Below are 72,089 nucleotides of genomic sequence, written 5' to 3'. Positions count from 1 at the left end.
CAAGTTGGGGTTCACCCTCGAATTTCCCCAATCGGGGGAAACTCGACCCGACAATTTTTGGTAGTGGGGACTTCGATCTCGCTATACCTGGATATTTAAACAAAGGACAGGTAAACACCTTCATGTTAAACATTCACTCATCATGGTGTTTCACAGGTAGGATGATCCATCAATGCGCGGTATGGGGCTCATCATGGTGTTTCACAGGTAGGATGATCGATCAATGCGCGGTATGGGGCTCATCACGGTGTTTCACAGGTAGGAGGATCCATCAATGCGCGGTAGGGGGCTCATCACGTTGTTTCACAGGTAGGATGATCCAACAATGCGCGGTAGGGGGCTCATCACGGTGTTTCACAGGTAGGATGATCTATCAATGCACGTTATGCGGCTCATCATGGTGTTTCACAGGTAGGATGATCGATCAATGCGTGGTCCGGGGCTCATCATGGTGTTTCACAGGTAGGATGATTGATCAATGCGTGGTATGGGGCTCATCACGGTGTTTCACAGGTGGGATGATCTATCAATGCGCGGTATGGGGCTCATCATGGTGTTTCACAGGTGGGATGATCTATCAATGCGTGGTACGGGGCTCATCATGGTGTTTCACAGGTAGGATGATTGATCAATGCGTGGTATGGGGCTCATCATGGTGTTTCACAGGTAGGATGATTGATCAATGCGTGGTATGGGGCTCATCACGGTGTTTCACAGGTGGGATGATCCATCAATGCGCGGTATGGGGCTCATCACGGTGTTTCACAGGTGGGATGATCCATCAATGCGCGGTATGGCGCTCCTCATGGTGTTTCACAGGTAGGATGATCGATCAATGCGCGGTATGGGGCTCATCATGGTGTTTCACAGGCAGGATGATCCAACAATGCGCGGTATGGGGCTCATCATGGTGTTTCACAGGTAGGATGATCGATCAATGCGCGGTATGGGGCTCATCATGGTGTTTCACAGGTAGGATGATCGATCAATGCATGGTATGGGGCTCATCACGGTGTTTCACAGGTGGGATGATCCATCAATGCGCGGTATGGGGCTCATCACGGTGTTTCACAGGTGGGATGATCCATCAATGCGCGGTATGGAGCTCATCACGGTGTTTCACAGGTAGGATGATCCAACAATGCGTGGTAGGGGGCTCATCATGGTGTTTCACAGGTAGGATGATCCATCAATGCGCGGTATGGAGCTCATCACGGTGTTTCACAGGTAGGATGATCCAACAATGCGCGGTAGGGGGCTCATCATGGTGTTTCACAGGTAGGATGATCCATCAATGCGAGTACCGCCCCTCGGATGAACGTCAAACGGGAATCCCGTCCACCGACATTAGTTGGTGAACGTTGAAGATCCCAAGGTGTCCTTCGTGAAGAGTAGGTGAGCTATCGCCGGCATCCTGAACAAATTACAGAACAAATCCACATTAACCCACACAGGACATTGGTCATCGCCACCTCCTTGCACTCAGTCAATGACGATACCCCGACACCTTGTGACGCATTCAAAAGAAGAAGAAGAATCCATGATTAAACACCATACCTGGTTCTGTTCTGAAGCGTCATCAGTCCAAACACCATTGAACTTACCGCTAGTTTCACTCACAGTGAAATGTACCTGTTGAAATTCTGGACCTATGTCTGGTGGTGGATGCTTCTTCATCACCATCAGGTATTGTGGGACACCTGCCACGTGTTTACTGTGTCCAGTAGATATCAGGTGTGGCAGCATGTTTATACCTCAACAAGGTGCTGTTCCCATCTGCCAGCTCTTTCAGCTTCCACACACCTTTTTAGTACGAGGACCATTTTGATGGACACAAGACACCTTGGTATCTCTTGGTTCTTGTACAAGTTTCCGGCCGGACAAGGAACGACTTTGCTGTCGATCTCTCCAGGTTAGACCACTCACCTGAGTCTGGAAGTGCTGAATTCCTGCCCATGGAGCTCTCCAGGTGTTTAGTTCATGGTCCTGATGTAACAGCTTTCAACACCTCATCTTCGTTACTTGAATGTTGGTAGATGTTGTGGGTGGTGCCAGACGTTGTTGTACCTTCCAGTGTGTGTTCCTGGAAGTCCAGGTTACCAATGGCACTTTGAGTGAATTTTCCACCTTTAAGGTGTGTGGGAATCAAGAGCTCACTTTGATCCTGGACCTCCTCACTAGTCCGGGACATGGAAGCGATACATCTCTGGCTATTTGATACCTGATGATATTGATAAAACGGTTTAATATTTTAACTACTTCTTTACTCCTGGTTTGTTTTAAGGTGTGAAATGCTCGAGGGGATACCTGCTACAGGTGCACAAATACCTTGATCCATATTACGGACTTTTTCCCGATTTCTCTCATTCAGTTCCAATTTAAGTCTGACTCATTCATCTCTGGAGTTGCATCATTCACCATCCAGATCAGGTGATTGTAGAGTGACACAAGTACACATTCAGGTGCAGAATCACAGCGATGAATAAACAGCAATGGATCACCTTCTGGATTCTTCTTATTCTCAGTTTCTCACAGCTGTCCTTCACATCATTCCGGAATGATTTAGCAGAATGGTGGAAGATAACGTTCTTTTCAGGATGAGCACCTGTGGTTATGGATTCATCATCACTTTCCTCTGTACTTTTCTTCAAGCAGGTAACCTTTGATACAAGATAACCTATTGACATATCTGATGAACAAACTATAGAAGATTTACCTTTTTGTGACGTCCCCTAACGAGGCACAGTTCCAGGCGTTAAAAAGATCGGAACTTAGGACGTTGGTCAAATACTGCAACTTGGACGTCCGAGTTAATATGAAGAAGGCAGAGATTCAGATGTTGGTGGTGGAATATTTCGTGGGAGAGAGAAAATGGGAAGAGGTAGCATTGGATTGGGTACCAGAGGGAAAAGGAAATATGGAGCTCCGGAAAATGGAGATGCAACTGCAGAGCCAGGAAAGGTTAAAAGAGTTGGAATGGAAAGCAGAAAAGGAACAAGAGGAAAGGAAAGCTGAAAGGGACTTAAAGGAACGGGACATGGAGTATCAAAGGGACCTAAAGGAACGGGACATGGAGTATCAAAGGGACTTAAAGGAACGGGACATGGAGTATCAAAGGGACTTAAAGGAACGGGACATGGAGTATCAAAGGGACTTAAAGGAACGGGACATGGAGTATCAAAGGGATTTAAAGGAACGGGACATGGAGTATCAAAGGGATTTAAAGGAACGGGACATGGAGTATCAAAGGGACTTAAAGGAACGGGACATGGAGTATCAAAGGGATTTAAAGGAATGGGACATGGAGTATCAAAGGGATTTAAAGGAACGGGACATGGAGTATCAAAGGGATTTAAAGGAACGGGACATGGAGTATCAAAGGGACTTAAAGACGGGACATGGAGTATCAAAGGGATTTAAAGGAACGGGACATGGAGTATCGAAGGGACTTAAAGGAACGGGACATGGAGTATCAAAGGGACTTAAAGGAACGGGACATGGAGTATCAAAGGGACTTAAAGGAACGGGACATGGAGTATCAAAGGGATTTAAAGGAACGGGACATGGAGTATCAAAGGGATTTAAAGGAACGGAACATGGAGTATCAAAGGGACTTAAAGACGGGACATGGAGTATCAAAGGGATTTAAAGGAACGGGACATGGAGTATCGAAGGGACTTAAAGGAACGGGACATGGAGTATCAAAGGGACTTAAAGGAACGGGACATGGAGTATCAAAGGGACTTAAAGGAACGGGACATGGAGTATCAAAGGGACTTAAAGGAACGGGACATGGAGTATCAAAGGGATTTAAAGGAACGGGACATGGAGTATCAAAGGGATTTAAAGGAATGGGACATGGAGTATCAAAGGGATTTAAAGGAACGGGACATGGAGTATCAAATGGACTTAAAGGAACGGGACATGGAGTATCAATGGGACTTAAAGGAACGGGACATGGAGTATCAGAAGGAAATTGTACTCAAGGAGGTTGAAATACCTGGAGGAGGGAGAGAAATCTTATCCGTGCTGGATAGTTCGACAACAAGTCAGACTCTTGGGATGTTGGTAGACATGTAAGACTGGTTCCACCCTTTATAGTCCTGGCCCTGGCATAGAAACCTGTATACATCTCAGAAGGCATAGACTTTGACAGTTGTTTTGAGAATGGGATACCCCGAGCTTCAATAATCTACTAGGTGGAATTCCTGAATTTGTAGCATAAGCTGCAAAATGGCCATTTTCCAAAATGGCCGCCAAGGGGCCAGTGCCAAAAATGAAATGCCTACAAGTTTTGATAGGAACGTAGTATATGGATGATTTTGGTGTATATTATGGGGTTTTCAGGTATGCCCAACACAGTGGTCGTGTCAAAAAATATTTCAGACGTTGCCTAGTTTCCGAAATCCAAGATGGTCGCCACCCGAAGTCCGTCAATCAAGAAAACGTGAATAAATTTAAGGATGATCCATCAATGCATGGTTTGGGGCTCATCATGGTGTTTCACAGGTAGGATGATCCATTTCCAAGCCTTGACCCAGAGGATGGGGTTTCACTAACCTAACTTCCTGCCTAGAGGTAGCCATGGGAGTTACATTAAATCAGATTTGAAGAGCAAATTCTCATGGATGCGGCCCAGAGAGGAGTATCGAGCAAAATCTTGGAAGTCCTAGCTGTGTCCATGTGGAAGTCCTAGCTGTGTCCTGGAAGTCCTAGCTGTGTCCATGTGTTTTTTGTTTTTTTTTACCTCCACCACCCCCACCCCGATTCCCACGCCTGATCCCCCAAACCCTCTCCCTCCTACAGATCTCCCTATGTCCCTGCTCTGAAATGTTGTACTTGTGTGCTTCCCTCTCTCTCCCCATCTTCTATCCCGCTCCCTTTATTTTGTCTTTTGTGTCCGTTTGTTGTTTTGTCATTAATGTTAGCTCTTACACGAGCCTCGATCTTGTATACATAAAAAAAATGTGGTACCTCAAATTTTAGTGATCGAAAGACTGACTGTCCAAGGCAGACATACCTTCCAGGGAGCCCGAGGCAGACCACTGGATTTTCCTCCGGGCCTACTTGCGCTTTTTGCAAGAAACCTGGGCATTTGATGTCCCAATGTTACGCCCTGAAAATGAGAAATCAGGATCGGAGTCAGACGAGTGCAACTCCGAATGCGTTGGCCAGTGCGATAAATCGTCCTTGGAGGACAGTGAATTGTGAAGGTCCCCGTGCCAAACTTACTACATCAGAGAACGACCTTATCCAAGAGGGTTACAAGCCTTTCATTTCCAAGCCTTTCCTTTCCAAGGGGTTTGTGTCACTGGATGGGGACTTAACCAACCTGAGACCTGTTTGGGTATTGAGGGACACGGGAGCACATCAAGCTTTGATGCTCGAGGGCATTTTTCCATTGTTTGAAAAAACTGCAACTGGGATTAGTGTCTTCTTACAGGGGGTTGTTGGCTTCGTTAAAGCTCCTCTTCATGTGATCTATTTAAAGTCTGAGTTGGTGTCAGGACCTGTCACCGTAGGTTTACAAGCCACTCTTCATGTGGAGGGAATTTATTTTATTATCGGGAACGATTTGGCCGGTGGTCAATTTTACAAGTAATCCAATGTTAGTGGAAAAGCCCAGTATGGAAAATAACACAGCACAGTTCGAGCAGGAGATTCCGGGTATCTTTCCATCATGTGCAGTGACTCGTGCTATGGGTACAAAGCGTTCTGAAGAGAATGAGAAGGAAGGTGATGTGGATTTGGGTTCCATTGAGATATTGGAGGAAAGGTCTGGAAGACACGGTAGGAAAGGGAGTGACAAAGGAACCTAATGATAAGGTTTCATCTGGACCAAGGGATTAAATGGAGTGTCTGTCGGAGACATCTGGGAACGGGGCTGAACAAACGGTGTTTGTCCGAAAGAGACTTGTTGAAGAGGAACACAGAGATTCTGAACTCCGGAGTTTGATTGGTAAAGCCATTACAGAGGAAGAGGTTATGAAGGTACCTGTTGGTTACTTCATGAAAGGGGAAATACGTATGAGAAAATGGAGACCACCGGAGGTACCAGCGAATGACGAGTGGAAAGTCCATCACCAAATTGTGGTGCCACAACCATACCGGAAGGAGATATTGAGTTTGGCACATGAGACACCTTTGGCCGGGAACCTTGGAGTGAACAAGACGTGTGAAAGAATTCTGGCACATTTTTTCTGGCCAGGATTGCGAGTGACATGGCGGAATTCTGTAAATCTTGTCATTCTTGTCAGCTGGTGGGCAAAACTAATCAGAAAAACCCCTTCAGCACCTTTAAAACCAATTCAAGCTTTTGAAGAACCATTCAGCCAGGTCATTATTGACATTGTGGGTCCTTTACCGAAAACTAAGGCTGGACATCAGTATCTGCTGACCATCATGTGCGCTTCCACTAGGTTCCCAGAAGTGGTGCCTCTTAGGAAAATTACTGCGGCAGTTATTGTGAAGGCCTTGGTGAAATTTTTCACCCTGGTTGGCCTACCTAAGGTCATCAAGTCTGATCAGGGTTCTGACTTCATGTCAAAGCTTTTTCAGCAAGTCGTACACCTGTTGGGAGTGAAGCAAGTGAGGTCAAGTACTTACCATCCCGAGAGCTAAGGGGCCGTGGAAAGGTTTCACCAGACATTAAAGATTATGATCAGATCTTAATGCTTTGAATGTGACAAGGATTGGGATGAGGGAATACCCTTATTGCTGTTTGCTATGAGGGAGTCTGTTCAGGAGTCATTGGGATTCAGTCCTTTTGAACTCATGTTTGGACACACAGTTTGAGGACCTTTGAAACTGGTGAAGGAACAGTGGCTACAAGAGGAATGAGTCACAGTCAACTGTGTTAGAGTATGTGACAACTGTTAGGAACAGATTGGCTAAAGCCTGTGAAGTAGCGAGAGGAAACTTGAAAGCAGCACAAATGAAAGTGAGTGAAAGTGATTGAAATGAAAGTGAGTCACAAAATGAAAGTGAGACATGACAAGACTTCTCAGATAAGAAATTTCAGTCCTGAGGATCGAGTGCTCATGTTGCTTCCAGTTCCAGCTCAGCCGCTACAGGCTAGGTATTTTGGTCCGCATGCCATCGAAAGGAGGGTCTATGAAATGGATTATGTGGTGACAACTCCAGACCGACGAAAAAAGCGGCAGCTTTGTCACGTTAACCGACTGAAAAAATATTATGAGAGGAAGCCTGTGGAAAAAATGGGTCCCGTCTCACCTGTAGTCGGTGTGCAAGAGAATCCAGAGTTTGAAGCCAGTGTGAAGTTCGATAGCGTTGATGACCAGGCTTGCCCCAGATTGACGAACACTGAAGTGTTAAGGAACCTAGACCAGAAATTAGGTCATTAGACGATGGAACAATAAGGACAATTATCCAACCTAATTTCTGAGTTTGTGCCTTTGTTCACGGATGTACCTGGTCGTACTGATCTGGTACATCATAATATTGATGTGGTGGAGGCCATTCCCATGAAACAACACCCATACCGGATGGACCCTGTTAAGATGAAATATCTCCAGCACGAGGTTCATCCAGATTGAATTAACCTTGAGGAAATCCTGTGCGTTGTTTGGAATTTTTGTTGCTCAAGGATTTAACCAGCCATAGTTTTGATTTGTAGTTGTTGGGAGCGTGTATTACTTTTGGTTGTTAAAGATACTTTTTGGATGGAAAGAAAGTTTTCACCGTGTTCAAACTTTATGCCTTGAAGGCAGGGAGTGTTACGGATCCGTCACTTCCGCCTTTGTTGTTATTATACACTTGTAGGATTTTTAGTTTCAGGTAATATTGTTGTTAATATTTTTGTGTGAAATGGAGATGACTTTAATAAAAGGTAAAAATAAATGTTTGTGAAGGAAAAAGGAAAACACGGCAAAAATGAAGCAGGAAGAGAAGAGAGGAGAGGAGGAGGAGACGGCCATAAGAGAGATACAGCCGTGAGTCACATCAAGGCTGCGAGCAGACTTTTTTGATATTGGTCGCGAATGAGTTGAGGCTTCCCGCGAAATGCCCGCCACATCGTCACATTTGCGAATGCAATTAAACCTGTGTCTCAGGTTTTATCAGCAAGTGTGTCATTGTTGGAGGGAGCCAGCGTCTCCATTACAGGCCTACATGCCATTTTGTCCTCGAAGTGGCAATCCACTTGGTACATCTTGTTTGTCTTTGGGATTTCCATATCGACCTCACCATGTTGATTGCCGTTGGTTTACATATCGGATCAATTCCCATGTCTACGTCTCACCTCGTAACTCCTCGTTCGCCACCGTGCTGACATATGCCTGTTCTCGTCGTTCTGCACGACTTCAACAAGCATGTGGATTTGCGCACAGACTTTGGGGATTGTTACATTCCACTTACGTTTGGCATATTGTGAGTTCTTGGAGAGCATTGGGGAATGATGGAGAGCGTTGGGGAATGATGGTACTGTAGCGTTACCGCTGGATGCACACAATCGCCTTGCACCGGCCAGAACACGGCCAGACGCGCTTCTCCCGGGCATGCCCGGACTCACTGTTCCCGGGCACGCCCGAACCTCCCGGGCACGCCCGGTCTCGTCTTTCCCGGGCATGCCCGCTCTCGCCTTTCCAGGGCTCGCCCAGAGCGTCCGGGCATGCCCGCTATCGCCTTTTCAGGGCTCGCCCAGAGCGTCTGGGCATGCCCGCTATCGCCTTTCCAGGGCTCGCCCAGAGCGTCCGGGCATGCCCGCTATCGCCTTGCCAGGGCTCGTCCAGAGCGCCCGGGCACGCCCAGCCTCGACTTGCCAGGCCGCAGCCAAACACGCCCGGGCAGGTCCAGACTCGCCTTTCCAAGGCTCGCCCTTGACACCCGGGCATGCCCGGTATAGCTTTTGCCGGGCAAACTTCCCGACATAAATGTGTATATATATTGCTGCCCGATAAACGGGCTTGTCAGAATACCTGAGCTGTTTTGTTTCAATAAAGCAACTCAGACGAATTCCGTCTTTGGTTGCGTCAATTCTTTTGACTCGCGTTGGAGCGCAGTTCCTTCATTGGTGACCTACCGACATGGATACGGCAGTGACGCTTAAACTGCCTACCTTCTGGGAGGCTCACGCGGCTGTTTGGTTCACTCAGGCGGACTCTCAGTTCGCCCTGTGAGGCATCACCACGGACGACACCCGCTTCCACCATGTTGTGGTGGCGCTCGGTTCCGCCACCGCGGCCCGCGCCTTGAGCCTCCTCGAGCACCCGCCAGCTGCTGACAAATACGACACGCTGAAGACACTCCTCCTCGACGCTTTCGCCCTCTCACCGGCAGCACGCGCACGGCGCCTGCTCGCTCTGCCCGAGCTCGGCGACACGCGCCCGTGGTCACTCACGCGCTCGGCGACACGCGCCCGGACGCCTGCGTCCGTCCGAGCGCATGGACTATATGCTCTCGTTGCTCGGTGAGCACTCTCCGGATTTTCTGTTCCGCGAGCTGTTCCTTCGCCAGCTGCCTCACCCGGTACGCCTCGCCCTGGCTGGCACGTTGATCACGGATTCCCGCGCCCTCGCCAGGGAAGCCGATAAGATCTCCTCGGCGGGCCAGCACATCGGCGCGGTTACCTGGAGCCCGCCGCCGTCCGAGGCGACGCCCACGACTCCCGAGTGCCCTGCGCGGTTGGAGGCCGAACTGCCGGTGCAACTGGCGGCCGCCACGCCGCACCGCCCGCTTCCGACACGACGGCCGGGGCCTCCACCTGACCGGGCGTGGTGTTATTACCACGCCAGGTTCGGACACAAGGCTCGGACGTGCCGGCCCCCGTGCACTTTCGGCAGGTCGGGAAACGGCCGGGCCGGCGTTCATTCCCAGCCATGAGCGCCGGCCACTCGGGCAACTTGCTGTTTATTCGGGACAAAGCGTCTGGGCGGCGTTTCCTGTATGACACCGGCGCCCAACTGAGCGTCATACCCGCCTCCGAGCAGGACAGGCGGGACGCCGTTTGCGGCCCCTCTTTGGTCGCTGCTAATGGCTTGGCCATACGCACTTTCAGCCCACGCGTCGTCACCCTCTGCTTCGGCAGCCAGCGTTTTCAATGGACTTTTGTGACCGCCTGCGTCCCCATGGCTTTGCTGGGTGCCGACTTCCTCTGCATGCACGGGCTGCTGGTCGACGTCAAGCGTCGTCGCCTTGTCAACGCCGAGACCTTCAGCTCCCTGGCGTGCACGATGAGCAGCTCCGCGCCGACCGAACTGGTGTGCGCCCTCCCGGCAGCGAACGAGTTCGCTCGCCTGCTCGCGGAATTCCGGGCCCTCACGCGGCCGACGTTTTCGGCCGTCGCGGTGCGGCACGGGATCGAGCACCACATATCCACTACGGGCCCGCCGGTCTATGCCAGGGCCCGCCGCCTCGACCCGGCCAAGCTCGCCATGGCGAAGGCCGAGTTCGACGCGTTGGAGCACCTCGGCATCGTGCGGCGCTCCGATAGCGCGTGGGCCTCGCCACTGCACATCGTGCCAAAGCCGGGGGGTGGTTGACGCCCGTGTGGTGACTACCGCCGTCTCAACGACGCTACCACCCCCGACAGGTACCCGATCCCGCATATTCAGCACTTTTCCGCCCGTTTGGCGGGACGGGTCATCTTTTCGAAAATTGACCTGATACGGGGCTACTACCAGGTACCTGTCCGGGCAGCCGACGTCCCGAAGACGGCCGTCATCACGCCGTTCGGCCTGTTCGAATTTTTTCGGATGCCGTTTGGCCTCAAGAATGCGGCCCAGGCGTTCCAGCGCTTGATGGACGGCGTGCTGCGCGACCTGCCGTTTAGTTTCGTCTATCTGGACGATATCCTCGTCGCCAGCACGTCCCGCGCCGAGCACCTCCTCCACCTCTGAACACTGTTCGGTCGCCTCAGCGAGCACGGCTTAATTGTCAACCCGGTCAAATGCCACTTCGGCGCGACGACCGTTGACTTTTTGGGCCACCGCATCACCAAGACCGGGGCCGTGCCGCTGCCGACCAAGGTCGAGGCCATCACCACGTTCCCGCGTCCCCGTTCCATCAAGGCCCTCCAAGAGTTCCTCAGCATGGTGAATTTTTATCACCGATTCATGCCCCACGCTGCTCAGCTCATGCGGCCCCTTTACGAGGCCCTCCGGATCAAGCCGGCCAAGCATGACATTGTTTGGTCCGCGGCCATGGACGCGGCCATCGCCAGCGCCAAATGGGCCCTCGCCGACGCAACGCTGCTGGCTCACCCAGTGCTCAACGCGCCCATCGCCCTCACTACGGACGCCTCCAACTACGCGGTGGGCGCTGTCCATGAGTAATGGGTGGACGGGGTTTGGCAGCCACTCGCTTTTTTCAGCCGGCAACTCCGGCCGAACGAGTTAAACTACAGCACGTTCGACCGCGAGCTGCTCGGGCTATTCCTGGCCGTTCGCCATTTCCGACACCTCCTGGAGGGCCGCCTGTTCACGGCTTTCGTCGACCACAAGCTGTTGGTCTACGCAATGGCTAAGGTCACGGAGCCGTGTTCGGCCCGCCAGCAGCGCCACCTCTCCGCCGTGTCGGAGTTCACCACGGACATCCGGCACGTCGCCGGCAAAGACAACGCCATGGCCGACTGTCTTTCTCGGGCCAGCGCAAACGCGGTCCACCTCGGCATGGGCTTCGCGATCATGGCGGCCGACCAGACCACCGACTCCTTGGTGCAGGCACTCCGTGCGGCGGACAAGGGCCTCCGCCTGGCCAACATTCCCTTCGCGGGCACCGTCCTGCTCTGCGACGTCTCCCAGGGCCAGCCTCGCCCCATCGTGCCCGTTTCCTGGCAGCGCCGCATCTTCGCCTCCATCGACGGCCTTTCTCACCCGGGCCGGAAAGCTTCTCAGAAGCTGGTGTCGGCGCGTTTCATCTGGCACGGCCTTCGACGAAACATCCGCGACTGGGCCAACGCCTGCACGGCCTGCCAGTGGGTCAAGGTCCACCGCCACACCCAGGCCCCGCTGGCACCTTTCGCCGTGCCTGAACGGCGTTTCGACCACGTCCACGTGGACCTGGTGGGTCCCCTGCCCCCCTCGCGGGGGTTCACCCACCTGCTCACCATGGTGGACAGGACCACCAGGTGGCCGGAGGCCGTGCCCCTCACCTCCACCACCACCGCCGATGTGGCACAGGCGTTCATCGCCACCTGGGTCGCTCGCTTCGGCGCACCAGCGGACATCTCGTCCGACCGCGGCCCACAGTTCAGGTCTGAGCTTTGGGGCGCGGTCGCCCGTTCGTTGGGGGTCACGCTGCACCGCACCACGGCCTACCACCCCCAAGCCAACGGGTTGTGCGAGCGGTTTCACCGCTCCATGAAGGCCGCACTCATGGCCGGCCTTCAGGACGACGGTTGGGCCGACCGGCTGCCGTGGGTCCTTTTGGGCCTTCGCACGGCCCCCAAGGAAGACCTCCAGGCGTCCGCCGCCGAGCTCGTCTACGGCCAGCCGCTCCGCGTCCTGGGCGAATTCGTGCCCGACGCTACCAGTCCCTGGTCCGCCGCTCGCCAGCGCTCAGACCTCCAGGAGGCCGCCCGACGATTTGCCCCCATGCCGACGTCCCGCCATGGTGGCCCCCAGTCCTACGTCCCCCCGGCGCTTCGCACAGCAGAGTACGTCTTTGTGCGTCATGACGCGCACCGGGGGCCACTCCGGCCGCCGTACGACGGGCCCTTCCGGGTCCTGCGACGGGGCGACAAGTCTTTCATCGTCGACTTCGGCGGCCGGCCGGACCGGATTTCTGTGGACCGCCTCAAACCGGCGCACATGGACGTCGACCGACCACCACGGTTGGCCCTTCCTCCACGGCGAGGCCGCCCCCCGTCCACAGTTTCCCCCGCTCGACCACCCACCACCATGTCGGACCCCTCCCCACGACCCTCCAGGGGTCGCTTCGGCCAGGTCATCCGGACCCCCCTTAAATTGACCCTGCCGGTGCAGGTCGATTCTGGAGGGGCGTGTGTAGCGGTTACCGCTGGATGCACACAATCGCCTTGCACCGGCCAGAACACGGCCAGACGCGCCTCTCCCGGGCATGCCCGGACTCACTGTTCCCGGGCACGCCCGAACCTCCCGGGCACGCCCGGTCTCGTCTTTCCCGGGCATGCCCGCTCTCGCCTTTCCAGGGCTCGCCCAGAGCGTCCGGGCATGCCCGCTATCGCCTTTTCAGGGCTCGCCCAGAGCATCCGGGCATGCCCGCTATCGCCTTTCCAGGGCTCGCCCAGAGCGTCCGGGCATGCCCGCTATTGCCTTGCCAGGGCTCGTCCAGAGCGCCCGGGCACGCCCAGCCTCGACTTGCCAGGCCGCAGCCAAACACGCCCAGGCAGGTCCAGACTCACCTTTCCAAGGCTCGCCCTTGACACCCGGGCATGCCCAGTATAGCTTTTGCCGGGCAAACTTCCCGACATAAATGTGTATATATATTGCTGCCCGATAAACGGGCTTGTCAGAATACCTGAGCTGTTTTGTTTCAATAAAGCAACTCGGACGAATTCCGTCTTTGGTCGCGTCAATTCTTTCGACTCGCGTTGGAGCGCAGTTCCTTCAGTACCATCATATGTATTGTTCTTTTGATGCAAGTGATATTTTCATTGTACTGAAGGAGCTGTGCTCCAACGCGATTCGAAAGGATTGACGTGACCAAAGACGGAAATTCGTCCGAGTTGCTTTATTGCACGTATCAAACTCGGGTACTCTCAAAAGCCCGTTTATCGGGCAACAATATATATACACATTTATGTCGGGAAGTTTGCCCGGCAAAAGCTATACCGGGCATGCCCGGGTATCAAGGGCGAGCCTTGGAAAGGCGAGTCTGGACCTGCCCGGGCGTGTTTGGCTGCGGCCTGGCAAGTCGAGGCTGGGCGTGCCCGGGCGCTCTGGGCGAGCACTGGAAAGGCGATAGCGGGCATGCCCGGACGCTCTGGGCGAGCCCTGGAAAGGCGATAGCGGGCATGCCCGGACGCTCTGGGCGTGCCCTGGAAAGGCGATAGCGGGCATGCCCGGACGCTCTGGGCGAGCCCTGGAAATGCGATAGCGGGCATGCCCGGACGCTCTGGGCGAGCCCTGGAAAGGCGAGAGCGGGCATGCCCGGGAAAGACGAGACCGGGCATGCCCGGGAGGTTCGGGCGTGCCCGGGAACAGTGAGTCCGGGCATGCCCGGGAGAGGCGCGTCTGGCCGTGTTCTGGCCGGTGCAAGGCGATTATGTACATCCAGCGGTAACCGCTACAGTACTTTCTTTAATAGTTTTGCTATTGTGTATGTGAGAGTTCTTAATACAACAAGTTTTAATTAAAACAAAAGCCGCGTCGATGTTACACAATGCCTAGATGCAGCTGTGCTTATAACGTCGATGTTATAGGCACAGGACATTCCTATTGATTCGATTACTTGATGTTATTTTTCCATGCCATGACCATGTCGCGACCATGCCGCGATTTAAAAAACATATATCTCGGCAATTTCCCATGTGTAGCGACACGTGAACGAAGCGATGCTCCTCTCTCCACATTATTGTGATGACGTATATAAATTAAATATTTCATCGTGACGATTGTCATCAAATGGACGAATTTTTAATATATCTCGGCATTTTCCCGTCTGTTATTTCAGGCGGTGTATGACTGACCATGCCGCGATTTAAAAAATATATATCTCGGCAATTTTCCGTATGTGGCGACACGTGAACGAAGCTATGCTCCTCTCTCCACATTATTGTGACGATGTATAAATTAAATATTTCATCGTGACGATTGTCATCAAATGGACGAATTTTTAATATATCCCGGCATTTTCCCGTCTGTTATTTCAGGCTGTGTATGACTAACCATGCCGCGATTTAAACAAAATATATATATCTCGGCATTTTCCCGTCTGTTATTTCGGGCGGTGTATGACTGACCATGCCGCTATTTAAAAAAAATATATCTCAATGGACTTGAAGTTACAGGCCTTTGAGAATTCATTTCGTTCTATAAAGGGCAACTTTCATCGGATTTTCTTCCCCTTTTTTTTCAACCGAGTCTAAAACTATGTTAGCGACTGTGAAAAATGAAATGATATATCGAATTTGATTTGAAATAAAACTGTGTGATAGAGCAAGACACCACGGGCCTACAAAACAGGCCTCTAAGCTATGCGAGTTAATAAAATGGTGGATATTTGTTTGTATGAAGCCTCTCCCAGAATGGGTGGAGCTATGGTTCCCAGAATGGGTGGAGCTTTGAGGTTTTGTCTTCTTTGCAAGAACAAGAAGAAGAACAAGAACAACAGCAGAGGGCACTCTATGAGCAGCGTGGGCTGCGATGCGGCTAATTACTTGTTTTTTTTACAATTGCATTTGTGTGGTTTTACCATGGGTTATTAGAACACTCAAAATAACAAATCTTTCTGCCGCGTTCCCTCTCGAGACTCTGAGGGGCACCGCAACCGGGGTTTGGGGAGGTAATACCGTATGTTATAACTACTATCAGCCATAGGAGACAGTTTACCTCCAATGTGATGCCAGTCTTCGAGACCTTGGTGCAGCATTGCTTCAGGTCCATGGAAACTGGTTAAAGCCAGTGGCATATGCAAGCAAACCCTAACAGATGCTGAACAACGATACACTTGCATTGAACCATTGAACGTGAGCCATTGGCCATTGTGTTCAAATTGAACGGTTCCATGCCTACCTGTATGGTCACAGTTTCATTGTGCTCACGATCATAAACCATTGTTGATGATCATTAACAAGCCATTGATCGTTGCCCCACCGAGATTGCAACGAATGCTTGTCAGACTCAAAGGGTATAACTTTGCAACGGAGTACCGCCCTGGGGCAGACAATCAGCTTGCCGATGGCCCGTCCCGCATTCCTAGTCCACTCAATACAATGACAATTGACTTGGATTTGCGTGTTGAGTTTGTTCGTTTCTCCTCTGAAAAGTTTTCTCAGCCACAACAGGAAACACTTCGTGATTCTGACCTGAATCAACTTCGAGACTTTATTATCAGTGGATGGCCAGACCGTCTGAAGGACCTCCCAGGGGCTCTGAGGACACACTGGAGTTTTCGGGACGAGTTAACAATTGAAAATGGTGCAATTCTTAAAGGTGAGAGAGTCATTATCCCGAAAAGTATGAGAAACGACATTCTACAGAAAATCCACTCAGGCCATTTTGGGCACGAGAAAACTAAACTGCTGGCGAAGGATACTGTGTATTGGTATAACATTAGCAAGGACATTGATCGGCTAGTGGAATGCTGTCCTACCTGCCAGCAACACTGGAAATCTCAGCTGCCTGAACCACGACAGCAACATGACATTCCGCTCAGACCATGGAGCAAAGTCGGATGTGACCTGTTCTATTTTGATGCAGCTCAGTGACTGTCATCGCAGATTATTATTCCAAATTTCCTATTGTTCGCAAACTGCTCAAGACCGCCCCCACCGCACGATTATTACAACCTTGGGACAGATTTTTTTGAGTTAGGAATTCCTGATACGTTTATGAGTGATAATGGTCCTCATTTCTCCCGCGCAGAATTTCATTCTTTTGCTGGGAAATGGAATTTTGACCACATCACGACATCCCCAACATGCCCAAAATCTAATGGGTTTATTGAGCACCAAGTCGAGACCGTGAAATCTATTCTCCGCAAATCAAAAAGTGCGGGGAACTATTTTCATCTGGCACTGCTAGCTGGGCGTTCTAACCTGGTGAGCTACAACTTGGCAAGTCCTGCTCAACTGCTAATGGACAGAAAAATCAAATCACTAGCACCAACCAGAATTGCCAACATGCATGACGATGACAACCTCATCTCCGAGAAACAGGAGGGGCACCGCTACTCACAAAAACTCTACCACGATAGGTATGCTCAGGTACACGAAATGTCGTGCCAATACCCTGGACCACTTTATGTGGGCACCCCGCAAACACTCAGCATTATCGATCTGCGCTTTTTTTTTTCTTTTTTTTTGTATACAAGATCGAGGCTCGTGAAAGAGCGAACATTAATCACACAGAAAGACAAACAGACACATACAACAAATAACATCGGGAGCGGTAGACAAGATGGGGAGTGAGGGGGAAGGACACAAACACAACATTTGAGAGCAGGGACCGAGAGACATGGAGACATCGAGAGATCTGCGGGAGGGAGAGGGCTTTGGGCTTTGGGGGGGGAGGAGGGAGAGGGCTTTGGGGGGGGCATGTGAAGGGTGGTGGGGGGGGGTGGGAGAGGTATAAACATAATATGGACACTGCCAGGACTTCCAGGAAAGAAGTTGGAATTTCAAACAAGATGGATCTGGGGTGAATTAGTGAGGGTAGAAAAGATCAAGGTTTTGGATGGGGGAAGATAAGAGATGGTGGTGAACAGCTGTTTTAAAGACCTGGAGGGAGGAGTGGGATTGAAGGGAGTGTGGGAGTTTGTGCCAGAGGCGGGAGAAAAGAGGAATGAAAGAGTGAAGGTGAGCAGAGAGCCGAGATTTCGACAGTTTAACCATCAGAGGGTGGCTGGCAGATCTTGTGCGACCTGTAGGAATATTTGGGGGACAGAGCACAGAGAGAGCTGGGGGAGCAAGGCCGGAGAGGAGTCGGTAGAAGACAGAAAGACCACCTACCTGCCTGCGGTGATTGAGTGAAAGGCCCTCAGAGATAGCTTCATCGCGGGAGATTCCATTGATTTTGAAAGCTTTGGATTCAACAGCGTGAAGCCGAGCCAGGTGTGAGGCAGGAGCACCAGCCCATAGGGGAGAACAGTATTCCATTGAGCTGCGGATGAAAGCCTTGTATGTGGTGAGGAGCTCAGGTGTGCCGAGGTTGTTATCACTAACCGACAGTCAGTCAGTGAGTCCACAGGTTGCTTCTCCACACTCGTGATGTTGTTACCTGCAAAATAATGCTGCATCCGCTCCACATAAAGGGAGCACTCTTCCTCTTCGGCTTTAAACTCTCCAACTGTGCCAAACGTGGCCATGTTGTCACGAAGAGAAGAAAAAGTCCGTCAGTTCAAACTCATGCCGTTTATCCTCGTCACCACAATGTTCAGTTCTCCTCGAACCTAACGAGGCGAGGAGATACACGAACTACACGAACGTCGCCATTCTTCAAACTGTTTATTCACGCATGCGCAGACGCAACACAGCAATACATCACAAAGCTCGTTTTTCGCTCACCTTGACTTTAATCCGGTTGGTAAACGTATCGATCGAGCAGTGTCCACAGGTAAGTAAGTGAGGGAGTGACAGAGTGTGTGTATGTATGTGTGTGTGTGTCAGTCAGTGAGTTGTGTGAGTCAGTCATTGAGTTATGTGAGTCAGTCAGTGAGGGAGTGAGTGAGTGAGTCATTGAGTTGAGTGTGTTTCAGTGAATCAATCAGTAAGTCGGTTAGTGATTGAGTGAGTGAGTCAGTCAGTCAGTCAGTGAGTCAGTCAGTCAGGGAGTAATGTGATGATTGATCCAATGACCTTGCTGATGATTGGGGGCAGTCAAGGAATAATGTGATGATGGATTTCATGACCTTGCTGATGATTGGGGGCAGTCAAGGAATGATGTGATGATGGATTCCATGACCTTGCTGATGATTGGGAGCAGGCTGATTAGTCTGTAGTTGCAATGATCTGTTTTTGGATTTTTTTATATTTTTTGGAATAGTTCTTACTTCTTGGTCTGGCCAGTGGCCACATCGGCTTAAATCTCAACCGTTTTGGGAGGGGGCTGGGGGCGAGAGGCAGACGAGAAAGGGGGGTTAGTTCCCCTCTTTGTTCTGAGGTATTCACTCCATTGACAATGCATTTATCATTGATCCTGAGAAACATGTGGCAGCAACAAGCTGTGTGGCCTTCCACATTGGGACCTGTGCAACTGAGCTGCTTGGCAGCAATCAGTGATGGCTTGAACGGTAGTCATGTCATTATGGTAAATGTTATGAAAGGCTTTTAACTGGTTTGGTGAACAACTCTCGGTTATTCTTTTTTTTTTGAATACAGGATCGAGGTTCGTGAAAGAGCTAACATTTATAACACCAAAAAATCGAACAGACACACAAAGTATATAATAAGGGGAGCGGTAGACAAGATGGGGAGAGAAGGGGAAGGACACAAACACAACATTTGAGAGCAGGGACTTTGGGAGATCTGTGGGAGGGAGTGGGCTTGGTGGGAGGTGGGAGAGGTATAAAACACAAGGACACTGCAAGGACTTCCAGAAAGGAAGTTGGTATTTCAAAAAATTGAATCTGAGGTGAAAGTAGCAGGGGTAGAAAAGATCAAGGTTTTGGATGGGGGAAGATAAGAGATGGTGGTGAACAGCTGTTTTAAAGACGTGGAGGGAGGAGTGGGATTGAAGGGCGTGAGGGACTTTGTTCCAGAGGCGGGAGAAAAGAGGAATGAAGGAGTGAAGTTGAGCAGAGTCTTGATTTTAGCAGTTTAACCATAAGAGGGTTGCAGGCAGATCTTGTGCGACCTGTAGGAATATTAGGGGGACAGAGCCCAGAGAGAGCTGGGGGAGCAAGGCCGGAGAGGAGTCGGTAGAAGACAGAAAGTTCACCAACCTGAGTGCGGTGAGTAAGTGTAAGGCCATCGGAGTTGGTTTCATCACGGGAGATTCCAACGATTCTGAAAGCTTTGGTTTCTGCAGCATGAAGCCAAGCTAGGTGAGAGGCAGGAGCACCGGCACAGAGGGGAGAACAGTATCCCATTGAGCTGCAAATGAAAGCATTGTATGTGGTGAGGAGCTCAGGTGTGCCAAGGAAGGACTTCGCACGACGGAGGATGCCCAGTCGGCGACTGGCTTTGGAGGCCAGATTTGAAATGTCGTTTTCCCAGAAAAGATCATGGCAGAGAGTGAGACCCAAAAGCTTGAGTGTCAGAACTTCTTGGAGAGGATTACTCAGAAAGTGGATGGGCGGGTTGTCCAGTCGGTCTTTTCGGAGAGACATAGTAAGACTAAAAGATTTGTCAGGATTGAAAGGCATGTTCCACTTGTTTTACCAGTCTGTGATTTTGTCCAGGTCTGCAGAGAGTGAGGAGGCTGCAGACTGCCGATCTGAGGGATGAGAAATGGAGCGGCAGAGAGTGGAGTCATCAGCAAAGAGATAGAGAGGATTTTCAAGAGAGTTAGAGAGATCATTGATGAAGACGAGAAAAAGCACAGGGCCCACAACACTGCCTTGGGGAACTCCAGCCTTAACAGGAAGGGGAGATGAGAGAAACCCATTCAGGGCCAAACGTTGACTATGACGAGAGAGGAAGTCCGCAAGCCATGCGTGGAGATTTCCATGGATACCATAGGAGGAGAGTTTGGTGAGCAGAGAGGGGTGCCAGACCATATCGAAGGCACGTGACATGTTGAGGGAGACAGCTCTAATTTATTGTTTGGCATTGAGGACCTCCATCCATTGTTGAGACAGCGGAAGCAGCATGTCCAGAGTAGAGTGACCTGGTCTGAAACCAAATTGATGATCAGAGATCAAGCCATTTGATAAGTGGAACGATTTGATATCTGAAGCAATGATGGATTCCATGACTTTGCTGATAATTGGGAAAAGGCTGATTGGTCTGTAGTTGCAAGGATCTGTCTTGCACCTTTTTGTGTAAAGCGGTGATGTTGGCTGATTTCCAAGCTGATGGCAGATGACCTTGAGCAAAAGCGTGGGTGAAGAGAACAGAGAGAGGGAGTGAAAGAGAGGCAGAGCAGGATTTTAGGACCCGTGCGCTGATGCTGTCAGGTCCAGTTGCAGAATCAGAGTCGAGGGTTGACAGAAACGTTTTCACCTTGTCAGGAGGAAAGGACACAGAGTCCAGGAGCAGCTGGGTATGACTGGCTACGGTGGGTACAGAGAGGGATGGGTTTGGGACACAAGATTTAGAGGCAAACACGGAGTTGAGGCATTCAGCTTTTTCACATGCGGAGTCAGCTGTGTGGCTGTTTGAGATCAGGGAAGGGGATGGAGGGGGAACAAACACCAGAAACGGATTTGATCAGGATTACTTATGAGGATATGGATAACTCCAAACTCTCCCCTCACTGATAATTGATCATAATGTGCCATTAGATATTCACAATAACACAGACAGTGAGTGCTTTTGTGCTTTGAGGACCTCTCTTTATTGTGAAACTCTTCATAAATTCAATTTTCATGAAAACCAAAGGCAGCAGTCTTCTTCTGTTAAATAATTTTACAAAAAGGGTGCTCTCTCCATATCACACATGACAATGAAACATGGACTACAGCATATATTGAGGAAAAATTGATGTTCAAACTGCCATGGAAAGATGCCATCTGAGCATAACCAAAAAAGGACAAGAAAAACAGCTAAATTAGATGGAAAACAAAATTCCTAAACACTGGTCACAATCAAAATCTTAAATGGAACTTGGCTGGGTACATGGCAAGGGCAGAGACAATAATTATTACAAACTGGCAAACGAAGGCAGACCCTGAAGGAAGCACGATGAGATCCAATATCAGATTGAGAGATTACGTTCTGTTACCATTTGAGTTTTTGGCATCAATTTTTCAACAGTTCTCTATTATGAGAATATGGACAACCAAATTAATAAAGTTTACATTTTTAAAAAGATGTTATTTTCTTTAAACTTCGTTTGAGGACGCATATGGGGTTGGAATTTTGAGATTCTTGTTGTCTTCTGACACCAGTTTGCAGACATTGTTGTGGATATTCTGGTGACAGCCAGCCTTATGGCTTTCATCAAGGGGTTCAGGGTGCTGGCTGGTTGTCAGGGGTTACAGATGGTACTCTGAGAAGTTGTGCCAACAAGGTATATGCTGAAAGGGATGTATGCTTTCATGATGGCTTTCTCCTTACTGGTTCACTGAATACCTTGCCTACTGTGGAGGATCGCTTACAAGGGGGGCATGTACAACCCTATATGGGTAAAGCTATGTGAATTTAACAAACCTTTATCAGCAATACTTTTCCCACAGTCAGAGCACCTTTTATGCGAGCACTAAAGCGTGGGTTGCACAATGGAAGTTCAAGCTCCGTTTCGAAATAAAATCCTTTTGACAAATATAATATTTGTAAGGACGCTCTCGTTGGTTATCTCCATAGGTGAGTATTACGAGGTGGGAGGAAGTGCTCCCAAAACTCAAAATGCCCACCTCCTTTTTCAGTAAAGGATCATTATTCATGAACCAGTTTGTGAAACTTCATTCTCATAGCTTTGGTCTGAGGGCTCGTTTTAGAATCCTCACTGAACCTCTGACAGCCTCCACCTGTAGCTTGTTTGTCATACTAATTCATGGAATGCTTTTTAAGTTTACCTCCACACGGTATCAAAGCTAAAGTATTTTCCCATTCGTGTCTTTGCCAAATTTCCACTCGTTATTTTATTGTGTATGTATTAATGTGTGTTTCTAGTTAGTGTTCGTTTGCAATTCATGCAAACTTGTGAATAATCAATGATTTTATGTTCGGCACGGCCTGTTACTTGAGGCTTCCTTCCCCCCATCGGTTTTAAAAATAATAATAATAATACATTTATTTTATATAGCGCTTTTCAAGAAGCCCAAAGACGCTTTGAGAGAGTACAAAAAACAAGTGCAAAAAGACAAAAATCAATAGGTAAATAATCAAAGCAAAAGGAAGGAGAAGGAGAAGAGATAGTCAGCGGTTAAATGATGTGGGTTAAATGTTAAATGCAGTGTTGAACAGGTGGGTCCTGAGTGATGTTTTGAATGTGGTGAGTGAGGAGGAGTCTCTGATGGTGTGAGGTAGTGAGTTCCAGAGGGTGGGAGCAGTGATGGAGAAGGCCCTGTCTGTTTTGTTTTGTGAATTCAAGTTCTTTCCTTCGCTGTATTGCTTATTTCTTAGATTTTCTCTTCTCCCCCTAACTTCCATGAACATCTACCCTTTGTCTAACGTTTTAATTAAACACTCCCAAAAATTTTCTTCTCTCCTTGAGGGCACATGTGCTTGTTGGCTCGCCCCACCCCTTTATCTCATTTTCTTCCACCTCTTCCTTCCATCTCCAGCTGAAACTCGCCTTTCAAATTCTAGTTTCCTCCATCTCATTTAACCCTTTCTCCTTTCTCTGATCCATGCCCTCACTTCAGGGACTTTTCCCAGATCGTTTTTCACGGTTTTGTTTAAATATTGTTGTGCGATTCCCCTTGGTTGATACCGGGGGAATCACGGATATCCAATAGCGAGCCGAAGGCAATGCCCAAATGCGGATTTTATACATGCGGGGAAAGAAAAGGGAAGAGGAGGCTGAGGCTTTTACCTGAGCGATCCCACCGGGCAGTCTTCAACCTGCGGAAAATAACTCACACGAAAACAGATTTAAAATGTACGGAAAATAACGAAAAGATATATTAAATAAAATGCTGGTAACAAAAAAACGTGACTGTAAAACTAAATTCCTACAGGATTCTTCACACCAGACTGATAACATGGACAAATGGGGAATAAAATAACTGGAAAAAAAAGGTTGTGTGTCTATCGTGCACTTAGCTCTGATCAGCTCGGGGGCGGGGGTGTTGTGGGGGGGGGGGGGAGGGAGGGGCGTTCCTCATCAGGAATCCAAGGCTCCGGAGGTACTGACGGCTGGTGCATGCAATACGCGCACGTTGGCAGGAAACAGGCCTCGCTGCACCCATTCATGTTGCAGCACTCGCATGGGGTCTTGTCATGCTGTATGCTGTCCAGCCACGCGTCATCACCGACGACAAAACTCTCCACGTCTCCCGGTGGCGGCTGTACACAGCCGGCCCAAAAACAAATATGCGAGGGAGAAGAACAAGGGAACTAGAGGAGAGCAAGGACAGCACAAGATCGGAGGGTCAGAGAGCAAGAGTCCAGGGTAAGAGCGGAGGGCAAGAAAACAGAAATGTCTGTCCTCGAGTTCCTTTAGCGTCGGGTCGTGACGCAATCAGCGCTTCTCCACCAATCTTCTTCTTGCTCGCCTCTGACGTCCTCCGTGGCCTTTGCCAATCGGCGCATGGCTTCATCCTTGGCCTTCCTTCCCCCAATCAGCGGGTAGCTTCTTGTCCCGCCATGGCCAATCACAAGTCCCCGGGGCGTGTCTTCGGCCTGTCCGAGCTATGTGAGGCGATGTAGATAGTGGTGTCCATCGGCAGTGTTCAGAACTGGCTTCCGGTTGGTTTTATTGATGTTAGTTCGTGCAATTTATGGGCCTTTCTCACTAGTGTTTACGGTGCAGTGCGAAAAGAGCCAAAGGATAGATCACATAAGGGGTGTTGCAAAACATTTTACCTTTTTTTCCCCCGAGAACACGTTACGGTTGTGCATAAAACGTGCATCAAAGGAAGCATGCCTTGGGGGAAAAAAAGGTAAAATGTTTTGCAACACCCCTTCGGGTAAGACTTACGGGGATAATTTATTCTTACGCCCTAAGCTAGTAACATGCCATGCCCCCTCGTGACAGGGACGAAAATACACGTTACTCCGCCATTTGGCCAAACAGAACTTATTACAGGTGATGGTTCTTACCCGACATCCGGAGCACCGACCTATACGAATCTACCTGACTCAGCATATCACTACCTCCACAAACATAACATGTTTAAATGTTCCCCTGCAGTGTTTTATTCAGTGGTTTATTACAACATGCTGCTTTTCTTCCTATTTAAAAGGCTTTTTTCAATTTCCTCAACAAATCATTCCATTTCCAAAAAAAATTCAATCTCTTACAGTTATTCCTTTCTACATTCTCTAAACTCACCTTCATTCCACTACTCCTCTGTCGTTTTCAAACAGACATCTGACTTGAAAATCACAATAAACCCTGTTTGTTACAAATGTTCGTTTTTCATGAATCATCTACTTTCTAAACTCCCTCCGCAGCCCTCATGTCCAAAACTCCCCCTCACCACTCCCTTTCAATTTTCCCCCCTCACCCTTCCCCTCCTAAACTCCCCCCTCATATCTAAATCTCATCCCCTCACCCATTCCCTTCAAATCACCCCCATCACCTCCCCTTCGAATTCCCCCCCCCCTACGATTTTTTTCCAATTCTCCCCCCTCCCACCTCCTCCTCCTCAAAGCTGCCGCCTCCCCACTTCCTCTCCCTTCCATCACATACCCCCACCTCCTCCAACCATTGCATTTGCTCTGCCCCCTCAAACAACACCTCACTGTGCCTCTTCCCATCACCATCAAAACATTTGTCCTTCTCATCCTTCCCTTTCTCCTAACCATTCTGCAATCTCCGACACACTATCAACAGCTCTCCCTACCTCCCGCTCTCACCCCTCATCTTACCCTACACCTCCCCTCCCCTGTCCTGTACCCGATGCTCCCCGTCCTTCTTCCTGAACGGTATGGACCTCAAACATCTAGGGCCTTCGCTCAAACCTGATTGATCTCTCCATTCAGGTTGCTTCTGACAATCCAGACTTGATCTGCTCAACAGAAAAACTTTCCTCCTTCAAGGTGTCTCTGATTCCTTAATATCTCTTCCTAGTTACTCCCTCCTCCTGTATGATAGACCTGAGCCTAGTCCTGGTGGTGGGGTGGCTATCTTTATCAAAAACTGTCTTCCTCACTCTCCTTGCACTGCCCTCTCTCCACCCCACCCACAGGAGTACCTCTGGCTACGACTTCCTCTCCGCTCCCACCTTTTCTTCATATGTGTTCTGTACCATCCTCAAAACAGTGATGACTCCATTTACATTTCGCTGATGGACAACATGGACCAACTTCTATCAACTCATCCAAACTCTCTCTTCCTCATATGTGGCGACTTCAACTGTCATCATGCCAGCTGGCTGGGTGTGGGTTCCTCTAACATCAGCCATGGCACCTCAGCAAAGGACTTCTGCGACTCACTGGGACTGACACATTCTGTCAATTTCCCGACTGGGATCTCAGTCAATGGAGTATCTTCTCTTCTCGACTTGGTTATGACTAACTTCCCTGCAAATGTCTGCAGCTCTTCTTCTGTTCCAATCGGTTCTTCTGATCATTTCCTTGTTAAAGTGGACATCTCTCTGGCCATTCTCAAAGAGCCTCCTCAGTGCAGATGAGTCTGGCATTTCACTCAGGCTGACTGGCACGGAATTCACACAGCCATCAATCATCTGGACTGGTCTCCCATCTCTACTGCCTCTTGCATCAATGCTTCCTGTGAATTCTTCCAAAGTAAACTGCTCTCTCTCTCATGCACAGATTTGTCCCATCTCATCTTCAGTTGGCGTACCCTTCCTCCCATCCATGATACACTGAAGCTTGTGGTGAGGCAGTTGCCATGAAGCAACCTGCCTTCACCTCATGGAAGGCTAATTCAACTGAAGGTAATCTCAGTTCCTTTCACAAAGCTCGGAACAAGTGTGTCTACCCTCAGGAGAGCCAGGAAACAATATCTCTCTACTCTCAAGTGTGAACTCTCAAACCTGTCCCCCTCCTCCAAATCCTGGTGGTGTCTGGTCAAATCTGTTTCTGGTGTTTGTTGCCCTTCCATCCCCTCCCTTATCTCAAACAGCTACACAGCTGACACCGCACGTGAAAATGCCAAATGCCTCAAAATATTGTGTCCCGAACCCATCTCTCTCTGTACCCACATTCCCCAGTCGAACACAGCGGCTCCTGGACTATGTGTCTTTCTCTCCTGACAAGGTGGATAGGTTTTTGTCAAACCTCGATTGATTCTGCAACTGATTCTGCAACTGGACCAGATGGCATCAGCCAATGGGTTCTAAGATCCTGCTCTGCCGCTCTATCTCATCCTCTCTCTGTTCTCTTCACCCTCTATTTTGCTCAAGGTCATCTGCCATATGCTTGGAAATCAGCCAGCATAACAGCTTAACACAAAAAGGTGCAAAAAACAGATCCTTGCAACTACAGAATTCACCTGAGCCTAGTCCTGGTGGTGGGGTGGCTATCTGTCACTCAAGCTTTTGGGTCTCACTATTTTCCATGATCTTTCCTGGGAAAACCACATTTCAAATCTGGCCTCCAAAGCCAGTCGCCGACTGGGCATCCTCCATCGTGTGAAGTCCTTCCTTGGCACACATGAGCTCCTCACCACATACAAGGCTTTCATCCGCAGCTCTATGGAATACTGCTCTCCCCTCTGGTCCGGTGCTCCTGCCTCACACCTAGCCCGTCTTCACGCTGTTGAAACCAAAGCATTCAGAATCATTGGAATCTCCCGCGATGAAGCTAACTCCAAGGGCCTTTCACTCACTCACCGCAGGCAGGTTGGTGGTCTTTCCGTCTTCTACCGTCTCCTCTCTGGCCTTGCCCCCCCAGCCCTCTCTGGGCTCTGTCCCCCAAATATTCCTACAGGTCGCACAAGATCTGCCTGCAACCCTCTTATGGTTAAACTGCCAAAATCAAGACTTTCTGCTCACCTTCACTCCTTCATTCCTCTTTTCTCCCACCTCTGGAACAAACTCCCTCACTCTCTTCAATCCCACTCCACCCTCCAGGTCTTTAAAACAGCTGTTCACCACCATCTCTTATCCTCCCCCATCCAAAACCTTGATCTTTCTACCCCCGCTAATTTTGGTCCCCTTGTGTTTTATACCTCTCCCCGCCCCCCTCCCCCTCCCCCTCCCACGCCTCCTGCCCCCAAGCCCTCTCCCTCCCACACTTCTCCCTGCTCTCAAATGTTGTGGTTGTGTGCTTCCCCTTCTCTCCCCATCTTGTCTTCCACTCCCTCTTTTTGTATATTTTGTTTGTCTGGTTTGTTTTGTTTGTTTGTTTGTGAAATAAATGTTAGCTCTTTCACGAGCCTCGATTCAGTATACCAAAAAAAAAAAAAAAAAAAAAAAAAAACAGACCAATCAGCCTGCTCGCAATAATCAGTAAGGTCATGGAATCAATCATCGCTCAAATCAATCATCGCATGGGTCATGGGATTAAATCCTTCCTCCTCTCCAATGGCTTGATCTCGGATCATCAATTTGGATTCAGACAAGATCATTCTCCTCTGGACATGCTGCTTCTGCTGTCTCAACAATGGGTGGAGGTCCTTATTGCCAAACAGGAAATCAGAGCTGTCTCCCTTGACATATCACGTGCCTTCGATACAGTCTTGCACCATGCCCTGCTCACCAAACTCTCCTCCTATGGTATCCATGGAAATCTCCACGCATGGCTTGCGGACTTCCTGTCTGGTCGTAGTCACCGTGTGGCCCTGAATGGTTTTGTCTTATCTCCCGTTCCTGTTCAGGCTGGAGTTCCCCAAGGAAGTGTTCTGGGCCCTGTGCTTTTTCTGCTCTTCATCAATGATCTCTCTGACTCTCTGGAAAATCCTCTCTATCTCTTTGCTGACTCCACTCTCTGCCAGTCCATACCTCATCCCTTTAGATCGGCAGTCTGCAGCCTCCTCACTCTCTGCAGACCTGGACAAAATCACAGACTGGTCAAACAAGTGGAACATGTCTTTCAATCCTGACAAATCTCACACTCTTACTGTGTCTCTCCGAAAAGACCGACTGGACAACCCTCCCATCCATCTTCTGAATAATCCTCTCCATGAAGTTCTGTCACTCAAGCTTTTGGGTCTCACTATCTGCCATGATCTTTCCTGGGAAAACCACGTTTCAAATCTGGCCTCCAAAGCCAGTCGCCGACTGGGCATCCTCCGTCATGCGAAGTCCTTCCTTGGCACACCTGAGCACCTCACCACATACAAGGCTTTCATCCGCAGCTCAATGGAATACTGTTCTCCCCTCTGGGCCGGTGCTCCTGCCTCACACCTATCTCGGCTTCACGCTGATGAAACCAAAGCTTTCAGAATCATTGGAATCTCCCGCAATGAAGCTAACTCGGAGGGCCTTTGACTTACTCACCGCAGGCAGGTTGGTGGTGCTTCTGTCTTCTACCGACTCCTCTCCAGCCTTGCTTTCCCCCAGCTCTCTCTGGGCTGTCCCCCAAATATTCCTACAGGTCGCACAAGATCAGCCTGCAACCCTCTTCTGGTGAAACTGCCAAAACCAAGCCTCTCTGCTCACCTTCACACCTTCATTCCTCTTTTCTCACACCTCTGGAACAAACTCCCTCACTCTCTTCAATCCCACTCCACCCTCCAGGTCTTTAAAACAGCTGTTCACCACCATCTTTTATCTTCCCCCATCAAAAACCTTGATCTTTTCTACCCCCGCTAATTTCACCCCAGATACACTTTTTTGAAATACCAACTTCTTTTCTGGAAGTCCTTGCAGTGTCAATGTATTATTTTTTTTTACCTCTCCCACCAACCCTTCCCATGCATGCCCCCCCCCCTCATGCCCTCTCCCTACCACAGATCTCCCGATGTCCCTGCTCTCTGTCTTGTCTCCCGCTCCCTTTATCATGTTTTATGTGTCAGTTTGTTTTTTTGTGATTAATGTTCGTTCTTACACGGGCCTCGATCTTGTATACAAAAAAATAAATAATTACCTCCTCAGTTCGGGTTTTCTTGATCACTCGTATTCGCTGTTGCCCCGACTATCACTGGTACAATTTCATGTTTCTTCAATTTCGAAATCCTGTTAACCTCATTTGTCATATCCTGGTATTTAAGATTTCAATTCTCATGTATGGATCTTCATATGCGTTTTCAAACTGACTTTTTGAGAGAAACCTTTATCACATATTGAACATTTGTGAGGGCGCTCTCCTGTATGGATCCTCATATGTAATTTCAAATGGTCTTTTCGAGAGAAACCTTTATCACATATCGAGCATTTGTGAGGTCGTTCTCCTGTATGGATCCTCATATGTAATTTAAAATGGTCTTTTCGAGAGAAACCTTTATCACATATCGAACATTTGTGAGGTTGCTCTCCTGTATGGATCCTCGTATGTGATTTCAAATGGTTGCTACGAGAGAAACCTTTATCACATATCGAGCATTTGTAAGGTCGCTCTCCTGTATGGATCCTCATATGTGATTTCAAATCGCTTTTTTGAGAGAAACCTTTATCACATATCGAGCATTTGTGAAGACGCTCTCCTGTATGGATCCTCGTATGTGATTTCAAATGGTTGCTACGAGAGAAACCTTTATCACATATCGAGCATTTGTAAGGTCGCTCTCCTGTGTGGATCCTCATATGTTTTTTCAAATCGCCTTTGTGAGAGAAACCTTTATCACATATCGAGCATTTGTGAGGTCGTTCTCCTGTATGGATCCTCATATGTTTTTTCAAATCGCCTTTGTGAGAGAAACCTTTATCACATATCGAGCATTTGTGATGTCGCTCTCCTGTATGGATCATCATATGTAATTTCAAATGGTCTTTTCGAGAGAAACCTTTATCACATATCGAGCATTTGTGATGTCGCTCTCCTGTGTGGATCCTCATGTGTGATTTCAAATGGTCTTTTCGAGAGAAACCTTTATCACATATCGAGCATTTGTGAGGACGCTCTCCTTTATGGATCTTCATATGCCTTTTCAAATGGCTGCAATGAGAGAAACCTTTATCACAGACAGAGCACTTGTGGGGATGTTTTCCAGTGTGGATCCTCATGTGTATTTTGATGTTACTCGTTGAAGCAAAATCCATTCTGCACACATTACACTTGTAACGTATTCCCCTTTCTACAACCTTTTTGTTTTTGTTTAATTTAATATTGATCTTGGTGTTGCGAGGCCCAGACATGAACTTGTATTTTATAGGAAGTGAGCCTTGACGTTGTGATTCTTTCTTCAAAAAATGCTTCTTCTTCACTGTCATGCTGCGACTGGACCTTATTTGTCCCATATTACTTCTGGATTGTCCTACAGAAACAAACAAACAAAAAAACTTCCTTTTTTGTCAAAATCAAAATGCAAAATATTTAACACTTTTCCGAATTTTTTTTTTTTTTTAACATTTTTTACATTTCCACTCACCAGTTGCAAAACAGGAAGCACTTCCGTTTGTCATGTGAATATCATCTGAACCTTCCTTTGCAGAAGCACATTTTGAATCTTCTGTGACAGATGAATCATTCTTGTGTTGTCTACCTTCCACCTTTAAAGGATAGACATCACCTGTGTACAAATCAGCATCAGTCGTTTGCAGGGAAATGGGATTGATAACCATCTTGAGAGTTCGTAGAACATGTTACGTCATGAATGTATTCTTAAATTCAAATATAAACATTGGGGCAATAACCCTGTGTGCTCACCTGGTAGAACAAAGCCATATACTACACTGACTAAAGGTATTTTAAACTAAATCATGGCGTTTTTAACCAATTTCAATGGATGCTAGAAGATACGGTAGCATGTACAATCATACTAACGTAATCGCAGAATTTGAACAAACAAACCAAAAAAAACTATTTGGGGGGGGGGCAACCTATCCCCTTGCCCCCCCCCACCCCCTCCACCATTGATTACCATTTTGTAAATGCCGTGAACAAACGTTGGTACCTCATGGGTCATGAACAAAATGTTGTGGTTTCATTGGAATTGTATGTTTAGTTTCTGAGAAGAAAGCAAATACCTATTTTGGAGGGCGGCCCCTAAACCCCCCCCCCCCCAGGCCCCCGTTGAACCCCAAAGGGGCAGATTTTTTTTCAATGCCGTGAACAAACCTTAGTCCCAACATAACAAATATCATTTGTGCCAAGTTTGATCACAATCCCATCAGTGGTTGTGGAGAAATGTTTCCGGAGTGACAGACGGATGGACGTGCCACCACATAAGGTCCCCAGAATTTCGTTCCAGGTAAGTTAATAATTAAGTTAAAGATTGTTAAAAAGAAAACTTCCGGATGTTAAGCACTATTGAAGCAGTCTTTGAAGCAGTCTTCTACCTCACCCTTATACATCACCCTATTTAACATACTCAAGTCATGCTAAACTGGAAGTTCGTGGAAGTAACAAGAAGGTGATTTGTGTTCAACAGTGTTCAAGTATTTAATTCAATTTACAAAAAATAAAGATTGGAAAATTCATTTTTTTTAATTTCTGGAATTTTCTGGCATTGCACAGTGTATATTACATCACTCTATCGAACACGCCACTTTAGTTATTTGTGCCTGTTGTTTGTGTCCTTTATGATGTCATTATAAACAGTACTTTTTCCGGTTTGGAATGATTTTCTATTTTGTTTGACTCCAAAGCAGCAGACAGAGTGAAAATATTGTTGCAGATGCGGGGTTTGGGGTTTGGGGTTTTGAGTTTGGGGTTTGTGGTTTGGGGTGCATCACGAGTGGGACTTCTCGGGCCCACCCCAACCTCTGAACCTGCAGGTCGCCATGCCGTGGATAGGTTCGCGGCCTCATGGGAAGATAAGCAATTACTGACACCGATTGAGACCGCCAAACCTGTCAACACAATTGATCTTGGCAGGTGATCCTTCCATGGCATGAACAGGTCGGCAGCTTCTCCTCGCATGATCAGCGCGTTCTAAAACAGCAGCGATTGCTCTGGTGTTCCAGCTTTTAATCCGCTTCCGCACAAAATGTTATATCCAATGTAAGCTCCCCCTGTGGAAGAATTAGGCGGTACAACCATAGCCTGCCCATTAATTGAAATTTTCGCACTGACATTCGGCGGATTTCCTTCAGGAACCCCGACGTGTTCTCCACATCCACTGCTCATACGCACAGCTCCGTAACTTTCACCACGCCCACTCTCGCACCTGGTACATCTGGTACATCCGGTACATCCCCAAATCGCCTCACAGACCAGCGCACACAACTTACACACACCGGCCATCTCACGATCACTCGCACACCATTTAATCACACGATCACACAATTCACACTCCACAGTCAATCTCACTCTATTCACAAACATGGATCACTCCATGATAGTTTACACACAACTTTACATATGAGCCATCCCGCTGAGATCACACAGCTGAATTTGCCATTTGTGCCGCGCACACTCAGCCGCACACTATTCCTTGGGAAATTAATTTTCAATCATCTGCACATGGGCGTTTTGCCTGACATGAACTGTTAACACACAGTGACATGAAGTGCCTTGAAATGTGACCTCCCTTGGTCCTGTACGGATTACACACCTGTTCTTTTTAATCTCCCGCGCACAGGACCAGAACATACTTGCTTTTAAAATATTTCCCGCTCGGTAACCTCAGCCCTCCCCTCAGTCAAGGTAAGGGTTACCCCCATCTGAGTCGGTGCATGACCCCTACCCTCGCTCGCTCATACACTCCACTCTGCACGCTTGTGGCACACACTCCGTTACACTCAGGTTCGGCACTCCAACGAAGCCCGGATCCAAAGGCAGTCGCGACTGGGCATCCTCCATCGTGCGAAGTCCTTTCTGGGCACTTCTGAGCTACTCGCCACATACAAAGCTTTCATCTGCAGCTCAATAGAATACCGCTCTCCCCTCTGGGTCGGTGCTCCTGCATCACACTTAGCTCAGCTTCACGTGGTTGAAACCAAATCATTGGAATCTCCCACGATGAAGCTGATTTTGAGAGCCTTTCTCTCTCTCACTGCAGGCAGGTTGGTGGTCCTTCCATCTTCTACCGACTCCTCTCCGGCCTAGCTCCCCCTGCTCTATCCCCCCAAAATTCCTGCAGGACGCACAAGATCTGCCAGCAGCCCTCTTCTGGTGAAACTGCCAAAATCAAGACTCTCTGCTCACCTTCACTCTTTTATTCCTCTTTTTCCCCACTTTTGGAAAAAACTCCCACACTCTCTTCAATCCCTCTCCTCCCTCCAGGTCTTTAAAACAGGTGTTCACCACCATCTCTTGTCGTCCCCCATCCAAAACCTTGATTCTTTCAATCCCCGTTAAAACTCCCCAAATCCGCCTCTTTGAATTCCCAACGTCTTTCCTGAAATTCCTAGTAGTGAAATGCCGAGTCGTGTTTATTTGCTTTATACCGTGTAGTCATCCGTCTTCCCCAGCACTTCCCCTTCCACAGATCTACCGACGTCCTTGTTTTCTACTGTTGTTGTGCTTGTGTGATTCCCTCTCCCTTTTGTCTCCCGCTCCCTTCATTGTATGTTTTATGTGTCTGTGCGTTTTCATGTTCAATGCGTTTGCTCTTACACGAGCCTCGATTCTGTATAAAAATAAAAATAAAAATAATATTTATTTATTCCACCAAACCTCGGCACGCACCCTTCCACATCATGCATTCGCTCCAGCTTACACAGTTTCACCTCGTCGTGGTTCGCTTTGATCGGTCATATCCTCTCCACCTGCACCTGCCATGCGTTATCCCGATCTTTACACATTGTTTCTACACATTTCATGATCTTCTCCTCAACATTCTTTGCCCTCTTGCTTGTCTATAATCATTCTTCTTTGCCTTTATCCATTCCATTTCATTTTAGCTCACCTGGAACGAAGTTCATGGGAGCTTATGCGATGGTGCGTCGTCCGTCAGTCAGTCCGTAAACACTTGCAACTTCTTCTCCGAAATCGCTGAACGGATTGTGACAAAACTTGGCACAAATTATATTTGTTATGTTGTCAGTGAAGTTTGCTCACGGCATTAAAAACAAATCTGGGTATAAGGGGGCTTACCGGGGTCAAAGTGGATACAGGTTTGACCCCCCCCCCCCCCCAAAATAGGAATTTCCTTTTTCCTCTGAAACTACACACATTATATCGATGAAACTTCCCCACAACCTTCATCATCCGTGTTGTACCAATGTTTGTTCAAGGCATTCGAAAAATTTAGGTCTGATGTGGTACACGGGTTTGGGGGAGGGAAGGGGGGGGTGGGTTCCCACCCCAAATAGGTATTTGTTTGTTTGTTTGTTTGTTTAAAGTCTTATGATTATGTTGGTATGACTCAACTTTCCCCATACTGCCTCGAGCGTTGCGGCTATCTCATTCCCATAGCCATCATATCAGCCTTTTCCTATGCCTGCCCCACATGCATGTCATGCCTTATGCCAGCCACCTTGTCCCTCCTCAATTTTCATCGTCATCTGTGCCATTAGTTGACTAATCAACAACATCTCCTGGTCACTTCCGGACACTATTCCATGCTATTAGCGCTGCCTTTTCCAGGGGCTGGTTAGGGGTGGGGGGGAGGTTAGAGAGGGGAGGAGAAGGTTGGATCCTGATCGCTATTGGCACCTCTACTGCAGCCCCTCCTGGTCCATCTCCCACAATGTTACATTGATATGCAGCTACCTGGGAGATTTGATCCCCCATTTCCTCCTAAATTAGACCACCAGGTCCTGGTCACCTTGGCTTGACAGAGCTGTATAATTCTTTGAAGTACAATTTCACCCGACGCTCCTTACAATTTTTGGGGCACCGCCGATAGCGTCCCATATTTGATTCCCACTCCTGACATCAATTGTTCCGGAAGCAGGGTTCTCGCTCTTTCACAAACGTGTTTCCTTTTGGTGCCAAATGGTTTGGCGGTGCCAATTGGGGTACGTAATCTCAATGCACATCAATATATATTTTTAAGACATATCACCTGCGACAAAAACTTTCAGGTTACTCAAGGCCTACACAAAGGAAAGTATAGATATTCGACGTCTATTGACATTCCTCTTGAATCGAGGAAGCTTGAGATAGAGGGGAAAGCAGGATGCAGGTAAGCTGCTCCAGAGTAATGCCTTGTGGGGAAAAATAAAAAGAAGAATACCTTATCGTCTTACTCCTTGGGACAGATATAGTGTATGGATGGGAAAAAGATGTGTTGAGTGACTGAAAGAATGCTCGGGTGGAAGAACCTGATGGACCCTCAGAGCACATTCCGTTGAAATATCTGTCGCAACAAAGCGGCAGAATGAGAGAGGTTCCAAGGATGATGCCAACTCCTGTCCCACCAGAATGGCAGCATGCTGCTGGATTCTGTCATTAAGAGAAAGGTGACAGGCCGGCACACCAGCCCAAATATGGCAATGATACTCCATGACAGGACGTACAGTGGCCTTGTATAGATGGAGCAAAGCAGCTTGAGAAAGGTATCGCCGAGCACGAAATAAGCTGCCAAGGTGCTGTGATGTGCTTTCAGCTCCACCAGGGATGTACTTTTCCCAGCTGAGGTTTGAGCTGATATCCAATTCAAGCCGACAGATAACAGGGAGTTCCTGCAAAGGTGAAGAATCCGTAGACAGGGTCGGAAAACAAGGTGCTCTTGAAGTAAATACAAGCAGACAAGTGGGTCATTTCTGGTTGAGAGCAACAAGCCAGTCTTTTCCCCAGTTCATCACACTCTCCAGGTCCTGATTGAGAGTGGTACTTGAATGGTCACGGGCAGGGAAATCGAGGGGAGGTCTCGGGGAGGGGGGCGGGAGTCACTGCCTCGGGGCCCGAGCTTCTCCTATTATGTTTTTTAAACAGTAAAATGAAACCAAACCCCTCATCGGCTGATCCTCATTTCCTCATCGTTACGTTTAAACCCAGAAGCTGATTTTGTTTTTTCTTGCCGAAACAAAACAACATTCGCTGCTGTTAATGGTGCTGTTTCAAATTTTACAGAAAATGGTTATTAACCAGAAATGAGCGTTACAAAGAAATGCGTTTGTATCCGCTTTGTCCAAAAATTATAATCAATCATCTTCTCACGTTTTCATCTTCTTCTCATGTTAGGGAGAAATAGTGTTAAATAGTCGAGTGTGCGAATTGACTCGATCGGTCCGAACATCCCGCTATCTCCTCTATTTTCGATCAAACGGCAAAATAAAAGTGACCATTTGTTTTTAAAAAGTTTTTTGTTTTACATTCAAGAAATGTTCCTTAAAAAGTTATAAAAGAGATAAACGATAAAGATTTGAGAGATCTCGCGAGATCTTGGAGACGACGTCACGAATTTTCGAAGCTGTACACGATCTCCACATTTTCAAAGTTAAGTCATTGGTCACAATTGTATTTTGTCGAAACTGCATTTATCGTTCGATGTGTGAACCATAGTGTGTCCCTTGGAAGTTTCTCTGTGTTAATCTTTCATAAATTAATCGTTTCTGTTTGCTGTGTGTGTTGCGGCCTTGCCTCAGGCTTTCCCCGTCAAAGTTTGTTCCTTCCTTCGCTGTTTTTGCGACGTTTTTAGATTTTCCCTTCTCCCCCAACCTTCCCTGAACATCTACTCTTTGTCTAACCTTGTAACCCCACCCCCACCCCCACCCCCCAAAAAAACAAAAAAAAAACAACAAAAAAAACTTTTATTTCCCTTTCTCCTCATGTGCTTTTGTCCCATTGTGCACCTCTGTCCACATGATCCCCTTGCCTTCCACCTTTTCCCCTGTTCACGTGACTCATGGTTGTCCCTCAAGGCCCTCTCCCCATTGGTATCTTTGTGAATATAAGATTGTTCTTCACGGTTCTGTTTAAGTATGTTTAGACTTTCCCCCGCAGTGTTTTATTCAGTGGTTTATTACAACACGCTGTTTTTCTTCCTATTTAAAAGGCTCCTTTCAATTTCCTCTCCAACGCATTCCAATCCAAAAAAATATTCAATCTCTTATAATTATTTCTCATGACATGCTCTAAAGTCTCATTCATTCCACCCCTGCTCCATCGTTCTTAAACGGATCGCTAACTTGAAAATCACAATAAACCCAATTTGTTCTAAATGTTCATCTTTCATTAATCATCCACTTTCTAAACTCCCCCCTCGCCCCTCCCCTCCAAATCTCCCCCCTTGCCCCTCCCCTCCAAATCTCCCCCCTTGCCCCTCCCCTCCTAAACTCCCCCCTTGCCCCTCCCCCCGAAACTCCCCCCTTGCCCGTCCCCTCCTAACCTCCCTCCTTGCCCCTCCAAATCTCCCCCCTTGCCCCTCCCCTCCAAATCTCCCCCCTTGTCCCTCCCCTCCAAATCTCCCCCTTGCCCCCCCCTAAACTCCCCCCTTGCCCGTCCCCTCCTAACCTCCCTCTTTGCCCCTCCAAATCTCCCCCCTTGCCCCTCCCCTCCAAATCTTTCCCCTTGTCCCTCCCCTCCAAATCTCCCCCCTTGTCCCTCCCCTCCAAATCTCCCCCCTTGCCCCTCCCCTCCTAAACTCCCCACTTGCCCCTCCCCTCCTAAACTCCCCCCCAACCCCTCCCCTTCAAATCTCCCCCCCCCCCCCCCCACCGATCCCTACCAAATTCTCCCTCCTCCCACCTCCTCCTCAAAGCTGCCTCCTCCCCACTTCATCTCCCTTTTATCTCATACCTCCACCTCCCCCAACCTTCTACTTTCCTCTGCCCCCCCTCAAACAACCCCTCACTGTGCCTCATCCCATCACCATCAAACCTTTTGTCCTCATCATCCTTCCCTTTCTTGTAACTCTTCTGTAATCTCTGACACACTAACAACTGCTCTTCCTACCTCCCCCTCTCATCCTTCATCTGACACTACCCCTCCCCTGTCCTGCACCCGATGCTCCCCCTCTCTCCTCATTAACAGTATGGACCTCAAACATCCGGGGCCTTCGCTCAAACCTGATTGATCTCTCCATTCAGGTTGCTTCTGACAAAACAGACTTGATCTGCTTAACAGAAACTTTCCTCCTTCAAGATGTCTCTGATTCCTTAATATCTCTTCCTGGTTACTCCCTCCTCCGGTATGATAGAGCTGAGCCTCGTCCTGGTGGTGGTGTGGATATTTTTTTTAATCAAAAACTCTTCCTCACTCTCCTTGCACTGCCCTCTCTCCACCCCACCCCCAGGAGTACCTCTGGCTACGGCTTCCTCTCCGCTCCCACCTTTTGTTCATATGTGTTCTGTACCATCCTCCAAACAGTGAAGACTCCATTTACCTTTCGCTGTCGGACAACATGGACCAACTTCGACAAACTCATCCAAACTCTCTCTTCTCCTCATCCAAACTCTCTCATGTGGTGACTTCAACTGTCACAATGCCACCTGGCTGGGTGTGGGTTCCTCTCTCACCAGCCATGGCACTTCAGCAAAGGACTTCTGCGACTCATTGGGACTGACACAATCTGTCAATTTCCCGACCCGTATCGCATTCAATGGAGTATCTTCTCTTCTGGACTTGGTTATGACAAACTTCCCTGCAAATGTCTGCTGCTCCAATCGGTTCTTCTGATCATGTGCTTGTTAAAGTGGACATCTCTCTGGCCATTCTCAGACAGCCTCCTCAGCGCCGAGTAATCTGGCATTTCACTCAGGCTGACTGGCACGGTCTGCAAGCAGACATCAATCATCTGGACTGGTCTCCCATCTCTACTGCCTCTGACATCAATTCTTCCTGGGAATTCTTCCAAAGCAAGCTGCTGTCTCTCATGCACAGATTTATCCCATCTCGTCTTCAGTTGTCTTACCCTTCCTCCCGTTCATGGTACACTGAATCTTGTGGTGAGGCAGTTGCCCTGAAACTACTTGCCTTTGCCTCTTGGAAGGCAAATCCAACTGAAGGCAATCTCAGTTCCTTCCACCAAGCTCGGAACTAGTGTGCGTCTACCCTCAGGAGTGCCAGGAAACACTATCTCTCCACACTCAAGATTGAACTCTCAAACCTGTCTCCTTCCTCCAAATCCTGGTGGCATCTGGTCAAATCCGTTTCTGGTGTTTGTTGTTCCCCCTCCATCCCCTCCCTTACCTCAAATGGCTACACAGTTGACACCGCAAGTGACAAAGCCGAATGCCTCAACTCCGTGTTTGCCTCAAAATCTTGTGTCCCAAACCCAACTCTCTTTGTTCCCACCTTTCCCAGTCGAACCCAACTGCTCCTGGACTCTATGTCCTTCTCTCCTGACAAGGTGGAGAAGTTTTCATAAAACCTTGACTCCGATTCTGCAACTGGACCAGACGGCATCAGCCCACGGGTCCTAAAATCCTGCTCTGCAGCTCTCTATCTCACCCTCTCTCTCTGTTCTTTTCACCCTCTCTCTCTGTTCTTTTCACCCTCTCTTTTGCTCAAGGTCATCTGCCAGCATCTTGGAAATCAGCAAACATTACCGCTTTACACAAAAAGGTGCAAAAACAGATCCTTGCAACTACAGACCAATCAGCCTGCTTCCAATTATCAGCAAAGTCATGGAATCCGTCATTGCTTCGGATATCAAATCCTTCATATTCTCCAATGGCTTGATCTCTGATCTTCATTTTGGATTCAGAACAGGTCATCCTACTCTGGACATGTTGCTTCTGCTGTCTCAACAATGGATAGAGGTCCTCAATGCCAAACAGGAAATCAGAGCTGTCTCGCTTGACATATCACGTGCCTTCGATATGGTCTGGCACCCAGGTCTGCTCACCAAACTCTCCTCCTATGGTATCCATGGAAATCTCCACTCATGGCTTACGGACTTCCTCTCTGGTCGAAGGCAACGTGTGGCCCTGAATGGGTTTCTCTCATCTCCCCTGCCTGTTCTGGCTGGAGTTCCCCCAAGGTAGTGTTCTGGGCCCTGTGCTATTTCTGGTCTTCATCAATGATCTCTCCGACTCTCTGTAAAATCCTCTCCATCTCTTTGCTGATGCCTCCACTATCTGCCCCTCCATTCCTCATCCCTCAGATTGGCAGTCTGCAGCCACTCTCTGCAGACCTGGACACAATCACAGACTGGTCAAAGAAGAAGAACATGTCTTTCAATCCTGACAAATCTCACACTCTTACTATGTCTCTCCAAAAAGACCGACTGGAAAACCCTCCCATCTACTTTCTCAACAATCCTCTCCAAGATGTTCTGTCGCTCAAGCTTTTGGGTCTCACTATCTGCCATGATCTTTCTTGGGAAAACCACATTTCCAAGCTGGCCTCCAAAGCCAGTCGCCGACTGGGCATCCTCCATCGTGCGAAGTCCTTCCTTGGCACACCTGATCTCCTCACCACATACAAGGCTTTCATCTGCAGCTCAATGGAATACTGTTCCCCCCTCTGGGCCGCTGCTCCTGCCTCACACCTAGCTCAGCTTCATGCTGTTGAAACCAAAGCTTTCAGAATCATTGGAATCTCCTGCGATGAAGCAAACTCTGAGGGCCTTTCACTCACTCACCGCAGGCAGGTTGATGGTCTTTCTGTCTTTTACCGACTCCTCTCCGGCCTTGCTCCCCCAGCTCTCTCTGTGCTCTGTCCCCGTAATATTCCCACAGGTCGCACAAGATCTGCCAGCAACCCTCTTATGGTTAAACTGCCAAAATCTAGGCTCTGCTCACCTTCACTCTTTCATTCCACTTTTCTCCCACCTCTGAAACAAACTCCCACACTCCCTTCAATCCCACTCCTCCCTGCAGGTCTTTAAAACAGCTGTTCACCACCATCTCTTATCTTCCCCCATCCATCCATCCATCTTCCATTATTCACTTCTGGGTCATTCGCCTAGCAGGCTGAGCTGAGTCGGTCGTCCTGTGTATTTGATCGATTCTGTTGGATGTAGCGTGTGCTGTCGTGTTGTGCTTTGTGTGAATGATTGTGATGGATCCCTGTTTCGTTTCCTGGCTTATGGCGGCGTGTCTGCCCATGAGATTTGCAGTACTTTGGTTTTTCTCGCCACCAAGTTGAAAATTTCGAACTGTAAGTACCCGCCATGTTTTTTTGTTGAGCCTCACGCGGCCCCGGTGTGCACCTCTCAAGACAGTCCTTTTCCCCGTCTCGCCCCATCGCCCGCCCCATCGCTCATCCCACTGCTCGTCCCATCGCACGCCCCATCGCCCGGCCCATCGCACGCCCCATCGCATGCCCCACGGCTCTCCCCACGGCTCTCCCCACCTCTGCACGCAACGCTGCATGTACCGAGCTCGACTATTCGCTCTAACTCCTCCATCCCGAGGCCTATTCGCGACACGCGGCAAAAACTTTTGTCTTTAACCAACACCACTTGATTGACTCCTGGACTCCTGTCAGGCCTCAGAGAACTTGAAATCAGCATTGGTCTCCCGAGAAAACGCACAAAGCGAGGCGGGAGGAGAAAGCAGAGAAAAATACCGATTGTGATTTCTCTTCGTGACCAGCGACGGCCCGGCCCACATTTTAATAATTCCTGCGAAAAAGTGTCCCCTGTCAACTTCAATAACCTCATCTATCCCTGTAGAACCTACACAGCACCAAAACAACACCGTTCTGACCTGTCTATCACCTTATTCAATGCTCAGTCAGTGAGTAGTCCTGAAAAGCGAACCAAAATTACCTCTTTTGTTCAAGATAATGATATCGATGTGCTTTTTCTGACCGAAACTTGGCTCCGACCCAGTGGCGACGAAGTGAGGTGTGCTGATCTCACCCCACCTGGATACACCCTGCAGTCATATTCCTCGCTCCTCCAGGGGTGGGGGCATGGCTGTTATTTACAGAGACAACTTCTCTCCCTTTGTCTCCTTCACCACGACTTTTTCGTTTGACCATTCATCCTATGATCTAGCCCATGTCACCTTCACTCTGTCAGAAAACACTCTTCATTTCTTCTGCCTCTACCGACCTCCACCTAACCGGAAAAACAAGCTTACTGACTCTATGTTCGTGACCCAGCTTCCTAATCTGCTCGACTACTGCAATACTCTTCCTGGTTTCGTCTTGATTCTTGGAGATTTCAACGTCCACTACGACCAACCCCAACATCCTCTCACTTCAAAGATCATTGACCTTTCTACTTTTAGTCTGTCTCAGTCTGTCTCCCAACCTACACATGTTAAAGGACACATCCTGGATTGGTTAGTGCACAGATGCGATGATCAGTTGATGCAGTCCATGTCAGTGACCTGTGCTATCACCTCGGACCACTTCTGTGTCACCAGCCACCTGAGTATTGCTGTTCCTCGTCTTCAGCCCACCTTCATCACTGCCCACAACATTCGTGCCATCGACTGTTCCACCTTTAAAGAGGACCTTCACACCCGTCTCTCTGGCCGTTCCTATGTCACTGCAGAAGACCTCGACTGTTGCCTCCGCACAGCGTTGGACTGTCATGCTCCAGCGACATGGCGCGCCGTTCCAAGACGCAGGAGTACTCCGTGGTTCAGCGCAGTCAGCGACGAAGTCAGGGCTGCCAAAAAGGAATGACGACGTGCCGAAAGACAGTGGCTGAAGACTGGCCTCACAGTCCATAAACAGTTGTATAACATAGCTAAAAGACTCGTCATAAAAATCATTCTGAAAGCAAAAACGTCATATATTTCTGATCGGAGTACTAGGAGCTCCTCCTGCAATCAGCTGAACGATGCTAAAACAGAGTCTTATGATTGTAAGATCGCACAGATGTCCTCTACAATGTTCACTTCCTACCACTATTCATGTTGGTGAAACCGATGTAAAGTTTGTTTCTTCGGCCAAGAACCTTGGTGTGGTTTTCGACAAACATGACATTTTCCAAGCAAGTACTTCAAACTTGCAAATCAGCATACTTTCAGCTACGAAAGATCGCATCCATTCGCCACTTTCTTACTCCTCAAGCTGCTCTAACTCTGGTCTGTGCCCTTGTCCTCTCAAGGCGAGACTATTGTAATTCTTTGTATGCTGGCTGCCCTCAGTTTCTCTTGGATAAGTTACAAAAGGTTCAAAACTCTGCCGCTCGTCTTGTCTGTAAGGCGAAGAAGTCTGACCATGTTACTCCGCTTCTTGAATCTTTACACTGGCTGCCTGTCTCTGCTCGTGTGCAATACAAAATTTGCACACTATGTTATAAATCATTGTGTGGAACGGGACCTCACTATCTCTCCGATTTGCTCACTCTCTCTGAACCTCGGCGACGGCTTCATTCAAGTGACGACTATGACCCTAGAGCCGCCGCGCACCAGGCACCAAGTCGTTTGGCGAGAAATCCTTTTCCTTTGCTGCACCTCTGCTCTGGAATGACTTGCCTTCCTCTGTTCGACATGTTGACTCTCTTCCTGCCTTTAAAACCTCCCTCAAAACCGATCTGTTTCACAAGTCTTTCAAAGTCCAAGTCCTGTTTTCCCTTTGGTTTGAGGTGGGACAGAGATCGAGAGTATGTCTGTGTACATGTGTGGGGGAGGGAGGGAAGGAGGAAGGAGAGTACACATCTGTGGGTTTTGAATGGGGAGGGAGAGGAATAGGGCAAGAGTGAAGGTGTGTCTGTGTGTGTGTATGTTTGTGTGTGTGTGTGTGTGTGTGTGTGTGTGTGTGTGTGCGGTGTGTGTGCGTTCGCATGATAATGTAAAGCACCATGAGGGTAGTTTACTCTGCTTGATGGGGCTATATAAGACTCCTTTATTATTATTATTATTATCCAAAACCTTGATCTTTTCTACCACCGCTAATTCACCCCAGATACACTTTTTTTTAAATTCCAACTTCTTTCCTGGAAGTCCTTGCAGTGTTCATGTGTTTTATACCTCTCCCAACTCCCCCCAAGCCCTCCCCCTCCCACATTTCTGCCGATGTCCCTGCTCTCAAATGTTCTGTTTGTGTCCTTCCCCCTCTCTCCCCAACTTGTCTACCGCTCCCCTTATTTTGGTGTTTTATGTGTCGGTTTGACTTTTTGTGTGATTCGTCTTCGCTCTTTCACGAGCATCGATCTTGTATACAAAAAAAAAAAGGGAAAAAAAGGGTGGGGTGGGGGCCCGAGGTTATTTGCCTCGGGGCCCATGCTGGCTCTCGACACCACTGGTCATGGGTAGGAGGAGACAAGGTTCCTGAGTAGGTAGTATATAGTGTTGAGTACAACAACAACAACAACAACAACAACAGGCATTTTAAGGCCATTTCCCTGGAAGAGTGGGGGTTAGCCTTGCGCTCCCCATGACAATCTTCTCCATTTTGCCCTATTTACTGCATCTCCCCTTGTTAAACCCCTTGCCCGCATTTCTTCTTCGACCATTTTTAGCCAAGTCTTTCTTGGTCTTCCCCGTCCTCTACTTCCTTCTACATTCATTTCCATCACTCTTCTCAACCAGTCACTTTCATCCTTCCTCAACACATGACCAAACCATCTCAAACTGTTTCTCCTCACAGCATCCATCACAGGCTCTATTCCCATCATCTTTCGCAATTCATCATTTGTCTTCCTCTCTCTCAACGATACTCCACACATCCACTGAACCATTCACATTTCCACACTTTCCAACCTTTGTTGCTGCTCTACGTTCATTTCCCATGTCTCGCTCCCATAAATCATAACACTTCTCACACATGCGGCATACACCTTTCCCTTCAGCTTTAAGGACACTCCCCATCTCGTCAGCATGCCACTCAGTTCCCGAAACTTCTTCCTTGCACATCTCACTCCAGCAACCATTGCCGAGTCTGATCCACCTTCTCCATTCAGCATGTCTCCTTGGTAACAAAATGTTTTCACACCTTCCAGCTTCACGCCGTCTCCAAGATCCAACTCAACATTTCCTCCATCTGCAGCTCCCTCTGTGCACACCTTACACTTGAATGTAGCTGCCACACTTGTTAATGACCCTCTCAAACCACTACATTTTTGATGAACCCAGTCAGCGCACATTGTACTTTGAATGGAATTCACTCCGACACCCTTCCTGCTAACAGCACACGGCCCTTTCCCAGTTCTTTCCACCTCACCACGTGCTTTCCCACTTGCTATCACCTTCGTTTTTCCGATATTCACCTTCAGACCTTTTGACTGCATACATTCCTTCCACTTGTTCATCTTCTCCTTCAGTCCATCCATACTTTCTGCAATCAACACCAGATCATCTGCAAACAAGAACTCTGACAGTAAATCCTCCTTTACGTTCCGAGCCAGCACCTCCATCATAGCTACAAATAGTAGTGGACTTAGTACCGACCCCTGATGCACTCACACCTTCACCTCAAACTCACCACTGTTCCCGTCCTTCGTCCTTACAGCTGTGCGCGCTCTTTTGTACATTGCCATCACTACTCTGATCAACCATTCCTCCACTCCTAACTTCCTGAATACCCATTTCACTACTTCACTTGGAACCCTATCGAATGCTTTCTCCAGATCAACAAACCCAAGAAACAACTTCTTCCTCTTCTCCATGTACTTCTCCTGCAACTGCCTCACAATAAAAAGCACGTCTGTCATTCCTCTTCCTGGCATAAATCCAAACTGCATTTCATCAATCTTCACTTTCTTCCTTATCCTCCTCTCCGACACCCTTTCCAACACCTTCATTCCATGCTCCAATAACTTTATCGCTCAATACGAGCCACAGACCAGAGGGTCACCTTTCCCCTTGTATAGAGGGACGAGGGTACTCAGTTCCCAATCCACGAGAATGCAGCCTTCTTTCACCACCAGATCGCAGATCTCTGTCATTCTCTTCACACCCAAATTTCCCGCTGCCTTCAACATATCTCCCACAACTCCCGTCGGCCCTCCCACTTTTCTACGCTTCATTGCTTTTATCGCTTCCTCAACTTCCTTCTCGGTTATCTTCTCTGCCGGTCCTAAAACTGGGTTACTCTCCATGTTACCATCCCATTCATTCTCTGCATTCAACAGTATTTCCATATATCTCTTCCATCTTCCTTTAATTCCATCTGGGTCCACCTGTTGAGTCCATCTGTTGAATCATCTGCCTAAATGCTTAATTGAGAAAGATACAATGAGGCAGATCATTGATATATAACATGAACAATATTGGACCTAACACAGACAGACAGACACCTGAGGACTCACATTCGTATTACGGAAAGGGGATTACTGTCCCTCATGTACCACAGATATTTGACGATTTAGAATGAAGTCAGTGATTGTATTAAGCAATTTTCAAGAAATGTCAGATTATTTTAGCCTTTGAGATGTCGAGAGCAACAGCCCTGGTTTTTCCACAATGATCTGAAGTCCCATTCACTTATTCAGTGATTCGGGATAGAAAATCACCAGTAGACCTTGACTGTCTAAAGCCATACTGAACATCAGTTTGGAGGTTGTGGGTTTCCAGATGAGTCATAAGTTGTTCTATCAAGGACTCAAAGACTTTGGTCATAATGGTTAGAAGGCTAACAGGCCGATAGTTATAAGGATCTGATTACTCACTGTTGCCTTTAAAGACAGGGACGACAGAAGCCTGCTTCCAGCTAAGTGGAAACACATACTTTGACATGCACAAGCAATAGAGTTTTGAGAGAACAGAAGATAGCTCAAGTGAACACATCTTCAAAGCAATTGTAGGGATTCTATCTGGTGCAGTAGATTTTCAAATGTCAGGCCTTTGAATAATCTTAGCAACTTTCCTGGGTGTGCTGATGATAGTGGAAAGCCTGGTATAAATACGGGAAGGGCAAACAGGCATTGTTTGTCTGTGGTCTTCAAGTGTGGTGTTTGTAGCAAAAGCTCAGCAAAGAGGTTGACTTTATTAATAGTTGAAGTAAGCACTTCAGGGCGTGAACAAACTTTGGTACATCACGGGTGATGAAGGTTGTGATCAAGTTTCATCGAAATCATCTGTGTAGTTCTAATTTGGGGGGCTGCATTGGGTCAAACCTGGACCCTCTTTGACCCCCAGTAGACTCCCTGAGACCTCCATTTTTTTTAATGCCGTGAACAAACTTGAGTTCCAACACAGAAAATATAATCTTAGCCAAATTTGGTCACAATCCCATCAACAGTTTTGGAGAAGAGGTTAAAATTTTTCGGACAGACTGACGACGCGCCATCCCATAAGCTCCCCGGAAATATGTTCCAGTTGAGCTAAAAAGTAGTATATCGTTACCTTGTACCCCACATCAAAAACCCATTCATATTAGACAATACAAAACTGTACCAATAGAGATTATACAAGTTAAAAGAACACAAAAAAACAATGGTAGAAGATCAAGATATTTGTTGACATGCGATGTCGTATTAAAAATGTCACATACCAGACATGGGTCTTGATGTTTCATGCTGAGAGCGGAGGCTGCAGACATCACTGAACTCGATTCCAGAGAACCCAGAAACGTTGTCCCGGTGCACATTTTGGGATCCGAAAATCTTTTCACACAAACTGGAAAGTTCCCGAATAACATTCTCCAAGTTGACGAAAATGCTTCCCAAAAGAGAAGAACCAGCAATCTGGACATCTTGCGGCTTCGAAAAAGAATTCATAAATTTACAGAAGTCAGTATACATTGCAAATTGTAATTTCTCTTTGGAGAGAGAGAGGATCTCGGTCCGCAATGCATCCGACTCAGTACAAGCCCGAATAACCTTCCGATTCTCAATTCCAAGCTTATCTATCACTGCTTGGGCTGTTTCTGCTCTCAGGCCTCGGGACTTGAGCCATTCGAAGAAGCTCTTCATTTCACTGATGACCTGCCAAGGATACAATGCTTATGTTAATCACAGAAAAGTTATGCTTGTTATATTCTTTACTCTGTTTGGAATTTTTGTGAGTTATTTCCATTGCCAATCCAATCAATTATGTTATCCAATAAATGCGGGCTTTTCCATAGTTTGTTCACCGCTGTGTCCCATTTTGTAAGTTTTCTTATCAATCAGCATCTAATGAATGTGAGTTTTTATATACAGAAACAAAAATAAACCCCGAGTAAACTAGGAGTCCATTCGGCTCATTATGCTGCACCACACCAACACCAGACCAAGATTATCTGCCAAAACGATGCAGTTTCATTTGGGGAATGAGGGGGGACATGTGCCTGAGATGATGTGGCACGACCAGGGATATACCAAGCACATCAAATACAAATGGGGAAATACAATTATTTTAATTGTTTAAATTAAAAAAGAGAAAAGCAATATTTTGTGTTATTTTTTCAGAGGTGGGTGGGGGTGGGGGGGGGGCAGTGTGGGAGGGGATAGGTTTGGGTGATGGCTGTTCGTGGATGACAAGCACACAACATCAAACACACACCATCCCTTGACGAGACCTCCCACAGACACGTCACTCCACTCAGATGCACACAATCACCCAATCCCTACTCAAGTCACAAACGTCTTGCCAATATCCCGATGCTCTTCTATCTCTAAAGCTTCCAGGTACCTATCTAATCATAATTTAAACTTATCTCTTGGTTCTGTTGGCACTGCCTTTCTAGGAGACCATACCATGCATTAACTACTCCCGTGATTCTTAACCTGGGTTCGACCGAACCCCAGGGGTTCAGTGAGCCAGTCTCAGGGGTTCGGCGGAGGTCCTCCGAAAAGCATTGCAATTTGTTTTTTTTTGTTTTTAGTTTTGTATCAATTTTGAATCTAAGTGTAATTACGCTTATTATTATTATTATTATTATTTTGTTGTGTATGTTACGAACGAATGGAAATGTTATTTGTAATTGTATTCCCATCCCATTCATGGTTTCTCTGGTCTGTGTTTAAGATAAGTTGTTTCACACTGACTGTCGTAAGTTGAATCAATGAGCAACTTGCTAATTATTCTGTTGATGATGCTTACTTGCTTACTTACTTACTGGATTTTGGACTTTGCAGGTGTTCGGAAATTCCAGTGAATAGCCTTGATTAGCTTGCCGTGTGCTGTGCGTCATTGGTCGCGCCTTACTTTGGAGTTACTGATTAATTGAAAAGTAAGTTAGAAATGTTTGTGGATATGCAGGGAGGGTTCAGAGTTATATTAAAGTCAAAAGTGGATGGTGATTATAAAATATGATTGAATTACTCAGAAAATTAGGTGGAGGTGATATAACTCCTTTGGTCATAATTAAAAACTAACAATTCGCAGTTTTCTGTGTAATATTATAATGGGATTTGAGGTGACAGAGTTGAGTAGATAATAAATCGCGTCATCGTAACTATAAGTTCTGTTTTCTTCGTTAAAATTTCTCAGTTTTCATAGGGGTACTGATTATATTTAAGCATGTTCCCTTTTTAATTTTTGTCATATAATTATTTGCCCGAACTCAATGAAGATCAGTTTGTTACTTTTTTTTTTTTTGCAGTATGTCGAGCAAAAAAAGGAAGTGGTCGGAGGATTACGTGCGGTACAGGTTCACGTGTTTGATGGAATGGGATGGAAGTCAGCGTCCTCAATGCATTCTTTGCAATGTCAAGTTGAGTAACTCCAACCTCGCAACAGCAAAACTAAGGGAACACTTCAAAAAACTGCACGGCGAGGGGCAGTACAAAGACGCAATGCTGGATGAATTCAAATTGAAGAGAGTCCGATTCGACACAAGTGCTACCTTGCCCACTCTCGGCTTCGTTCCAATTGACAAACCGATCCTCACCGCGTCGTATGAAGTTGCATACTTGATCGCAAAGCAGGGCAAACCGCACACCGTTGGCGAGACACTCATCAAACCGGCCGCATTGAAGATGGCCAACATCATGCTGGGAAAAGCTGCTGAAAACAAGTTGTCTCTCGTTCCACTCTCAAATGACACCATTAAATGCAGAATCGACGACATGAGCGACGCAATCCTCGCCCAGGTAGTTGCAGATTTAGTCGCGAGCCCGACAAAATTCAGCCTTCAACTCGACGAGACCACCGGCGTTTCGAATTTGAGCCAGCTCATCTTATTTGTGCGTTATGTCAAATGAGACGAGATCAAGGAAGACTTTCTGTTCTGCAAACCTCTCACAACAACGAAGGAGGCAGGTGACATGAAGAAGCTTGTGGACGACTTCTTCAGAAGCAACGGCCTCTCATGGAACATGGTGTTTGCAGTTTGCTCGGACGGAGCTCCAGCCATGCTGGGATGCAACTCCGGTATTGGAGCACTGGTGAAGGCCGATGCACCACACATCATCGTCATGCACTGCATCTGGCAACAGACACGCGCTGGCATAAAAAACCCTGCCTCCAAAACTGGCCAATGTTCTGAAAATCGTCGTTGAAACTGTGAATTACATGCAAAGCCGTGCTCTGAATCATCGCATCTTCAAAGAGCTGTGCAATGAAATTGGCTATGAATTTGACGTCCTTCTCTACCACTCTAACGTTCAATGGTTATCACGAGGGAAGGTAGTGAGCCGTGTTTTTGCCTTGCGTGTAGAATTAGCTCTGTTTTTGCGAGAACACCAGCATTGCCATGCAACACACTTCCAAGAGTCAGAGTTCATCCTTGCATTGGCGTACTTGGCTGTCATCTTCGACGCACTCAATCATCTCAATTGCCAGATGCAGGGCGATGTAGTGAATGTCATCGAATCTGAAGAAAAGCCGAGCGCTTTCCGAAAGAAGTTACCGTTGTGGAGGCGGCGAACAGAGAACTACAACTTTGCGAAGTTTTCGCTACTGGACGAGTGCGTGAGCGGGATCGAAGATGAGTCTGAAGTTGGAGGCACTGCTGTACTGGGGGAGCTGAAGCAAGCGATTGCCATGCACTTGGATCAGCTGGGAAAGTCATTCGACGGCCACTTCCCCGACCAAGAGCAATACCCAGCATGGGTGCGGCAGCCATTTACTTTCGACGTTGCAACGGCAGATGTCAACGACCAATACCTCGACGACCTCATCAAACTTCAGCAGAGCCAGACTCAACAACGACTCTTTGGCACAACAACGTTCTCAACGTTTTGGTGCCGCCAAATGGAAGGGTATCCTCACATCGCCAAAATTGCCCTTGAGATCCTCATGCTGTTCGTCACAACGTATCTCTGCGAGCATGCGTTTTCGAAACTGGTGGACATTAAAACAAAGAAAAGGAGTAGGCTTGCATGCAAAAATGATTTGAGGGTGGCCCTTGCCAAAACAAAACCACGCATTTCCCAAATTGCTTTCCGAAAAGAAGAACAGAAAACGCATTAAGATGCAATTCTTCTTAATTTTTTGGTCAAATTTGAGGGGTTCCGTGAGTTTTCGGTGGGTTTCCTTAGGGTTCGGCGCCTTTAAAAACGTTAAGAACCACTGTCCTATGGTATCCATGGAAATCTCCACACATGGCTTGCGGGCTTCCTCTCTGGTCGTAGGCAATGTGTGGCCCTGAATGGATTTCTCTCATCTCCCCTTCCTGTTCTGGCTGGAGTTCCCCAAGGTAGTGTTCTGGGCCCTGTGCTATTTCTGGTCTTCATCAATGATCTCTCCGACTCTCTGGAAAATCCTCTCTATCCCTTTGCTGATGACTCCACTATCTACCGCTCCATTCCTCATCCCTCAGATCGGCAGTCTGCAGCCTCCTCACTCTCTGCATACCTGGACAAAATCACAGACTGGTCAAACAAGTGGAACATGTCTTTCAATTCTGACAAATCTCACACTCTTACTATGTCTCTCCGAAAAGACCGACTGGAAAACCCTCCCATCTACTTTCTCAACAATCCTCTCCAAGAAGTTCTGGGTCTCACTGGGTTTTGGGTTTTGGGTCTCACTATCTGCCATGATCGTTCTTGGGAAAACCACATTTCCAAGCTGGCCTCCAAAGCCAGTCCCCGACTGGGCATCCTCCGTCGTGCGAAGTCCTTCCTTGGCACACCTGAGATTCCTCACCACATACAAGGCTTTCATCTGCAGCTCAATGGAATACTGTTACCCCCTCTGGGCCTGTGCTCCTGCCTCACAGCTAGCTCGGCTTCACGCTGTTGAAACCAAAGCTTTCAGAATCATTGGAATCTCCTGCGATGAAGCTAACTCTGATGGCCTTTCACTCACTCACCGCAGGCAGGTTGGTGGTCTTTCTGTCTTCTACCGACTCCTCTCCAGCCTTGCTCCCCCAGCTCTCTGTGCTCTGTCCCCCTAATATTCCCACAGGTCGCACAAGATCGGCCAGCAACCCTCTTATGGTTAAACTGCCAAAATCTAGGCGCTCTGCTTATCCTTCACTCTTTCATTCCCCTTTTCTCCCGCCTCTGGAACAAGCTCCCCCACTCCCTTCAATCCTACTCCTCCCTCCAGATCTTTAAAACAGCTGTTCACCACCATCTCTTATCTTCCCCCATCCAAAACATTGATCTTTTCTACCCCTGTTAATTCACCCCAAATACATTTATTTAAAATTCCAACTTCTTTCCTGGAAGTCCTTGCAGTGTACATATGTTTTATACTTCTCCTACCTCCCCCCAAGCCCTCTCCCTCCCACATTTCTCTCGATGTCCCTACTCTCAAATGTTCTGTTTGTGTCCTTCCCCCTCTCTCCCCATCTCTCCCCATCTCGTCTAGGACTCCCCTTATTTTGTGTTGTATGTGTCGGTATCACTAATTGTGTGATTAATGTTCGCTCTTTCACGAGCCTCGATCTTGTGTACAAAAAAAATAAAAAAATAATGTGGATATTTGTTTTTGAAGCCCCTCCCAGACTGGGTGTAGCCACTCCCCTGGACAGACGTTTCACAGACAGACAGCATATTATGTATTTCAATTTAATTTGAAGGATTAAAGGTGTAAATGCAAAATTATTCCAGTATTTACCACCATTTTATCCAGTGGCTATTGCACCACCTTATCATTCCAACATGTTACAAGAAGACGCATTCTTGGGGGAAACCGCCAGGGGCATAGAAAAGGCCCCTTTATATGGTATGTCTCATGTGGCAAACTACAGAAAAGAAGGGACATTCCAAAAAATTTGATATACATACTGGACAACCATTGTGTTGTTAGGAGGAACCAAGTAATGCTCCAGAAAAGTTCATATGAAGGGGTGCCCTACATCTGGCAAATAAAATAGATTTACTTCTTCATGCAGCTGTATGAATCAAATTGGCGCCCCTTTATTGGTCTAATGGATGAGGCATTAGACTTTCAAGATGGGGATTGTGGGTTCAAGTCCCATCTGGGTTGAATAATTTTTTTCTTTATTTTTCAAATCTTTTATATCGTCTTGAATGAAGTCTTGAACGATAAACAAAATGCAGTTTGTTCGTATTTAAAACGTATTAATTCTTCAACCTGATTTTCAGCATCATTATGAGTAATGTACACAGTTGTATTGGGCCAAATTTTGAGGTACCGAAGCCCTGCAAAAATGTGTCGGCCGTGACATCATCACCAGATGTTATCGACCATCACATCAAATTTGAACATGACACTAACCATTTGAGTTCCCAAAATGAGTGATAAATGAAATATGTTCCTTTTTCAATGATAAATAAATAATACGCCAATTTTAACACACAGAGACACAGAGACACACACACACACACACACACACACACACACACACACACACACACACACACACACACACACACACACACACACACACACACACACACACGCACACGCACACACACTTAATTAATTGTACAGTATCGGTTGTTCCTAAACTTAAATAATTTAAAGGATTGTTTTAAATGATGTTAATTTTACAACATCCCATATTCAACTTTATTTAAATTGTAAACCTCAAACATAGTTTCTCCACCTAAAGCAAGAACCTTAAAATGTAAGCAATTGATTTGTTTCCCGACTGCATGGATCATCAGCTGGGCACCGTTCTTCCTCGAGGTTTCAATCCTTTCAGCCCAGGACCTCTCCAAACGGCGGATCTCGGAGACGGTGGGAGGGATTTTCGAAGCTCCACACGTGCTCCACGTTTATCGAAGTTAAGTCTGTTCACAATTGTATTTTGTCGAAACTGTGTTTATCTTTCGGTGTGTGAAGTTATTGTGTGCAACTTTGGTTGTTTCTCGGTGTTTATCTTTCATAAATTGACCGTCTGTTTGCCGTGTCGCGAGCAAGGCCTTTGCCCCGTCGCGAACAATTTGAAATCGAAGTCAAGTGATTGTTCCCATTTGTATTTTCATTAAAACTGTATTTATTTATGGTGTTGTACGTATATTGTGTCCCGACGAAGATTTTTCGGTGCAAATCTTTCATACCTGTATTGAAAATCGTGTTAAGTCGTGTCGTGTCTTGAGGCCTTGTACAGTATGCACTGTACAACCTTGAGGCTTTGTTTTTCTCTCAGTGGTCCGTCGTTTGTGATCCAATAACTTTCGTTCTCTGTATTCCCAGTCTTTTCACCCATAGCCTACTTCCTTGTGTAAATCTCAACTCAAAAGAAAAAAAAAAAAACAAAAAAAAAAAAACATTTCCTTCTCTTTTCTCATTCGTTTATTCATTCTTATTCGTTCGTTCGTTCTTCGACCACGTGTTTCTCCCCCATTTCCCCAGATAGTTTTCACTCATTAACCTTCAATGTTTACACTTTCCCCTCAAGTTATGTATTCCGTCATATTTTATAACACCTTTTTCTTCTTCTTCTTTAAAAGGCTGCTTTCGACTTGCTCACCAAATCAATTCATCCCCAAAAAAATATCCATCTCCTATAGTGCCTTTTTTCTACATTCCCTAAACTCTCCTGCACTCCATCCTCCATCCAGCGTCCTAAAACGTATTTTTAACTCGAAGGTCACAAGAAACTCATTTTGCAATAAATGTTCGTTTCCCATAAATCGTACACTTTCAAAAATCCAATCTCACCCCTCCCCTCCTAATCTTCCCCATAACCCCTCCCCTCCAAATCTTCCCCATCACCCCTCCCCTCCAAATCTTCCCCATCACCCCTCCCTTTCAAATCTCCCCCCTTGCCCCCTCCCTCCTAAACTACCCCCTCACCCCTCCCCGCCAAGACGCCCCCTCGCCCCTCCCCTCCTAGACTCCTGCCTCACCCCTCCCCTCCAAATCTCCCCCATATCCCATCCCTTTCAAATCCCTCCCCTTGTCCCTTCCCTCCCAAACTCCCCCCTCACCACTCCCCTTCAAATCTCCCCACCCTCATTGCTTCTCAATTTCCCCCCTCTCACTCCCCCTCCTCAAAGCGTCCTCCCCGCTTCTTCCCCCTTCAAACTCTCACCTCCATCTCCCCCAACCTTCTGCCTCGCTCTTCCCCCTCCTCAAATAACACCTCATTGTGGCTCACCCAATCACCATGAAACCTTTTGTCCACCCCATCCTTCCCTTTCTCCGAGCTATTCTGAAATCTCTGACACACCTTCAACAGCTCTCCCTACCTCTTCCACCTCCTCCACATCTTACCCTACCCCTCCTCCCCCCTGTTCTGTATCTGATGCTCCCCCTTCCTCTTCATTAACGGTATGGACCTCAAACATCCGGGGCCTTCGTTCAAACTTAACTGATCTCTCCATATAGGTTGCTTCTGTCAAACCAGACGGGATCTGCTTAACAGAAACTTTCCACCTTTATGATGTCTCTGATTCCATAGTATCTCTCCCGGGCTACTCCCTCCTCCGGTACGATAGACCTGAGCCTCGTCCTGGAGGCAGGGTTGCTATCTTTATCAAAAACTCTCTTCCTCACTCGCCCTGCACTGCACTCTCTCCACCTCACCCCCAGGAATACCTCTGGCTACGGCTTCCCCTTCGCTCCCACCTCTTGTTCATATGTGTGTTGTACCGTGCACCAAACAGTGATGACTCCATCTACATCTCGCTGTCTGATGATATGGACCAACTTCTATCTACTCATCCCAACTCTCTCTTCCTCATATGTGGTGATTTCAACTGTCATCATGCCAGTTGGCTGGGTGTGGGTACCTCTCTCACCAGCCATGGCTCCTCAGCAAAGGACTTCTGCGACTCACTGGGACTGACACAATCTGTCAATTTCCCGACCCGGATCTCAGTCAACGGACCATCTTCTCTTCTGGACTTGGTTATGACTAACTTCCCTGAAAATGTCTGCTGCTCTTCTTCTGCTCCGATCGGATCATCTGATCATGTCCTTGTTAAAGTGGACATCTCTCTGACCATCCTCAGGGAGCCTGCTCAGCGTCGACGAGTCTGGCTTTTCACTCAGGCCAACTGGCACGGTCTTCAAGCAGCCATCAATCATCTGGACTGGTCTCCCATCTCTACCACCTCTGACATCAACTCATCCTGGGAATTCTTCCAAAGTAAATTGCTCTCTCTCATGCACAGATTTATCCCATCTCATCTTCAGTTGTCATACCCTTCCTCCCGTCCATGGTACACGGAATCTTGTGGTGAAGCTGTTGCCCAGAAACAACTTGCCTTCGTCTCCTGGAAAGCAAATCCAACGGAAGGAAATCTCATTTCCTTTCACAAAGCCCGAAACAAGTGTGTGTCCACCCTCAGGAGAGCCAGGAAACAATATCTCTCCGTTCTCAAGACCGAACTCTTATCTGTCTCCCTCTTCCAAATCCTGGTGGCGTCTGGTCAAATCCGTTTCTGGTGTTTGTTCCCCCTCCATCCCCTCCCTTACCTCAAACGGCTACACAGCTGACTCCGCACGTGAAAAAGCTGAATAATAATAATAATAATAATTCATTTATTTTGTATAGCGCTTTTCCAGAAGCCCAAAGGCGCTTTGACAGAGTGGCAAACATAATGCATAACAATACATGAAAACAACAATTGCAAAAAGACAAGAATCAATAGGGAAATATTTAAAGCAAAAGGAGGGAGAAGGAGAAGAGATAGTCAGGGGTTAAATGCTGTGGGTTGAATGTTGAATGCAGTGTTGAACAGGTGGGTCTTTAGTGATGTTTTGAATGTGGTGAGTGAGGAGGAGTCTCTGATGGTGTGAGGTAGTGAGTTCCAGAGGGTGGGAGCAGCGATGGAGAAGGCCCTGTCCCCCCAGGATCTGAATTTGGTCCGGATGGAGGGGGTCAGGAGGTTGGTACCAGCAGAGCGGAGGTTGCGGGTGGGAGTGTGTCTGGAGAGGAGGTCAGCCAGGTAGGATGGGGCCAGGTTATGGAGGGCTTTGTATGTCAAGAGGAGGATTTTGTACTGGATTCTCTGGGGGATGGGGAGCCAGTGAAGCTTGTAAAGGACGGGGGTGATGTGGTCACGGGTCCGGGAATGGGTGAGTAGACGGGCAGCGGAGTTCTGAATGTATTGGAGTTTATTGGTGATTTTTTAGGGTGAACCATAGAGGAGGCTATTGCAGTAGTCCAGACGGGAGGTGATGAAGGCGTGGATGAGGGTTTCTGCAGCCGTGGAGGAGAGGGATGAGCGGAGACGGGCAATGTTTTTCAGGTGAAAGAAGGCTGACTTTGTGATCTGTTTAGTGTATTTGTCGAAGGAAAGGGTTTGGTCAAAGATGACGCCAAGATTCCGGATGTGAGGGGAGGTGGATACTGGGATACCGTCGATGTTGAGGGCAAAGTTATGGGTGGATTTTGTGAGCGTTTTTGGGCCAATGATGATTATTTCAGATTTATCACAGTTAAGCTTGAGGAAGTTGATTTGAAGCCAGGATTTTATTTCAGTGATGCAGTTTGTCAGGATAGAGTGGGTGTCGGTGGAGACGGACTTGGTGGAGATGAAAAGCTGGATGTCATCGGCGAAGCAGTGGAATTGGAGACCATGACGGCGGATTAAGTGACCGAGCGGGGACAGGTAAAGGATGAAGAGGAGGGGGCCAAGAACTGAACCTTGGGGGACACCTTGGGGGAGGGGAGCAGTGGGGGATTTGCAGTTATTGATGGAGATGAACTGGCATCTGTCAGAGAGGTATGATTTAATCCAAGAGAGGGCAGTGCCGGTAACGTTAAAGGTGGATTCAAGTCGGGTGAGGAGGATAGTGTGATCGATGGTGTCAAAGGCAGCGCTGAGGTCGAGGAGGACGAGAATGTTGAGGTTGCCAGCGTCAGAGGAGAGGAGAAAGTCGTTGGTGATTTTGAGGAGAGCAGTTTCAGTACTGTGGTTGGAGCGGAATCCGGATTGGAATGTTTCATACAGGTTATTGGCAGAGAGATGATGTTTGAGTTGAGTGGCTACAGCGCGTTCCAAAACTTTTGACAGAAAGGGTAGGTTGGAGATGGGTCTGAAGTTGTTTAGGGTGTCAGGGTTTAGACCAGGTTTTTTTAGAATGGGGGTAACAGCAGCAATTTTGAGGGAAGGTGGGACGATGCCTGTAGACAGGGAGGAGTTTATTGTTGCAATGATAAGTGGAGAGAGAGCAGGGAGGGAGGCTTTGACAAAGCTGGAGGGGATGGGGTCAAGAGTGCAGGTGGCAGTTTTCATTCCTATGAGGAGTTCAGAGAGGTCAGTAGGGGAGATTGGGGAGAACAGAGACAGGGGATGGCAGGACAAGGGGGGGGCAGGTGGTTGGAGGGGGAGCGGGTGCGGCGGTGGTCAAGCTGTTGTAGATGTTGTCAATTTTGCGTTGGAAGAAAGAGAGGAAGGAGATGCAGTTGTCTACTGTGAATGACTGGGTGGTGGTGTTCAGGGGGCGGAGGAGTTCGTTTATTGTCGAGAAGAGTGCTTTTGGGTTTCCGGAGCCAGAGTGGATAATTTGAGAGTAGTAGGCAGAGCGGGCGCGGGAGAGGGCATCTTTGTAGTGTTGTATGTGGTCCTTGTAGGCTTGGGAGTGAACTGTGAGACCCGTTTTATTGCGGAGTCTTTCAAGTTGGCGAGCACGAGTTTTCATCAGGTGGAGTTCAGGGGTAAACCAGGGAGCAGAATGGGTGAAAGAAACTGTTTTGGTTTTTACAGGTGCAAGCTGGTCAAGGCAGGAGGAGAGAGTGTGGTTGTAGTAGTCAGTGAGGTCGGAAGGGGTGTGGAGGTCAATGAAGGGAGAAGTGGACATTTTTTCAGAGAGGGTGGATGAGAATGAGGTAGGTGAAAGAGCGTTTAGCTTACGGAAGTTGATTGTGCGATAATGCCTTGGTGTTGGGGCGGGGATGTTGATGGTCAGAGTGATGGCTAAGTGGTCAGAGAGGGTGAGGTCGGAGCCATAGAGATGGTGCAAACTTAATCCAGTGGAGCAGACAAGGTCCAAAATGTGACCACGGATATGGGTAGGAAAGTCGACATGTTGAGTGAGGTTAAAGCAGGTGAGTAAATCAGTGAAGTCAGTGGTTATTGTGGAGTCAGTGGAGTCCATGTGGATATTGAAATCACCAAGGAGGAGGATTGAGGGGGAGAGGGAACATAGCTGGGTCAGAAAGTAGGAGAAGTCAGACAGGAATGATGGGTGTGGTTTGGGAGGGCGGTAGACGACAGCCATGACTGACTGCGTGTGACCAGAGAGTTTTAAAGCCAGGTGTTCAAATGATGGAGCAGATGAGATGGAGATGAGGTTGGTCTTGATGTCTTGACGGTGGATAACGGCAATTCCACCACCTCGGCCCTCCGAGCGTGGTTTATTGACGTAGGAATATCCATTGGGTGTGGTGAGGTTAAGTGTGTAGTAGTCCAGAGGTTGTTGCCAGGTTTCGGTGAGACAGAGAAAGTCCAGTTTGTTATCCAGGATGTATTCGTTCAGGATGAGGCATTTGTTGTTGAGGGACCGGGTGTTGAACAGGGTGAGCTTGATGTTGTTTTGAACAGCAGGGATGAATTCAGGTGATTTAGCCAGGGTTCGTAGGCAGGAGGTGCGATCGTGTGGGTTGCTGTGACCAGGTGCGCTGGGACGAAGAGTGAGAGTGCGCTGAGCCGACCAGAGGACGGGGATGGAGTGATCTGATTGCAAATAAACAAACTTACGACCGAGGCCACGGTGAATGTACCTGGGTCGTCGGAGGAGTCCATTTGATTTGATGGCAGAGATGCATGATGGGGTGGAGCGGGTATTGAGCAGAAGAAGCCTTGCGGCGGAGTACCTCAGAGCCATGCCAGGCAGGAGCGAAGGGACGAGTACGAGGCCAAGGTCGAGGAGGCAAAGCGGCGAACGCAGCGGCAAACGCAGCGGCAAACGACTGCAGCCGCTAATCAAGACCACAGCGGCAAACAGCCACCGCCGCAAACAACGGCCACAAACAACGGGAGCGGGCCTGAGGAAACAGTGGAGGAGCCGGGCAGGCGAAGCCAGGAGCAGAGCCGGGACCGAGCAGAGGGCAGACCCAACGGTCAAAAATCCGCCACGACCAACAGAAAAGCAAACTATGTACAATGGCCCAGTCGGAGAAGCGGCGAACAAGTAACGCCAGCGTCCTCACCAGACCGGACCGGAAGCGGAAGTCAATGCCTCAACAAGAATGCCTCAACTCTGTGTTTGCCTCTAAATCTTGTGTCCCAAACCCATCCCTCTCTGTACCCACCATACCCAGTCATACCCTGCTGCTCCTGGACTCCGTGTCCTTTCCTCCTGACAAGGTGGAAAAGTTTCTGTCAACCCTCGACTCTGATTCTGCAACTGGACCCGACGGCATCAGCCCACGGGTCCTAAAATCCTGCTCTGCTGCTCTATCTCACCCTCTCTCTGTTCTCTTCACCCTCTCTTTTGCTCAAGGTCAACTGCCATCTGCTTGGAAATCAGCCAACATCACCACTTTGCACAAAAAAGGTGCAAAAACAGATCCCAGCAACGACAGACCAATCAGCCTTCTCCCAATTATCAGCAAAGTCATGGAATCCATCATTGCTTCGGATATGAAATCTTTCCTCTTCTCCAATGGCTTGATCTCTGATCATCAATTTGGTTTCAGACCAGGTCACTCTACTCTGGACATGCTGCTTCTGCTGTCTCAACAATGGATGGAGGTCCTCAATGCCAAACAGGAAATTAGAGCTGTCTCCCTCGACATATCACGTGCCTTCGACACGGTCTGGCACCCCGCTCTGCTCACCAAACTCTCCTCCTTTGGTATCCATGGAAATCTCCACGCATGGCTGGCGGACTTCCTCTCTAGTCGTCGTCAACGTGTGGCCCTGAATGGGTTTCTCTCATCTCCTCTTCCTGTTCAGGCTGGAGTTCCCCAAGGCAGTGTTCTGGGCCCCGTGCTTTTTCTGGTCTTCATCAATGATCTCTCTGACTCTCTCGAAAATCCTCTCTATCTCTTTGCTGATGACTCCACTCTCTGCCGCTCCATTCCTCTTCCCTCAGATCGGCAGTCTGCTGCCTCCTCACTCTCTGAAGACCTGGACAAAATCACAGACTGGTCAAACAAGTGGAACATGTCTTTCAATCCTGACAAATCTCACACTCTTACTATGTCTCTCCGAAAAGATCGACTGGACAACCCTCCCATCTACTTTCTCAACAATCCTCTCCAAGAAGTTCTGTCGCTCAAGATTTTGGGTCTCACTATCTGCCATGATCTTTCTTGGGAAAACCACATTTCCAAGCTGGCCTCCAAAGCCAGTCGCCGACTGGGCATCCTCCGTCGTGCGAAGTCCTTCCTCGGCACACCTGAGCTCCTCACCACATACAAGGCTTTCATCCGCAACTCAATGGAATACTGTTCTCCCCTATGGGCCGGTGCTCCTGCCTCACACCTAGCTCGGCTTCACGCTGTTGAAACCAAAGCTTTCAGAATTATTGGAATCTCCCGCGATGAAGCTATCTCTGAGGGCCTTTCACTCACTCACCACAGGCAGGTAGGTGGTCTTTCTGTCTTCTACCGACTCCTCTCCGGCCTTGCACCCCCAGCTCTCTCTGTGCTCTGTCCCCCAAATATTCCTACAGGTCGCACAAGATCTGCCAGCAACCCTCTGATGGTTAAACTGCCGAAATCTCGGCTCTCTGCTCACTTTCACTCTTTCATTCCTCTTTTCTCCCGCCTCTGGAACAAACTCCCTCACTCCCTTCAATCCCACTCCTCCCTCCATGTCTTTAAAAACAGCTGTTCACCACCATCTCTTATCTTCCCCCATCCAAAACCTTGATCTTTTCTACCCCCGCTAATTTCATCCCAGATCCACCTTGTTTGAAATTCCAACTTCTTTCCTGGAAGTCCTGGCAGTGTCCATATGTTTTATACCTCTCCCACCGCCCCCTTCCCATGCCCCCCCCCCCCCCCCAAAGCCCTCGCCCTCTCTCAGATCTCTCGATGTCTCCATGTCTCTCGGTCCCTGCTCTCAAATGTTGTGTTTGTGTCCTTCCCCCTCTCTCCCCATCTTGTCTACCGCTCCCGATGTTATATGTTTTATGTGTCGGTTTGTCTTTCTGTGTGATTAATGTTCGCTCTTTCACGAGCCTCGATCTTGTATACAAAAAAAAAAAAAAAAAAAAAAAAAAAAATCCACAACCTCGATCATGGATCCACATCAATTGATGGTAAATCAGTGGATCCACAACCTCAGTTGCATCCAGGCAGTCAGTCAACCCATCATTGCAACATCACTTATTCCAACTTTACTCGCAATAGGATTTAATGTGTTATCATATATTTATAACTTTCCTTACACACTCTATAATATGATAATATCATTAAATCATTCACATCTTACCCTTAAATACATCAATCGACCAAACAGCATGACCACACCACCTACCTTTCTATCAAACTCTATTTCGAATGTTCAAAATGTCATTTATAACGGTTTTTGGCATGGTGCCGTATCCTAGCAACCACTGATTCCTAGCAACATTAATTTGTAGTATATTTAATTATTATATTGTACTGTATTTACATAAAGATCTCATGAATAATATTATATTGTACTGTACTTGTATTATATTGTACTGTAATATAACATTATATTGTACACTTCGAATGTTCAAACTGTCATTTATAACGGTTTTTGGCATGCTGCCGTATCCTAGCAACCACTGATTCTTAGCAACATTGATTTGTAGTATATTTAATTTTTATATTGTACTGTATTTACATAAAGATCTCATGAATGATATTTTTACTATTCGTATTGTATTTCACTAATTCGATTTGGTGTCGTTTTGTGATTTTAAAGAAAACTTGTTTTAAACTACCAACTGCAGCTCCCTGCGCTAACATACGTCTGACTAGTTGTTGTAATTTATTGACCAGTTCAGAGCTGTGTGTGGTTGCTCTCACAGTCCTAATTATTTCACCTGCAACCGTACCATAAAATAGCTTTTTGGGAATGTTGCTGTCTAAGAAAGGCATTCGGACAATGTGGAATGGAAATGCATCTCGTTTATCAAATAATTTGGTGTGAAATTTATTATTATGGATGTCAATTTGTAATTCTAAAAAGGAAACTGAAGTGGAAGTTTGGTTTTCCTTTTTTAATTCAAGTTCTTTTGGATATATATCATCATGAAGCTGCTCAAATATGAATCCATCATTAATTGCCAACAAATCATCAATGAACCTGAAGATGTTTCCGCATCTTCGTGCAGTTGTTAATTTATTCCTGCACATGTTCTGGACCCAATCAAACTCGTACATGTGCAGAAACAAATTTGTAAAGAAAGGGGCTGGATCTGAACCCATGGGTATGCCCACTGTCTGCTGGAGTATCTTGTTGCCAAATGTAAAGAAACTGTTGTTCAGCAGAAATCGAATACTTTCTTTGAGTTTACTTTTTGAAAAACTGCATGAATATTGATTATCCTTTACAGACCAGTGTGCTCTATTTTGATATACATTAATGTATACTCTATTACCTCCTGCAAATGCTTTATCTATTGTACTATATCTGTCCAATGCGGTTACCAGCTTGTCATGTGGAATGTTTGTGTACAATGTGGAAAAATCAAAGGTTGAAAGACATTTTGCCTTACCCTTGTTGTTAATGTTGTGGACACTGTCGATTACCGGTTTGGAATTGTCAATGATCCAGAATTTCTTAATACCAGAATAAAACTTCACTTTTTCATGGTAGTTTTTTAAGCATTTATAGATTAGTTTCATTGCCGCTGTAATACTTCCCGACAAAGGTTTCAAACTACATTCTCTACTTGCGATGATGAACCTCATCTTACAAGGGTGTTTGTGCATTTTTGGGATCCAGTAAATGAATGGTAATTTATGGTGTTTATCCGGAACTAGCAGTCTTCTCACCGTTGAGTGCTTTGTATGGTGTTGTATCAAGTCTGTTTTGTTATCGTTACTTATTTTTTAGGTCTTTGAAATTCCCGTGTCTAAGCCCAATTCTTCCAAAAGTGTTTGAATGTAGAATGTTTTACATACAAATGCAATATTATTATTTGCTTTGTCAATTGGAACAATAACATATTGTGTTTGAAGCTGCCTTAAGCAATCACGTGTCTCTGGATTGTTTAAAATTGCCTTCACACACACACACACACACACACACACACACACACACACACACACACACACACACACACACACACACACACACCCATATATCCATATATACACACACACACACACACACACACATATCCATATATACACACACACACACACACACACACACACACACACACACACACACACACACACACACACACACACACACACACACACACACACATAGATACACACACACACACACACACACACACACACACACACACACACACACACACACACACACACACACACACACACAGATATATATACACACACACACACATACACACACACACACACACACACACACACACACACACACACACACAGATATATACACACACACACACACACACACACACACACACACACACACACACACACACACACACACACACACACACATACATATATATACATATACACACACACACACCAGAAGCCCCTTTCTAATAAAAAGTCACCCTTTTTTGACAAAACTGTGTATTTAAAAAAAAGAGAAGTTTGTTTTTTATTTTGTATTTAGTCCAATGTGGTGAGGGCTTGTCGGGCTGTCCGTTCTGCTCGCATTCATTCTTGGGGAAAATGCCAATTTGATTCATGCAGCTGCATGAAGAAGTGACGTGATACATGAATGTATTTTATTTGCCAGATGTAGGGCTCCCCTTTATGTGAACTTTGTAACCTAATCTAGACTCTAGACGAGAGCATTACTTGGTTCCTTCTATTAACACGAGGGTAGTCCAGCATGTACACGAATTTTTTTGAATGTCCCTTCTTTTCTATGGTTTGTCACATGGCACATACCATATAGAGGGGATTTTATATGGTTTGCCACATGGCACGTACCATATAGAGGGGATTTTATATGGTTTGCCACATGGCACGTACCATATAGAGGGGATTTTATATGCCCCTGGCATTTTGCCCAAGAATATAAATATAAATACACATTAAGTGAATGTTGAAAATTGATGATTTATGTCACGTGACCGAAGACCTGTTGCCTCAAAAAAAAAACCACTTCCAGTTTCGCGCGCCGCTGATGCAGTGCCCCCTGTTTCCGGGAGCCTGGTGCTCATTTTGCCGACTTCAAAAGGAGGACGAGCTGACTCAACCTACCTGGTGTTATTTTAACGGCGTGACCCTAACATCTTAAACTAAAGCAGCCACATTAAACATGAAGCCAACACCAGGATTAGTTTCACAAGGAACGAAGTAGAACGACACTCGGATCGCACAAACCTCCAACAGGATAAACAGGTAACGTTTTGTATCCACTGATAGACCGGATCTGGATTCGGACCTGAACCTAAATCTAATCAGCTTCTTCTTCTTCTCCTCCTCCTCCTCCTCGTCCTCCTCCACCCAACTCATCCCCTCGTTTCGTCATAATCCATCCACATCTCTTTGTCATATCGTGCTGTGTATAATCACAATGTTCGCCCGATCTCTCTATTAGTATTAATATTATGAAGAATCGCTTCAAATGATCGTTTTACAGAATATATTTCTCAGTATTAAAGATAAAATGAGAAACTCCGAACAAACCTTTTCCTCAGAAGTTCCGACCCGATCACTGATTCAGCCGCTTGTGGAAAAGGACACGTAGCCGATGTCAGTTCAAGCAAGCCATGGTCCACGTGCAGCCCGGAAGTGACGCCGGAAGTACATCCCCACCTTATTACCATGCATGCCATAATCACCCACCAGGCGGTGTATGCGTAATGTAACAAGTTAACATCCGTAACAACGTCCGTGACGTGCAAACTTCCATTGTACATTGTACATTTGTATAATACATTGTATATTTACATTATAACACAAGTTTCATCGAATCTAATAATCATGTGCTTCCCTGTGAAATGATCAATGTAAAATCATATCCGACATTATGTGACGTAACACTGAATTTGAGGTAGAAATTATGAGATAATCAATTGATATTTCCCCCTTTTATAATTAACATAATTAATTGATATTCCGCGTTTTTTTTTTTATTTATTGATATCAAATAAATGTGACACTCCCCACGATGACCACTTGAACCTGCATTCGTATTTTGTTAAAAAGGATTCCTAAAACTTGTCTTACTTTTTACCAGGTAACAAGCTCGTTTTTAGCTCACCTGGACCTCAGTCCAGTAAACTTATCGATCGAGCAGTGTCCATCCATCGGTGTGTGTGTGTGTGTGTGTGTGTGTGTGTGTGTGTGTGTGTGTGTGTGTGTGTGTGTGTGTGTGTGTGTGTGTGTGTGTGTGTGTGTGTGAGTGTGTGTGTGTGTGTGTGAGAGAGAGTCAGTGTGAATGAAGTGAGTCAGTGAGTGAGTGGGTCTAAGAGACATTCAGAGTGAATCAGTGAGTCAGTCAGTCATTGAGAAGTCAGTGAGCGAGTCAGTGAGGCAGACAGTGAGTGCATTGTGTGAGTCAGTCATTGGGTTGAGTGAGTCAGTGTGAGTCAATGAGTGTGCATGTGAGTGAGTGAGTGGGTGTACAGTCACGAGAAAAAGTAAGTACACTCCATGTAAAGTTTTGACTTTTTCAACATATTTCAACGTACAGCTATTTGATCTTCATTTCAACAATATTGATAGATAAAGGTGATATAATGTAACAAATATCATGAAACATTTACATTTTGTATCCATTATAATTTAAATAAACATAAATGCAAATTTCGCATGTGGAAAAAGTAAATACACCCTTGGCTCTAATAGGTGGTATTGACCCCTTTGGCAGAAACAACCTCAAGTAGGCGTTTCTTATAACTGTCTACCAGTCTCTGACATCGACTGGGAGAAATTTTTGCACACTCCTCCATGCAGAATTCTTTCGGCTGTGCGATGTTTGAGGGGTTTCTTGCATGCACAGCTCGTTTCAAATCCCCCCACAACATCTCGATGGGATTTAGATCCGGGCTTTGACTTGGCCATTCCAGAACCCTCCATTTCTTTCTTTTCAGCCATTCCTTCTTGGATTGACTGGTATGTTTAGGGTCATTGTCATGTTGCAAGGTCCACCTTCGGTTGAGCTTCAACTTTCCGACAGATGGCCTCACATTATTGTCAAGCACCCTCTGGTACAATGAAGAATTCATAGTGGATTATATGATGGTGAGCTGCCCAGGCCCTGATGCAGCAAAGCTGCCCCAAACCATAATATTTCCACCACCATGCTTTACAGTTGGTATCAGGTTCTTGTGTTCAAATGCTATCTTTGGTTTTCGCCAAACATGTCTTCTGGTACTGTGGCCAAATAGCTCTACCTTTGACTCATCTGTCCAGACCACATTGTTCCAGAAGTGCTGGTCTTTGCCGAGGTGTTCATTTGCAAACTTTTGGCTTGCCCGATGTTCTTTCTGGACAGTAAAGGTTTCCTCCTGGCACACCTCCCATGTAGATCAAATTTGTGCAGCTTCTTTTTGATGGTAGACTCGTGCACTTTGACATCAACAGTGGCAAGAGCTACCTGATGACATTCTGTGGTTCTTAGAGACTTCTTTCAGCATCTTGCAGTCTGCTCTCGGGCTGAACTTGCTGGGTCGGCCTGGCCTGAACAAGTTGGCAGTTGTTTGGAATCTTCTCAACTTGTAGATGATCTTCTGGACAGTCGAATGATTGATTTCAAATTGTTTGGAGATCTTTTTAAATCCCTTCCCAGACTCGTAGGCATCTATAACCTTCTTTCTGAAGGCATCAGAGACCTCTTTTGATCTGGGCATGGTGATGCCGCACACTTCAACAACAAAGAGAAAACCAAACTAAATGTCTGAGGTTTAAATAAGACAGGTTCCTCCAAGATCCTCTCTGATGATGTTCTCATCATTTGCACCTGAGCTGGTGCACCTGATTCTAATTTTAGGTATTTGAAGTATTGATAAATGTTGGAGTGTACTTACTTTTTCCACATGCGAAATTTGCATTGATGTTTATTTAAATTATACAATGGACTACAAAATGTAAATGTTTCATGATAGTTGTTATATTATATCACCTTTATCTATCAGTATTGTGGAAATGAAGATCAAATAGCTGTATGTTGAAATATGTTGAAAAAGTCAAAACTTTACATGGGGTGTACTTACTTTTTCACGTGACTGTAAGTGAGACAGTCAGAGAGTATGTGATGAAGTCAGTCAGTGAGTCAGTGAGTATGAGTTGTTGTGTGAGTGAGTTGTCACTTAGTCAGTGGGTGAGTGAGTGATTCACAGTGAGTGAGTGTATATGTGAGTGAGTCAGTCAGTCAGTGTGTGGTCAGTCAGGCAGAGGTGGATTAACATTTTTTGGGGCACTGGGCACAAACCCTGGGCACAAACCACTGATCTTTACAAAACCTCACCAAATCATAGAGTTGGCCATGTGGAAAAACAAACCCATTGATTTTGAGGTCAAAAGGTCAGGATAGGCCAAAGGTCAACAATATTAGCAGATTTCTAAAATCCTCAATTTTTATCCGATTCACTTGAAATTTAAAGAAGATTTGCATACCAGGAGAATGAATTCAGCCACCTATTTTCTGTCAACATAGGCCAAAAGGTCAACATCAGCCAAAGGCCAACAACTTTTTCAGGGATTTCCCAATTATCGTTCCATGCACGACAGATTTCTTGTTTCTGTTTTTGAATTGCCCACAAGTTACAATTCCAACCTGATCGTCATGAAACGTTACCAAGTTGTAGAGGCAGTCACAAGTGAGAAGCCTATTGATTTTTTTTAGGTCAATGGTCACCTTGAGGTCAAATTTTTAAAACCTGCACTGGCCCTGCATTGCCCTCTCTCCACCACACCCCCAGGAATACCTCTGGCTATGGCTTCCCCTTGGCTCCCAACTCTTGTTCATATATGTGTGTTGTACCGTCCACCAAACAGTGATGACTCCATCTACATCTCACTGTCTGATAATATGGACCAACTTCTATCTACTCATCCTAACTCTCTCTTCCTCATATGTGGTGATTTCAATTGTCACCATACCAGTTGGTTGGGTGTGGGTTCCTCTCTCACCAGCCATGGCTCCTCAGCAAAGGACTTCTGCGACTCAATGGGACTGACACAATCTGTCAATTTCCCAACCCGGATCTCAGTCAATGGAGCATCTTATCTTCTGGACTTGGTTATGACTAACTTCCCTGAAAATGTCTGCTGCTCTTCTTCTGCTCCAATCGGCTCATCTGATCATGTGCTTGTTAAAGTGGACATCTCTCTGACCATTCTCAGGGAGCCCCCTCAGCGTCGACAAGTCTGGCATTTCACTCAGGCCAACTGGCACAGTCTTCAAGCAGCCATCAATCATCTGGACTGGTCTCCCATCTCCACCGCCTCTGACATCAACTCATCCTGGGAATTCTTCCAAAGTAAATTGCTCGCTCTCTCATGCAAAGATTTATCCCGTCTCGTCTTCAGTTGTCATACTCTTCCTCCCATCCATGTTACATGGAATCTTGTGGTGAGGCTGTTGCCCAGGAACAACTTGCCTTTGTCTCCTGGAAAACAAATCCAATGGAAGGATATCTCATTTCCTTTCACAAAGCCCGAAACAAGTGTGTGTCCACCCTCAGGAGAGCCAGGAAACAATATCTCTCCGTTCTCAAGACCGAACACTCTTATCTGTCTCCCTCTTCCAAATCCTGGTGGCGTCTGGTCAAATCTGTTTCTGGTGTTTGTTCCTCCTCCATCCCCTCCATTAACCCCTCAAATGGCTACACAGCTGACTCCGCATGTGAAAAAGCTGAATGCGTCAACTCTGTGTTTGCCTCTAAATCTTGTGTCCCAAACCCATCCCTCTCTGTACCCACCGTACCCAGTCGTGCCCAGCTGCTCCTGGACTCTGTGTCCTTTCCTCCTGACAAGGTGGAAAAGTTTCTGTCAACCCTCGACTCTGATTCTGCAACTGGACCCGACGGCATCAGCCCACGGGTCCTAAAATCCTTTTCTTCCGCTCTTTCACTCCCTCTCTCTGTTCTCTTCACCCTCTCTTTTGCTCAAGGTCATCTGCCATCTGCTTGGAAATCAGCCAACATCACCGCCTTACACAAAAAAGGTGGAAAAACAGATCCTAGCAACTACAGACCAATCAGCCTTCTCCCAATTATCAGCAAAGTCATGGAATCCATCATTGCTTTGGATATGAAATCTTTCCTCTTCTCCAATGGCTTGATCTCTGATCATCAAATTGGTTTCAGACCAGGTCACTCTACTTTGGACATGCTGCTTCTGCTGTCTCAACAATGGATGGAGGTCCTCAATGCCAAACTGGTCATGAGGGCTGTCTCCCATGACATATCACGTGCCTTAGATACGGTCTGACACCCAGCTCTGCTCACCAAACTCTCCTCCTTTGGTATCCATGGAAATATCCACGCATGGCTGGCGGACTTCCTCTCTAGTCATAGTCAACATGTGGCCCTAAATGGGTTTCTCTCATCTCCTCTTTCTGTTCAGGCTGGAGTTCCCCAAGGCAGTGTTCTGGGCCCTGTGCTTTTTCTGGTCTTCATCAATAATTTCTCCGACTCTCTTGAAAATCCTCTCTATCTCTTTGCTGATGACTCTACTCTCTGCTGCTCCATTCCTCATCCCTCAGATCGACAGTCTTCAGCCTCCGCATGCTCTGCAGACCTGGACAAAATCAAAGACAGGGCAAACAAGTGGAACATGTCTTTCAATCCTGACAAATCTCACACTCTTACGATGTCTCTCCGAAAAGACCGTCTGGACAACCCTCCCAACCACTTTCTGAATAATCCTCTCCAAGAAGTTCTGGCACTCAAACTTTTGGGTCTCACTATCTGCCATGATCTTTCCTGGGAAAACCACATTTCAAATCTGGCCTCCAAAGCCAGTCGCCGACTGGGCATCCTCCGTCGTGTGAAGTCCTTCCTTGGCACACCTGAGCTCCTCACCACATACAAGGCTTTCATCCTCAGCTCAATGGAATACTGCTCTCCCCTCTGGGCTGGTGCTCCTGCCTCACACCTAACTCGTCTTCACGCTGTTGAAACCAAAGCCTTCAGAATCATTGGAATCTCCCACGATGAAGCTACCTCCGAGGGCCTTTCACTTACTCACCGCAGGCAGGTTGATGGTCTTTCTCTCTTCTACCGACTCCTCTCCGGTCTTGCTCCTCCAGCTCTCTCTGGGCTCTGTCCCCCAAATATTCCTGCAGGTCGCACAAGGTCTGCCTGCAACCCTCTTATTGTTAAACTGCCAAAATCAAGACTCTCTGCTCACCTTCACTCCTTCATTCCTCTTTTCTCCCGCCTCTGGAACAAACTCACTCACTCTCTTCAATCCCACTCCTCCCTCCAGGTCTTTAAAACAGCTGTTCACCACCATCTCTTATCTTCCCCCATCCAAAACCTTGATCTTTTCTACCCCCGCTAATTTCACCCCAAATCCACTTTTTTTGAAATAACAACTTCCTTCCTGGAAGTGCTTGGTGTCCTTGTGTTTATACTTCTCCCACCCCCCCCCCTCCCACACCCTTCCCACGCCGCCTCCCCCCAAGCCCTCTCCCTCTCACACATTCCCGATGTCCCTGCTCTCAAATGTTGTGTTTGTGTCCTGCCCCATCTCTCCCCATCTTGCATAAATTAGCAACGTGGAAAAAAAAATCACA

The 72,089-nt window shown here is 47.2% G+C and overlaps 1 protein-coding gene across 1 annotated transcript; it reads right to left on the bottom strand.

Annotated features, from left to right (window-relative positions):
* Positions 1-16,691: 16,691 nt before the first annotated feature.
* On the bottom strand, positions 16,692-66,168 carry LOC137414770 (uncharacterized). The gene is made up of 5 exons (XM_078766796.1): positions 66,029-66,168; positions 47,549-47,981; positions 30,804-30,944; positions 29,958-30,689; positions 16,692-16,732 (listed from the first exon to the last, which is right to left on the bottom strand). Exons 2-5 carry the CDS (start codon positions 47,967-47,969, stop codon positions 16,692-16,694), a joined length of 1,335 nt encoding a protein of 444 aa, XP_078622922.1. The 5' UTR covers positions 47,970-47,981; positions 66,029-66,168.
* Between the last annotated feature and the right edge of the window lie 5,921 nt (positions 66,169-72,089).

The sequence above is a fragment of the Myxine glutinosa genome, chromosome 1 (genome assembly GCF_964187855.1).
Source record: "Myxine glutinosa chromosome 1, kmMyxGlut1.1, whole genome shotgun sequence".
Taxonomy (NCBI): domain Eukaryota; kingdom Metazoa; phylum Chordata; class Myxini; order Myxiniformes; family Myxinidae; genus Myxine; species Myxine glutinosa.
Note: the sequence above shows the minus strand (reverse complement) of the source record. Positions and strands in the feature narration are given on the sequence as shown.

Coding starts and splice junctions, on each gene's coding strand:
- LOC137414770 (XM_078766796.1), bottom strand. CDS start 47,969: ATGAAGAGCTTCTTCGAATGGCTCAAGTCCCGAGGCCTGAGAGCAGAA. Junction 30,690..30,803: donor TGCTTCCTGTTTTGCAACTG/GTGAGTGGAAAT, acceptor TTGTTTCTGTAG/GACAATCCAGAAGTAATATG. Junction 16,733..29,957: donor ATGTGATAAAGGTTTCTCTC/GTAGCAACCATT, acceptor TCTGTCCATTAG/CAGTTGAGCAGGACTTGCCA.